At 47.1% G+C, this 72,089-nt stretch overlaps 1 pseudogene; it reads left to right on the top strand.

Moving 5' to 3' along the window:
• The first annotated feature begins 26,754 nt into the window (after positions 1 to 26,754).
• Positions 26,755 to 53,611, top strand: LOC139274590 (semaphorin-4F-like; annotated as a pseudogene).
• Positions 53,612 to 72,089: the final 18,478 nt, after the last annotated feature.

The raw sequence follows: 72,089 nt of genomic DNA, 5'->3' as shown, positions 1-72,089 counted from the left end.
CCTGGGTTCTGACCTTGTTCCTGGGTTCTGACCTCGGCCCTGAGCCCCGACCTCGCTACTGGGTTCTGACCTCGCTCCTGGCTTCTGACCTCGCTCCTGGGTTCTGACCTCGGCCCTGAGCCCCGACCTCGCTCCTGGGTTCTGACCTCGCTCCTGGGTTCTGACCTCGCTGCTGGGTTCTGATCTCGCTGCTGGGTTCTGACCTCGGCCCTGAGCCCCGACCTCGCTCCTGGTTTCTGACCTCGCTCCTGCGTTCTGACCTCGCTCCTGGGTCCCGACCTCGCTCCTGGATTCTTACCTGACTCCTGGGTCCCGACCTCACTCCTGGGTCCCGACCTCACTCATGGGTCTCGACCTTGCTCCTGGGTTCCGATCTCGCTCCTGGGTTTTGACCTCGCTCCTGGGTTCTGAACTCGCTCCTGGGTTCTGACCTCGCTGCTGGGTTCTGACCTTGTTCCTGGGTTCTGACCTCGGACCTGAGCCCCGACCTCGCTGCTGGGTTCTGACCTCGGCCCTGAGCCCCGACCTCGCTCCTGGGTTCTGATCTCGCTCCTGTGTTCTGACCTCGCTCCTGGGTTCCGACCTCGGCCCTGAGCCCCGACCTCGCTCCTGGGTTCTGACCTCGCTCCTGGGTTCTGACCTCGCAGCTGGGTTCTGACCTCGGCCTTGAGCCCCGACCTCGCTCCTGGGTTCTGACCTCGCTCCTAGGTTCTGACCTCGCTCCTGGGTCCCGATCTCGCTCCTGGGCCCCGACCTCACTCCTGGGCCCCGACCTCGCTCCTGGGCCCCGACCTCACTCCTGGGTTCTGACCTTGCTCCTGAGTTCCGACCTCGCTCCTGGGTCCCGACCTCGCTCCTGGGTTCTGACCTCGCTCCTGGGCCCCGACCTCACTCCTGGGCCCCGACCTCACTCCTGGTTCCCGACCTCACTCATGGGTCCCGACCTTGCTCCTGGGTTCCGATCTCGCTCCTGGGTTCTGATCTCGCTCCTGAGTTCTGAACTCGCTCCTGGGTTCTGACCTCGCTCCTGGGTTCTGACCTTGTTCCTGGGTTCTGACCTCGGCCCTGAGCCCCGATCTCGCTCCTGGGTTCTGACCTCGCTCCTGGGTTCTGACCTCGCTCCTGGGTTCCGACCTCGGCCCTGAGCCCCGACCCCACTCCTGGGTTCTGACTTCGCTCCTGTGTTCTGATCTCGGCCCTGAGCCCCGACCTCGCTCATCGGTTCTGACCTCACTCCTGGGCCCCGACCTCACTCCTGGGTCCCGACCTCACTCATGGGTCCCGACCTTGCTCCTGGGTTCCGATCTCGCTCTTGGGTTCTGACCTCGCTCCTGGGTTCTGAACTCGCTCCTGGGTTCTGACCTCGCTCCTGGGTTCTGACCTTGTTCCTGGGTTCTGACCTCGGCCCTGAGCCCCGACCTCGCTATTGGGTTTTGACCTCGCTCCTGGGATCTGACCTCGCTCCTGGGTTCCGACCTCGGCCCTGAGCCCCGACCTCGCTCTTGGGTTCTGACCTCGCTCCTGGGTTCTGACCTCGCTGCTCGGTTCTGACCTCGCTGCTGGGTTCTGACCTTGGCCCTGAGCCCCGACCTCGCTCATGGGTTCTGACCTTGCTCCTGGGTTCTGACCTCGCTCCTGGGTTCTGACCTCACTCCTGGGTTCTGACCTCGCTCCTGGGTTCTGACCTCGCTGCTGGGTTCTGACCTTGTTCCTGGGTTCTGACCTCGGCCCTGAGCCCCGACCTCGCTCCTGGGTTCTGACCTCGCTCCTGGGTTCTGACCTCGCTCCTGGGTTCCGACCTCGGCCCTGAGCCCCGACCTCGCTCCTGGGTTCTGACCTCGCTCCTGGGTTCTGACCTCGCTGCTGGGTTCTGACCTCAGCCCTGAGCCCCGACCTCGCTCCTGGGTTCTGACCTCGCTCCTGGGTTCTGACCTCGCTCCTGCGTTCCGACCTCGGCCCTGAGCCCCGACCTCGCTCCTGGGTTCTGACCTCGCTCCTGGGTTCTGACCTCGCAGCTGGGTTCTGACCTCGGCCCTGAGCCCCGACCTCGCTCCTGGGTTCTGACCTCGCTCCTGGGTTCTGACCTCGCTCCTGGGTCCCGATCACGCTCCTGGGCCCGACCTCACTCCTGGGCCCCGACCTCGCTCCTGGGCCCCGACCTCACTCCTGGGTTCTGACCTTGCTCCTGAGTTCCGACCTCGCTCCTGGGTCCCGACCTCGCTCCTGGGTTCTGACCTCGCTCCTGGGCCCCGACCTCACTCCTGGGTCCCGACCTCACTCATGGGTCCCGACCTTGCTCCTGGGTTCCGATCTCCCTCCTGGGTTCTGACCTTGCTCCTGGGTTCTGAACTCGCTCCTGGGTTCTGACCTCGCTCCTGGGTTCTGACCTTGTTCCTGGGTTCTGACCTCGCTCCTGGGTTCTGAACTCGCTCCTGGGTTCTGACCTCGCTCCTGGGTTCTGACCTTGTTCCTGGGTTCTGACCTCGGCCCTGAGCCCCGACCTCGCTCCTGGGTTCTGACCTCGCTCCTGGGTTCTGACCTCGCTCCTGGGTTCCGACCTCGGCCCTGAGCCCCGACCCCACTCCTGGGTTCTGACCTCGCTCCTGGGTCCCGACCTCGCTGCTGGGTTCTGACCTCGGCCCTGAGCCCCGACCTCGCTCCTGGGTTCTGACCTCGCTCCTGGGTTCTGACCTCGCTCCTGGGTTCTGACCTCGCAGCTGGGTTCTGACCTCGGCCCTGAGCCCCGACCTCGCTCCTGGGTTCTGACCTCGCTCCTGGGTTCTGACCTCGCTCCTGGGTCCCGATCACGCTCCTGGGCCCGACCTCACTCCTGGGCCCCGACCTCGCTCCTGGGCCCCGACCTCACTCCTGGGTTCTGACCTTGCTCCTGAGTTCCGACCTCGCTCCTGGGTCCCGACCTCGCTCCTGGGTTCTGACCTCACTCCTGGGCCCCGACCTCACTCCTGGGTCCCGACCTCACTCATGGGTCCCGACCTTGCTCCTGGGTTCCGATCTCGCTCCTGGGTTCTGACCTCGCTCCTGGGTTCTGAACTCGCTCCTGGGTTCTGACCTCGCTCCTGGGTTCTGACCTTGTTCCTGGGTTCTGACCTCGGCCCTGAGCCCCGACCTCGCTCCTGGGTTCTGACCTCGCTCCTGGGTTCTGACCTCGCTCCTGGGTTCCGACCTCGGCCCTGAGCCCCGACCCCACTCCTGGGTTCTGACCTCGCTCCTGGGTCCCGACCTCGCTGCTGGGTTCTGACCTCGGCCCTGAGCCCCGACCTCGCTCCTGGGTTCTGACCTCGCTCCTGGGTTCTGACCTCGCTCCTGTGTTCTGACCTCGGCCCTGAGCCTCGCCCTCGCTCCTGGGTTCTGACTTCGCTCCTGGGTTCCGACCTCGCTCCTGGGTTCTGACCTCGCTCCTGGGTTCTGACCTCGCTCCTGGGTCGCGACCTCACTCCTGGGTTCTGACGTCGCTCCTGGGTTCCGACCTCAGTCCTGGGTTCCGACCTCGGCCCTGAGCCCCGACCTCACTCCTGGGTTCCGACCTCGCTCCTGGGTTCTGACCTTGCTGCTGGGTTCTGACCTCGCTCCTGCATTCTGACCTTGCTGCTGGGTTCTGACCTCGCTCCTGGGTTCTGACCTTGCTGCTGGGTTCTGACCTCGCTCCTGGGTTCTGACCTTGCTGCTGGGTTCTGACCTCACTCCTCGATTCTGACCTCGCTCCTGGGTTCTCACCTTGCTCCTGGGTTCTGACCTCAGTCCTGAGCCCCGACATCACTCCTGGGCTCCGACCTCGCTCCTGGGTTCTGACCTCGCTCCTGGGCCCCGAACTCGCTCCTGGGTTCTGACCTCGCTCCTGGGCCCCGACCTCGCTCCTGGGTTTTGACCTCACTCCTGGGCCCCGACCTCACTCCTGGGTTCTGACCTCACTCCTGGGCCCCGACCTCGCACCTGGGTTCTGACCTCACTCCTGAGTTCCAAATCTCGCTCCTGAGCCCTGAACTCACACTTCTGGAGCTTGCTCAACCTTGCTGCTCCCGCCAACCTTGCTCCTGGGTCTTTAACTCGCTCTGAGATATGCAGCCAATCAGCTAGCCTGGATTCCGATGACGTCACACATCAGTTTTTGCTCCCTATCAGGATGGCTCTCGCTGCTCCCTGCTGTGACAGGCTGCTCTTGTCCCCGGTCTTCAACGTAGCGCCTTTAACCTAGTGAAACGTCCCAAGGCGCTGCACAGGAGTGTTATAGAATCATAGAATCATAGAAATTTAGAGCACGGAAGGAAACCATTTCGGCCCATCATGTCCGGGCCGGCTGAACAAGAGCTATGAGATAAAAAATTTGACACCATGCCGCATAGGGAGAAATTAGGTCAGGTGACTAAAAGCTTGCTCAAAGAAGAGGAAAGAGAGGTTGAGAGGCAGAAAAGTTTAGGCAGAGAATTCCGGAGCTTAGGCCTAGGCAACAGAAGGCACAGCCAACAATGGTTTAGCGATTATATTCAGGTATGCGCAAGAGGGCAGAATTAGAGGAGCGCAGACACCTCGGGGGGGTTGTGGGGCTGGAGGAGATTGCAGAGATAGGGAGGGGAAGTGAACCTCAGCAAGGGTCACCAGGTTAATCAAAGGATTGGGAAAATTGTGAAGGGGAAGGTGTTGTTTCATATGATGGGAAAAGCTTATAAAGGGATGTTTAGTTTGGCTATCTATTCGATGGCTTCCTGTGATACCGATAGGAGAATTGAAGTACCTCTGGCAACAGATCTTAGTGGGCAGGTTGATGTGATGTGTTTCATGGTCTGGGACTCATAGCCACAGTCGCACTTCGGATCATCCCACGTCTTCCACTTGTGGAGCAGATGGGCATTATTCCTGCCCACTGCGGGCATGGAAAGGTCAATGTTGCTCATTATTTTTTCCATCTCACAGAGTGTAGTGTCATCATGGTGACTGGCTGGCATGGCAATGTGGGACAGTGCATATGATGTAGTGTATATGGATTTTAGCAAAGCTTTTGATAAGGTCCCACATGACATACTGGTCATGAAAGTAAAAGCCCATGGAATCCAGGGCAAAAGTGGCAAATTGGATCCAAAATTGGCTCAGTGGCATGAAGCAAAGGGTAATGGTTTTTGTGACTGGAAGGTTGTATCCAGTGGGGTTCCACAGGGCTCAGTGCTGGGCCTCCTGCTTTTTGTGGTATATATCAATGACCTGGACTTGAATATTGGGGGTAAAATAGACTGTGTGATTGATAATGAAGAAGAAAGCTGCGGACTGCAGGAAGATATCAATGTACTGGTCAGGTGGGCAGAACAGTGGCAAATGGAATTCAATCCGGATAATTGTGAGTTAATGCATTTGAAGAGGTCTAACAAGGCAAGGGAATACACATTAATGGTACGATACTGAAAGGTGTAGAGGGACAAAGGGACCTTGGAGTGCAGGTCCCCAGATCCCTGAAAGTCGCAGGCCAGGCAGATAAGGTGGTTAAGAAGTCATTTGAAATACTTGCCTTTATTAGTTGAGGCATGGAATACAAGAGCAAGGAGGTTATGATTGAACTGTATAAAAAACTGGTTAGGCCGCAACTGGAGTACTGTGTGCAGTTCTAGTCACCACATTACAGGAAAGATGTGATTGCACTGGAAAGGGTGCAGAGGAGATTTACAAGAATGTTGCTTGGACTGGAGAATATTTGCTCTGAGGAACGATTGGAGATGCTGGGTCTGTTTTCTTTGGAACACAGGAGGCTGAGGGGAGACCTGATTGAGATGTATAAAATTATGAAGGGCCTGGATAGAGTGGATAGGAAGGGCCTGTTTCCCTTGGCGGGGGGGTCAACAACCAGGGGGTATAGATTTAAAGTAATTGGTGGGGGGGGAGGGGGCGGCGTTGAGAGAAGATATGAGGCAAAATTTCTTCACCCAGAGGGTGGTGGGGGTCTGGAACTCACTGCTTGAAAGGGTGGTAGAGGCAGAAACCCTCAACACATTTAAAAAATACTTGGATGTGCACTTAAAGTGCCATAGCCTACAGGGCTACGGATCAAGAGCTGGAAAGTGGGATTAGGCTGGATAGATCTTGGTCAGCCAGCATGGACAAATGTCCTCCTTCCATGTTGTAAATTTCTATGATACTCTGATTCTATGAGCAGTAGAAGCTGGTCAGTTAGAGTGGACTTGAGCATCAGCGACAATGTGCTCATGACGTTGTTTAGCTGCACGTCCATGATCTTTGCTTGCGACTGAAAACCATGAGGCAGAACAATATTCTGCAGTTGAGTAGTCGAGGGCCACTGCTGCAGTGTGAAGTGTTCTGGCTGTACTACCTACCCCATGATGTTCCAGCGAGTTTCCAGTATGTAGAAAAGTAGAAAGCTAAAAGGAACACTCAGCAAATCTCAATACAGATGGGTGCAAAAAAAGCTTATATTTCTTCATCTAATCTTGGACCTCAAAATATGCTGCTTTGAATCATAAAAATCTCCCTCTAGATAGTTATTTCATATTATATATGAGTCATTGCTGGCTAGGATGTTTTTCGGTTCCGAGCTGTTGAACGGAAGTCATGCGGTGTGTCGAAATGGATGTTAAACTGTGATTAAAAATCTACAAGTTTTTTTGTTCTCTCCGTGGGCAAACATTAACCAATGTGCATCATCAAATATCTGGCACAGCATAAATTATGTTTAGTAAGTAATTTCAACTTATTGCAGAATGCAATTCAGCTACAGCAAACTACTTACAAATGGGCTGCAGGATGCCTCTTCCTTGTCCAACTCCCAAATATATTATCATTTTAGCATTTCTAAGCCACAGTAGTCATTTAAACATAGTTAGCAGGGCTCAGGCAGAACACAGATGAAATGGGTAAATATTTCCATTCCCACCCTCCCCATTTTAGAAAGCAATATAATACAACTGTTGTCAACACAATCAGTCTGTCAGAATTTGTTAACCAGAATCAGCAAAACAAGTCCCGTTCACCTTGGTGCTCCTCTCTATCCCAATCCCTCCCCCACTCTTCCTCAGTCACTGCCTCCTCACTGCCTCCCTCATTCCTACCCGAGTCTAGCTGCTAATGGACATACACCAGGCCGTTTTCTCCTCATTGTTTTTAATTGCAATGATCCCAACTGTTGTAGGCTCTTGCAAGAATAGGAGTGCTTGCCTACAACATACAGGTTTAATCACTGCTATTAGTGACAGAATTGTGGTTGGAGGAGAAGGGCTCTGGTGAGGTGCATTGGCTGCAGCAATCAGGAAGATGGGAGGGAGGGGGAATAAATGGGAATAAGAGGGTGGCAATGGATGGCAACATAGCAGTAATGCATAGAAATAAAAGGGGAATAGATGGTATTCAAGAGGGCTATGAATGACAATGAAGGGGAGAGGAAAGGGAGAACGAATAGGAAAGGAAAGGGGAGAAGCTGAAATGGGGCTTTGGGTTAGGGAGGAAGGAGAATGGAAATATTAACTGAGGTGGAATGACAGTGTCAGCATTAAATGGAAGGAGTGCCATCTTGAACTGGTGGAGGAGAGTACCAGCTTGAATTGTGCAGGAGAGAGTGTTGGGAGTATTGAAGAAGGATAGAGTGGCTCTGTCAAAGAATGAAGAATTAGTGGGGGTAGTGTCTTTGTGAACTGGGACTGAAGGGGGTTGAGTGATTCTGTGAACTGTGTTCGAACATTGAATGTTGAGATAACTTCTGAGAATCGATGATCTGGTAGATTTGTGAAAACCCAAATGCCACTATTATTTTATAGATTAAGTGGGCTGGATTTTTGGCTTTTACCATTTTGGGGTGCAAATCGGGGGCCGAGTGCAAAAATTTGCACCTGGAAATTGCTTGCGCCCTCGTCGTGTATTTTCGGGAAGAAAGTCATCTGGAGGAGCTTTGCCGGAAAGTCAGGTATTCCACGCCTGACTTTGTGCGCGGAGCCGACACTTTCAGCGGTGAAGGAGGCAACCATTTTGTGCATGTGCATTGCTTTTTTTCCTCTCTTGCTTTCTTTTCCGCGCACAAACGCACAGGGTGCAGTAACTTCTTGCGCGCATGCGCATCTAAAGCACCACACTTCCGCCACTTCTGCTGAGATGGAAGATCAGGCGGGAAGGCAGCGTGCCAGGCACTTCAGCCAGGAGGCAAGTGAGGCCTTAGTCGGTGCGGTGGAGAGGAGGTGGGCTTCACTCCACCTTACAGGGGGGGAGGCAGGCAGACCACTCCCTCCTGTGTTTCAATGCATATGGAGGGATATTGCATGGAAGGTCTCTGCTGCAGACACAGTGCCCAGGACGAGTACATAGTGCTGGCAAAAATTCAATGACCTCACGAGGTTCGTCAGAGTGAGTGACATTTTTATCGATGCATGCCTCCATTACTTGTTACATTAATCTCACACACTTTGAGTTATGATTTCTCTGGTCTCTTTCAACAATCATTGGGGTGCCTTTCACAATGCATAACAAAGATGAAGGCGAAAATGAACCAGTGCTATGCCAACCACCTTATGCCACCCTGCCCCCTCTCATACCACTAAGCACTCTCTTGTTGTTTTCTACTTCCAGATGACCAACCAGAGGTGCCCTATCCCTCGAGGGAGCCCTCCACTTTAGGCCAGGTGGATGAGGATGAGGCAATGGAGGACTAGCGGAGCATCCGAGCCCAACAGTTGCACCCTCCGGATTAAATTCCTCAGGGGACAAAACAGAATTTACGGGGTTTGCAGAATCAAAGGCTCTTGCTCCCAGTGGCATACAGCAATGCAGTGCTGGTTGGAATCCCGCAGGCCAGCTCTCCAGAGAGTGAGTTGGCAAAGTCGGTCTGTTAACAGACAAGCAGACCTTGAACTAGACCTGGTGGAAATGTCCAAGGAGAGCGCAGTTATGCAGCATAACCTTATTGGTGCATTGGAATGGTCCCAGCTAGCATTGACAAACTCACTGCGACTGTTGTGGAGGCAGCATCACGGATTGTCATCGTGAGTCCAGAGAGGCCATCATTGCTCACACACAGAGGCTGGTGGCCTTGAGCAGCGACAGTGGAGTTCCAGAGTATGTGGCATGTGCCATTGATCACACCACAGACTCGGGCGCATCACAGGCACAAGCTTTGCTTCAGCTTAGCCAGGTGATGCAGTTCATGTCTGCATCCATGCACTCTGCATTCCCCACTGTCCAATGGGGAAGTGATGGTGCCAAAGCAGATCAGCAAGTTGTGGAGACACATCGTGCTCCAGTTGCGAAGGCCCAGTCCCATCGGAGAGTCAGTGGTTCTACGGAAATGGCAGGTGGTGTCATTCCTCAGGTTGACAGCACTCTGGATTCCACCGCTCACTTTCCAACCAAGTACCATAGACGGTTGATATCCTAGCCACCTGTGATTGGTAACACTGAGAAAGAGGTGCCCCAGTTGAAAGCTGGACCTTCCAGGCCAGGAGCTGGTCCAGTACATCATCAGACGCAATTTCCATTGTCTGCCTCCCCTCTAACAGCTTTGCTGTACACCCTGAGTCCTCATTGAGGAGCAGCTGACATGGGAGGGGGTTGAAGGGAAGGGGGTGGAGGGGGGGCGGGGGGAGGTGAAGTCTCTCTAACATACAATAATGTCTGAAAATTCATCATGGAGCCTTGACATTTTGTCCACTGCAGGATGCAGTTAATATTTAATTTTAATTTTGTGCACTGCAGGATGCAGTTTATATTTTATTCACATCTTGTGCACTGCAGGATGCAGTATGTTTTTTCATAACATTTTGTCCACTACAGGATGCAGTTAATGTTTTGTCTTTAGATGCTCTGATAATGACTCCACAAGGCATAGTATTGCACTTGAACTGTAGTGACCTTAGTCCATTTAATATAACTCCAGAGTGAGGATCACACATGGTGGCCTGCCTTTTATACAAAGCACACCTGTACAGGTAACCTACAAGTCTCCCACTGCAGTGACCATACAGCTGGTGTACAAGTTTCCCATAATAGTGCCCTCTGGTGGCACATCATATGTAATAGTACAAGCAGTAAACATGTCTGGATACATGACAGTTAATATTTTATGTTAATTTTGTGCACTGCAGGATGCAGTTAATGGGGTAGAAATTCCGTCTTCCCAAGCCCGTACGGAGTTTCTATGGACCCGGGAAGGCATCAGAAAAGCCGGTTTTCAGCACACAATGCGCATGCGCTGAAAACCGGCTTTTCGGATCTGTCTGATCGGAAGACATATCAGGAGCGAGGATAACATATCGGAAGCAAGGATATTTCTTCGGCAAGATTGCGGGATTTACGCATATCTTGCGCAGCAAATGTCCTCAAAAATCTTGCGCCTGAAAAAGCAGGCGCACAGCCAACTTTTACAGGTGCAAGTGTTTTAAAACATACAAAAACACGATAAAATTAAATTATAAATGTTATGTATTGTCCAGGCACATTAAGTGTATAAGTACAATGGTGCGCCATAGAGGGCACTGTGGTAGGAGACCTGAAAGTACCTGCAAGACAGAGTATAAAAGGCTGCCCACCACACCTGAGGGCACTCTGGAGTTGCACAATAAAGGACTAAGGTCACAGCAGTTACTACAACACGAGACCGTGTGGAGTCAGTGATTTGAGTGCTACATACATTACAATAAACACATAGTTTATTGTTAAAAATCCTCCCCACTGCGGTAAGTTTATTTTTAACAATAATTTAAAAACTTTATTAAAAATCGGGAAAGTATTTTATTTTTATAAGACATACTGGGTTAGAACCTCCACTTTTTTTGCATGCTTAACGCCCACAATGCCCATTTTACCTCTGAAATGACATATATATCGCCCATTTTGGCACAAAATGGAAACTGACGGACATTTTTTGGAAACTTATCGCCGAGCGTTACTGTCCCCATGTGCTTAATGGCAGGGAAAAATATTACTGCCCGCCCACTTTTTTTTGGCGGAATCCTCAAAATGGGCGAAATATTGTCCATAATATTGTCCGGCATTACTTTCCGCATGGAATTAACTCCAAGATTCAATAATACCACCCGCCCACTTTTCTTTTTCGTAAAGAGCACATCTGGCGAAACTAACGCCCAGGAAGTCAGCCACCGTCACTTTCACCACCTCGCACACATATCGCCCACAATATCGCTCGCCCAAAAAAACGTCCAGACAAAGTGGAACTGTGTTGAACGAACGTCAGTGGTGTGGCTGGCATTTTTAAAATTGCACTCTTATGTGAAGAGCTGATATCGGAACGATTTGCCTGAAAGAGCGTTGATGTGAGTGACAACACTGACATACTGCTGTGTGTGTGCAGCTCAGACATCAATGGTGCCCATCATCTTGGTTGAAGTTAAGTTGAATTTAACCCTTTCATGTTAAGGAATCACCAGTGTGTAATGGTGCAGCTATCTGAGACAATGCGCAACAAGGTTATGTTCAATAACAAAAATTTTAGACCAACATTGGTCTGAAATCATAAGTATCACATCCAACCCTTGCCCACACCCGACTTTTTCCACCATTGACATCAATCAAATGTTCAACATGTCCAGCAACACAGAATACAAAGGCAAAACAGAAGGGTAGTCCCCAGCCCCCATACATTACAACAAATTGCGTACACCCAGATGGAGATATAACACAGCCATTATGACCTACGGACATGTATGTCACTTTCCTTCCCCCCACTCCTTCTTCTCCCCACCTCTACCCCTTCCCCTCCTCGTTCCACAGCACCTGGCCGAGGAGCTCCTCAGGCAGTGCCTCATTAGGGGGGATGAAGGCAGATGCGATCGTTGCACAGGTATGGGAGCGCGGGGTGCTGAGGGGGGAAAATTCTCTGATGCAGAAGCAGGATCTTGGCCCTTGCTCTCATCTATCATTCATAGTGGTGGTGCGGAACCTAGGGGTGGAGTGCTGCCAGGAACACTGCTGCCACAGGCCTCCCAGTGGTCCTGGCTATCGCACCCATGGCCTCCGCCATCCGCGGAATATACTCAGTCATGGTGGCCAGCTGTTGGGATATGCCCCCCAATGCTTCGATGAGCTGGTCACCAATGTCTACATTCCCCCTGGACAACTGTACCATCTCTCTGCTGTCATGTGGCGCTTGTGGAACAGACCTGCCGCGTCCACGAGACCGCCGGGGGGTTGGCGCCCTCCTGGGGCCAAATGGGGTGCCCTGTGGCAAGGTGCTTGGGGCCAGTACCTCCAAAGTGGAGGCGGAAATGACCGGAGGACCACTAGATGGCCATGGTGTGGAATGGCTTCTGGAGCGTGGTGATGCAGGTTAATCAAAGTCAATGCTCTCATCTGTAGAGAGCAGACCCAATGGATTGACGAGTGAGAATCGGAGCTCCTCAGCACCAGATCCCATACCTTCCCTGTGTCAAATCACCCCAGCGTAACTCGACCTCCTGCAGGAGGGGAGGCATTTGCCTCGTCCGAGAACATCCTGGTTCTTTTGTGCCCTCCAATGTGCTCCGCTTCCACCTCACTGCTCTCTCCTGCATCAGTCTCTACACCGTGCTGTGATGCCTCCTCCTCTCTCTCCATTATAGGCCAAGTTCGGGAAAATATTTGGCTGGTAACTGCTAATTTTTGTTTGCCTACTTGCTGTGAAGCTCTAAAGTCTCCCTCCTTCCTCTCAAAGCAGCCACACCACACCCAGACACGCCTTCAGTTCCTCTGAGCTCCCTCTCTTTCTGTCTCCTCTTCTGTGCATGTCATGATGAACCTTGACCTCTTGTATCGCGGGAATCAAGCATTGCCATGCTGTTGCTAAGGACGGTCACACTTTATGGCAGAAATTCAAAAAAATTTAACGCTACCGCCCATTTTATATCGTTCGCGGTTACGTATGTAAACTTGTATATACCTTGTACAACCACCAGAGGGCTCATCCCCTGGCATCCCAAGGGATCCCACAATCCCTTGGGAGCACAGGTACTTAAGGAGGTCTCACAGGCTGAAGAGGCACTTTGGAGACCTGTAATAAAAGACTAAGGTCACATTTTACTTTGAGCTCACAGTATCCAGTCAGATGCTTTATTCATATATAACAACTGGCGACGAGATACAGATGATGAACACAATGATGCAGAGAACAGTGGGCATCCTGGAGAAATTCTCGGAGGGAGATGATGGAGAAACCTTCATGGAGCGACTCGACCAATACTTCGTGGCCAACGAGCTGGAAGGAGAAGCGAATGCTGCCAAACAAAGGGCAAACCTCCTCACCGTCTACGGGGCACCAACGTATGGCTTCATGAAAAATCTGCCTGCTGCAGCGAAACCCACAGAGAAATTGTATGATGATTTTTGCACACTGGTACGTGAGCATCTGAACCCGAAGGAAAACGTTCTGATGCCGAGGTACCGGTTCTACACCGACAAAAGGTCTGAAGGCCAGGAAGTGGCGAGTTATGTTGCCAAGCTAAGACGCCTTGCAGGACATTGCGAATTTGAAGGACATTTGGAGTACATGCTCAAAGACATTTTCGTACTTGGCATTGGCCATAAACTGATACTTTGCAAATGTCCGCTGCCACCACTGAAAGCCTGCAGGCCATGTTTGCCATGCACGGACTACCTGATGTCCTTGTGAGCGACAACGGGCCATGTTTTACCAGTGCCGAGTTCAAAGAGTTCATGACCCATAACAGGATCAAATATGTTACATCTGCCCCATTCAAACCAGCATCCAATGGTCAGGCAGAGGGAGCAGTGCAAGCTATCAAGCAGAGCTTGAAGAGGGTAAGTGAAGGCTCACTGTAGACTCACCTATCCCGTGTTCTGCTTAGCTACTGCACGAGACCCCACTCGCTAACTGGGATTCCATTTTCTGAACTGCTTATGAAAAGGGTACTTAAGACAAGGCTCTCGTTAGTTCACCCTGATCTATATGAACAGGTAGAGAGCAAGCGGCTTCATCAAAGTACATACCATGATCGTGCAAATGTGTCACGCAAAATTGAAATCAATGATCCTGTATTTGTATTGAATTATGGACAATGTCCCAAGTGGCTTCCCGGCACTATTGTGGCCAAAGAGGGGAGCATGGTATTTCGGGTCAAACTTTCAAACGGACTCATTCACCGGAAACACTTGGACCAAATCAAACTCAGATTCACGGACTATCCTGAGCAACCCATTTTGGACCCTACCTTCTTTGACCCCCCAACATACGCACCAGTGGCAACTGACACCACGGTTGACCACGAAGCTGAACCATCACCAGCAGCTGCCCAGCAGTACTCATCACACCAGGCAGCCCAGCAAGGCCAGCTGCATAGCAGCCCAGCGAGGGCCCAACAAACGATTCACCAAAATCAGCATTTGCACCGAGATGATCAACCAGGGAAAGAAAGGCCCCAGATCGACTCACCTTGTAAATAGTTACACTGTTGACTTTGGGGGGAAGTGTTGTTATGTAAGTAAACTTGTACAGCCACCAGAGGGCTCATCCCCTGAAATCCCTTGGGAGCACAGGTACTTAAGGAGGCCTCACAGTCTGTAATTAAATACTAAGGTCACACTTTACTTTGAGCTCACAGTATCCAGTCAGACTCTTTATTCATACATAACAGTGCTAATGGCCATTTTCAAAAATGGAGACTAGGGGCTAGAACCTCCACTTTTTTTGCATGCTTTGCGCCCACTTAATGCCCATTTTACCGTTGAAATGATGTAAAATGCCCAGATATTGCCCAGTTTGGCACAAAATGGAAACTGACGGGCATTTTTAGGAAATTTATCACCGAGCATTTGTTTCCCCATATGCTTAATGCCCGGAAAAAATATTACCGCTTTTTTTGGGCGGAATCATCAGAATAGGCGAAATCAACGCACATAATATCGTCCAGAATTACTTCCCACACTGATTTAATGCCGAGATTCAATATTAACGCCCGCCCACGTTTTTTTGTCGTAAAGACCATATTTACCGAAACTAGTGGCCATGAGATCGCCCAGCTTCAATTTCACGAACTCGCACACATATCGCCCACAATATTGCTCGCCCAAAAAAACGCCCTGAAAAAGTTGTGGACGCCATGTTGTACATCACATGTTGCATCCTTTAAAAGGCTGCTGTGCTTCAACCTCGGCGGAGTTCGAATGTACTCGGCAGGTCGTTGGAGTTGATGTGAACGTCTCTAAAAACATCTTGACTATACAGTGACCGATTGAAATTGGATAGTGCCTTCATTGGGACATTCCTTATTTGTGATGAATCGGTGTAAAACAGAGAGCTACTGCAATGGGGCCTGTCCTTTCTCACCCTCTCTTGGTGACCAAATACATGCAGCAGACTCAACATCACGGAAGGAATGCTCCACTGCATTATGTGCCCAATGTAAAACATGAAAGACAGATGAGGAGGACAAGACATTACACCCCCGCAAGTACAAGGAGAAGCATTCTTACCTTGACTTGCCCGATACCACCTGCCTTCGGAGACTGCACTTCCACAAAGAGGTTATCACTGAGATATGCCAGCTGATAAGGGCAGATCTGCAGCCTGCCAGCACCTTCAGTACTGCACGATCCGTCAAGGTCAAAGTCACCACGGTACTGTCGTTCTACACCTCGCGTTCTTTTCAGGCCACAACTGGAGACATTTGCTGACTTTCTCAGCATGCCACACATCGCTGCATTAGACAGGTCACTGAAGCCCTGTACGCACGCAGGGCAGACTTGATCAGCTTCCCTATGACCAGGGAGGCACAGAGTGAGAGGGCTCTAGGATTCTCCAGAATTGCAAACTTCCCCAAGGTGCAGGGAGCAATAGACTGTACACACATTGCGATGCGGGCACCTTTCAGGTTGCTGAGGTTTTCAAGAACCGCAAGGGATTCCACTCCCCGAATGTCCAACTGGTTGTTGATCACCAGCAAATTAGACTGGCAGTGAAGGCTCAATTTCCAGGCAGCATTCATGATGCTCACATCCTGTGTGAGAGCACTGTATCTTAGTTGTTTAACAATCAGCCAAAAGGTCAATGCTGGATGCTTGGTGACAAAGGATATGGCCTCGCCACCTGGCTGATGACCCCCCTGCGTGATACCCACACTGAAGCCAAGAGGTGATACAACAAGAGTCACAGAGCAACTCGCAATATTGTGGAGAAAACCATTGGAGTGCTGAAGCAGCGTTTTAGATGCTTGAACCACTCAGGAGGCGAGCTCCAATACCACCCTGAGTAGGTAACTCAATTCATGGTGGTGTGCTCCATGCTGTACAAATTGGCTATCAGGATGGGACAAGAATTGCCCGATGAGCCTGACAGTCCACCTCACCAGAGAGAGGAAGAGGAGGACGAAGAGGAAGACGCTGACATCAGACCAGACAATCAGGCTGACACTGAAGCCATACTCTCAACCCCCTATAGAACCCATGAAAGGACCCATGATGGCATGATAGCTGCAAGAGCCTTATGTCAGGAGCTCATCAATGATCGCTTTGCCTGAAACAACATTGGTGTTATTTACAAGGCTGACACACTGCTGGATATGCAGGTGATGCATCAATGGTGGGCATCACCTTGGTGACAATTAAAGTTTAAGTTGATTGAAATTAATTGTAATTATACCCTTTGATGTTAAGGAATCACCAGCGTATAACGGTGCAGCTATCTGAGCCAATGCGCTACAAGATTTTGTGAAATAAAATATATTTAAACCGAACATTAGTCTGATATCAGTATTTCTGTACTAACCAAACCTTCCACCCGCCCCCCCCACCGCGCCCACTTCTCCTCCCTACCTCTACCCCTTCCCCTTCACCTCCTGACTCCAAGCCGCCTGGCCGAGGAACTCCTCAGACAATGCTTCATTGGGGGGTGGGTGACAGCCGAAACGCTGCTTGGATGGATAGGGGAGAGGACGGTCCCGAGGTGGGAACAAGATGTTACTGCTGGCTCTCATGTGTGGTTGGCAATGGGGATGCGGCACCTTGGGGTGCAGTGCCGCGCTCCGGGACCACTGGGAGCCCTCTGCCACCAGTGTTCCTGGCTACCAGCTCCAGGGGCTCCTCCATCCCTTCCATGTATATATTATTTATTGGACAAAAATTTGGTGCCAATTATGTTCTTGGTGCTAGGTAGGCTTTTTGCTACTGGTGAATCTCCCTCATGCCTCCCACAACAGCCAGGCAAGCACACACCACAGCCACACATGCTTTCAGTGCCTCTGAGCTCCCCCTCTCTCTGTCTCCTCTTCTGCGCATGTCATGATGACCCTTGACCTTCTGAGTCATGGGAATTGAGCGTTGCCATGCTGTTGTTAAGGACGGCCAAACTTTACGGCGGAAGGTCAAAAAAATTTAACATTACTGCTCATTTCATATCGCTCGCTTTGCCCATTTCAAAAATGGAGACTAGGTGCTTTGAGAATGGGCGAGAAGCCAGCGATCTGAAAATCCTTTTTTAATGCCCATTTTTGGGCGATAAGCACAAAAGTGGAGGTTCTAGCCCATAAACATTAATTTCAATTAATTTAAATATGTGTCTTCTGTTTTTTATTTTTATTATTTTGTGTGTTTGGTTTTGTTCCCATCAATAGCACTGGGAACTCGTAGATACGCGCGTCTGTAAAATACTTAACTGATTGGCTGAGCAGTCACATGTGACTGCATCTTCTGCATGGGACGGGAGCACACTTTTCAGTGCGGGAAAAGAAGGCCTCCCCACTGGAATCCAGGGCGCCTCCTAGACCACCAGGTACTTTCGTGAAAAATCTCCAGCGAGGAAGCAATTGCCCGCGGGGAAGAACCCAGAGGAATTTCTGGGCCAATATTTTTTATTACATTTAGTGCACAGCAGGCTGCAGTTAGTCTGCTCTGATAATATTGTGAATTAAGGAAACAGTCATGTATTGTATTATGTAGGGCTCTGTTGGGCTGGAGAGTGTGAGTGTTACATGTTGGTAAAAATTATTCTTTCATCTTTGACATTGGTGTCTTATGTCTCGTTGCACAATCAGTTGTACATTAGGCAGCGTAGTGGCATAGAGTAGTGAGGAAAGGCTCACTCCTCCCCTTCCCCATTCAAGACAACTGGTCAATGATGAGCTGCCTACATAAGGCTCTTGCAGCAGCCACATATCCACGCTGCCTTTCTCTATGGTCACGGTGGTTGCGGTATGGCTTCCTCACCAGGCTCCTCTTCCTCTTCTTCCTCCTCTTCCTGCAATCCCCACTGGCAATGCCTGTCCCCTCATGATGGCTAAGTTGTGTAGCATGCAGCACATGACAATGAGCTCGGGGACCTGCTGAGGGGAGTATTGAAGGCTGCCTCCAGAATGGTCCAGATATCAGAAGCGCTGCTTTAGCATACTGATTGTCTGTTCGATGATGTTGCATGGCTGACATTATAGCATCACTCGGCTTCTGAGGCAGGGTTCCTGAAGGGGGTCATGAACCAGGTGGCTAGGCCGTATCCTATGTCCCTGATCAGCCAGCTCAGACCTCATCTTTGTCGCTGAAACATGTGTGACACACTGCTCTCATGCAAGATGAAAGCATCATGTGTGCTCCCTGGATAGCGGGCATTGACTGTGAGGATGCGCTGAGTGTGGCCACAGACCAGCTGAATGTTCAGGGAGTGGTATCCCTTTATGTCTTGGAAGACCTCTGCATTCTGTGTTGGTGCTCGCAGGGCGATGTGCATAGAGTCAATTGCACCCTGAACCTTGGGGAAGCCTTCTGGCTGTCCCTGCTCATTGGGAACTTTCTGAAGTCCATCCTGCACACATACAGTGCCCTTATCACCTGGCAAATGCAGCAATGTGTGGTGTGCTGCGAGATGCAGCATATGTCCCCTGCTGCTGCCTGGAAGGTGCCAGTGGCATAGAATGCCAGTACCGCAGTCACCTTCACCTCAGCGGGCAGCGCTATTCTGTAAGGTACTGGTCGGCTGTAGGTCTGTCTGCAGGAGCTGGCATATCTCTGTCAGCGCTTCTTTTCTGAAGCACAGCCTTCTAATGCACGGCGCATCAGAAACATGGAGGTATGACCGATGTTCCCTCTAAACCTGTTGGGGGTAAGGCTTCTAACCAAACGTCTGCGACCTCTTCGATTCCATTGCAAACCATGGACAATAAGCCTTCCAGCTTGAAGCCACCTGCTCATAACAATCAGCATGATTTGCTGCCTAACTAGCATTGCCCCCATTAAAATCTCTTACTGACGTGGGAAACAAAGGGTTAACTCACATAAAAGTGATGCTTTATAATGTCCACTAACATAGAAACATAGAAAACATATAAACATAGAAAATAGGTGCAGGAGTAGGCCATTTGGCCCTTCGAGCCTGCACCGCTATTCAATGAGTTCATGGCTGAAAATGCAACTTCAGTACCCCATCCTGCTTTCTCACCATGCCCCTTGATCCACTAGTAGTAAGGACTACATCTAACTCCTTTTTGAATATATTTAGTGAATTGGCCTCAACAACTTTCTGTGGTAGAGAATTCCACAGGTTCACCACTCTCTGGGTGAAGAAGTTTCTTCTCATCTCAATCCTAAATGGCTTACCCCTTATCCTTAGACTGTGACCCCTGGTTCTGGACTTCCCCAACATTGGGAACATTCTCCCTGCATCTAATTTGTCTAAACCCGTCAGAATTTTAAACGTTTCTATGAGATCCCCTCTCATTCTTCTGAACTCCAGTGAATACAAGCCCAGTTGATCCAGTCTTTCTTGATATGTCAGTCCCGCCATCCCGGGAATCAGCCTGGTGAACCTTCGCTGCACTCCCTCAATAGCAAGAATGTCCTTCCTCAAGTTAGGAGATCAAAACTGCACACAATACTCGAGGTGTGGCCTCACCAGGGCCCTGTACAACTGTCGTAACATCTCCCTGCCCCTGTACTCAAATCCCCTCGCTATGAAGGCCAACATGCCATTTGCTTTCTTAACTGCCTGCTGTACCTGCATGCCAACCTTCAGTGACTGATGTACCATGATACCCAGGTCTCGTTGCACCTCCCCTTTTCCTAAACTGTCACCATTCAGATAATAGTCTGTCTCTCTGTTTTTACCACCAAAGTGGATAACCTCACATTTATCCACATTATACTTCATCTGCCATGCATTTGCCCACTCACCTAACCTATCCAAGTCACTCTGCAGCCTAATAGCATCCTCCTCGCAGCTCACACTGCCACCCAACTTAGTGTCATCCGCAAATTTGGAGATACTACATTTAATCCCCTCGTCTAAATCATTAATGTACAATGTAAACAGCTGGGGCCCCAGCACAGAACCTTGCGGTACCCCACTAGTCACTGCCTGCCATTCTGAAAAGTACCCATTTACTCCTACTCTTTGCTTCCTGTCTGACAACCAGTTCTCAATCCACATCAGCACACTACCCCAAATCCCATGTGCTTTAACTTTGCACATTAATCTCTTGTGTGGGACCTTGTCGAAAGCCTTCTGAAAGTCCAAATACACCACATCAACTGGTTCCCCCTTGTCCACTCTACTGGAAACATCCTCAAAAAATTCCAGAAGATTTGACAAGCATGATTTCCCTTTCACAAATCCATGCTGACTTGGACCTATCATGTCACCTCTTTCCAAATGCACTGCTATGACATCCTTAATAATTGATTCCATCATTTTACCCACTACCGATGTCTGGCTGACCGGTCTGTAATTCCCCGTTTTCTCTCTCCCTCCTTTTTTAAAAAGTGGGGTTACATTGGCTACCCTCCACTCCATAGGAACTGATCCAGAGTCAATGGAATGTTAGAAAATGACTGTCAATGCATCCACTATTTCCAAGGACACCTCCTTAACTACTCTGAGATGAAGACCATCAGTCCTTGGGGATTTATCGACCTTCAATCCCATCAATTTCCCCAACACAATTTCCCGACTAATAAGGATTTCCCTCAGTTCCTCCTTCTTACTAGACCCTCTGACCTCTTTTATATCCGGAATGTTGTTTGTGTCCTGCTTAGTGAATACCGAACAAAAGTACTTGTTTAATTGGTCTGCCATTTCTTTGTTCCCAGTTATGACTTCCCCTGATTCTGACTGCAGGGGACCTACGTTTGTCTTTACTAACCTTTTTCTCTTTACATATCTATAGAAGCTTTTGCAGTCCATTTTAATGTTCCCTGTAAGCTTCCTCTCGTACTCTATTTTCCCTGCCCTAATCAAACCCTTTGTCCTCCTCTGCTGAGTTCTAAATTTCTCCCAGTCCCCGGGTTTGCTGCTATTTCTGGCCAATTTGTATGCCACTTCCTTGGCTTTAATACTATCCCTGATTTCCCTTGATAGCCACGGTTGAGCCACCTTCCCTTTTTTATTTTTATGCCAGACAGGGATGTACAATTGTTGTAGTTCATCCATGTGGTCTCTAAATGTCTGCAGCTTTCTGCACGCAATCGTGGCAATCATTGACAACTGTGATCTAAGATTCTCCAGCCTTCATTTAAAAATTCTGCCAATTGTGTCTTCTGCACCCTAGGAATGCCTATTATTTTTGGTTGGGTCCTGGGGTGGACACCAAATCAGGCGTAATGCCTGAAAGTTACATCCGGGGCACGAGCATAGTCTTGCATGATGATTGACATCATCCTGAAGGTCAAAACGAAGGGTGGGGCGGTAAGTTTTTGCGCCACTGCAAAGCCATTGCCGAAACTTTTGCCCGGGCGCAGAATCCTGGATGCCCCATTTGATGCCCAGAAACACCCTTTTGCACCCCGCCAAGGCGCAAAATGGAATGCAAATTAGCAGAAAATCCAGCCCATAATCTATTAATTTTGAAATATTAATCACTTTAATGTAAAATACCATTTATTTGCAGTGTAGCTTTCTGCCCACCCCGACCCCCCATCAAAGCAGCATCAATGTTCTGCCTACTTGTTATTTTTCTCCAACAAAAGTGAAGGAGTGTAGTGTGTATCCTTACAGCTTCGGGTGCAAAAGTCATGTCATACTTGTTTTCACATGTCATTGATTTTTACACTAGCCCATTTGTGAGGGATAAACCTTTACAAAGCAGTTGGTCATATATGACAATATCCAAAAACTAACAAACTACTCTCGTGAGACATCTCAAATGTGAAAATATTCCAAGTTAACACTAGGGCCGCAACCTTTACCTTGGAGTCGGGTTGCATGCATGCAGGCTGCATAACGGGTCGGGAGCCTGATATTGTGACAAAGTGATTATTTGCAACAGTTTTTTGTGTGTCCTTCTGCGCATACGTGGCCTGGACTCTGCCCCCGACATGCTACGCATGGGCACGACCGTCCTGGACTCTGCCCCCGACATGCTACACATGGGCACGACCGTCCTGGACTCTGCCCCCAACATGCTACACATGGGCACGACCGTCCTGGACTCTGCCCCCGACATGCTACACATGGGCACGACCGTCCTGGACTCTGCCCCCAACATGCTACACATGGGCACGACCGTCCTGGACTCTGCCCCCAACATGCTACACATGGGCACGACCGTCCTGGACTCTGCCCCCAACATGCTACACATGGGCACGACCGTCCTGGACTCTGCCCCCAACATGCTACACATGGGCACGACCGTCCTGGACTCTGCCCCCAACATGCTACACATGGGCACGACCGTCCTGGACTCTGCCCCCGACATGCTACACATGGGCACGACCGTCCTGGACTCTGCCCCCGACATGCTACGCATGGGCACGACCGTCCTGGACTCTGCCCCCTCCGTCCCGCGCATGCGCAGACTCCTCGAATCGGAAGTGGAGCCTATATCGTGAGGAGCCCTGCTGACCACGTTGCTTTGCTGAGACGCCCGGAGCTGCTGTCGACCATGTTGCTTTGCTGATTTAGACTTTTGTCTAAAATATCGCTGTGGCTTTCTGTGGGAGAGAAAAAAATCAGAGCTAGTGAGAGACTGGGAAGAGAGAGAGAGAGACTGGAGGAGAGTGAGAGAGGCTGGGGGGGAAGTGAGAGAGGTTGAGGGAGAGTGAGAGAGAGACTGGTGGGGGGAGAGTGAGAGAGAGACTGGGAGGGAGAGTGAGAGAGACTGTGGGAGAGAGAGACTGGGGGGGCGAGAGGGAGACTGGGGGAGAGTGAGAGAGACTAAGGAGGAGACAGATGGGATCATAGAGGAGAGAGAGGGAATTCAGGCAAGATGGATCACCTTCTTCCAATCCCCCCCTTTATGCCCACACCCGATTTCTCAGAAAGCTGGTTCATGTGTGACAAGTGACATCATTGCTGAAGATGAAATCCGGAAGTCATAACACTGTAACTATTAACTTCATACCCAATAAACCCGCTAACAATCTGTGACCCACACACAATGCCCCATATATAGCGTGGTGGGGAGTGGGGTGTAAGGTCAGAAAATTGACCTGGGATGGGACAGGATCATAGCGGGTGGGGGGGGGGGCAGGAACTTGGGCTGGGGGGGCAGGAAATTGGGCTGGGGGCAGGAACTTGGACTGTGGGGAGCAGGAATTTGGGCTGGGCTGGGATGGGGCCGGAACTTGGGCTGAAGGGGCATGGACATGGACTGGGGCAGGAACCTGGGTTGGGATGAGGCAGGAACTTGGGCTGGAGGGGCATGGATATGGGCTGGGGGCAGGAACTTGGGTTGGGATGAGGCAGGAACTTGGGCTGAGGGGGGGCAGGATCTTGGGATGGGGCAGGAACATGGGCTGGGATGAAACAGAAACCAAGGTTGGGAGGGGCAGGAATGGGATGCGGGGGGCAGGAACTTGGGCTGGGATAGGGCAGGAATTTGAGTTGGGGGTATCAGAGATTTGGGCTGGGATGAGGCAGGAACCAGGGCTGGGATGGGGCAGGAACTTGGGCTAGGGGATGGGCAGGAACTTGGGAGTGGGGGGAGGGGGGTTGTTGGGGAGATTTTAACCTGTGAGAGTGAGCTCTCTCCTGTCTGGAGTTGGCAGTCAGAATGGCTCAAATTACACTTTGCAAAGTTACTGATTACATAGGCAAGGTGATTCTAATTACACATTCCACAGAAACTGCTGGGTGTGTCTTATACTCCAATGGGACCAATCAGCAATCAGGTCATGTGATCAAGGGGACCCAATCAGAGCATTTTTCTGTTGCAAATAAACGCATCCATATTGTGAGCCGCATGTTCTTCAGTGCGACTTTTACTTAATGGCCCCAATTAAACCAGTCATGCGCATTTCCAGGTCCAGTTAAATGGAATGGGTCTGACTCATTTCCAGTGCTGACATTTAAAGCAGCCTTGCACACATCTTATTTGAAGGTTGATGTAGGAGTGAATATGTTAATATCCAGAAGTCTGAGTAGCGTTATAAAGCTGATAAAAGTCTGGGTCATGGGGACACAAAGGGAGAGGGCCATGCCAAGAATTAACAATGCCCTCCCTCAATGTTCTATGGTGCAGGTAATTAGGTCCTCTTCCTACACAATAGATGAAAAAGACCACCCAAGGACACTAAAAGGGCATGATTGGAGGTCGCAGAGGAGGTCAGCAGCAGGGATGTTCTCATGAGGATGTGGATTCAGTGCAGAAAAAGATTCAATGATCTCCTGAGATCAGGACAAATGAATACAATGCTACACTCACATATATCCTGATGTACCTGTCACCACAACCCCATTACTCTGCATTACCAAGCATACTTCTGAAAATCATTCATCACACCAACTTACCTTGCAGGTCTATCCATCCCTCTCTGTCGACGTACATCCTCATGTCCCCATCTGACTAACCAACCCTGACACTTGCCCTCATCCTGATGCAATCATAAGAACATAAGAACATAAGAAATAGGAGCAGGAGTAGGCCATATGGACCATTGAGCCTGCTCTGTCATTTAATATGATCATGGCTGAACTAATCATGGACTCAGCTCTACTTTACTGCCCATTCCCCACAATTGTATATTCCCTTATCGCTCAAAAATATGTCTATCTCTGCCTTAAATATATTCAATGACCCAGCCTCCACAGCTCCCTGGGGCAGAGAATTCCACAGATTTACAACCTTCTGAGAGAAGAAATTCCTCCTCATCACAGTTTTAAATGGGCGGCCTCTTATTCTGAGACTATGCCCCCTAGTTTTAGTTTCCCCAATGAGTGGAAATATCCTATCTGCATCCACCTTGTCGAGCCCCCTTTTTATCTTATAAGTTTCAATAAGATCATCTCTCATTCTTCTGAACTCCAATGTGTATAGGCCCAAACTTCTCAAACTTCTGAACTTTCTCTGAACAGCCTCCAATGCAAGTATATCCTTCCTTAAATACGGATACCAAAACTGTATGCAGTACTCTAGGTGTGGCCTCACCAATACCCTGTACAGTTGTAGCAGGTCTTCTCTGCTTTAATACTCCATCCCCGTTGCAATAAAGGCCAACATTTCATATGCCTTCCTGATTACTTGCTGTACCTGCATACATACTTTTTGTGTTTCATGCACAAGGACCCCCAGGTCCCTCTGTACTGCAGCACTTTGCAATTTTTCTCCATTTAAATTATAATTTGCTTTTTTATTTTTTCTGCCAAGGTGAATAACCTCAAATTTTCCCATATTATACTCCATCTGTCAAATTTCTGCCCACTCTCTTAACCTGTCAATATCTCTGCAGATTTTTTATGTCCTCACAATTTGCTCTCCCACCCATCTTTGTATCATCAGCAAACTTGGCTACATTGCACTCGGTCCCTTCATCCAAGTCATTAATATAGATTGTAAATGGTTGAGGCACCAGCACTGATTCCTGCGGCACCCCACTGTTTACTGTTTGCCAACTGGAAAATTAACCATTTATCCCGACTCTCTGTTTGCTGTTAGTTAGCTAATCCTCTATCGATGCTAATATATTACCCCCAACCCTGAAAACGTTTATTTTGTGCAGTAACCTTTTATGTGGCACCTTATCGAATGCCTTTTGGACATCCAAATACACCACAGTCACTGGTTCCCCTTTATCTACCCTGCTCATTACATCCTCAAACAACTCCAGCAAATTTGTCAAACATGATTTCCCTTTCATAAAACTATGCTGACTCTGCTTGATTGAATCATGCTTTTCCAAATGTCCTGCTACTGCTTCCTTAATAATGGACTCCAGCATTTTCCCAACGACAGATGTTAGACTAACTGGTTTATAGTTTCCTGCTTTCTATCTGCCTCCTTTTTTAAATAGGGGTGTTACATTTGCGGTTTTCCAATCTGCTAAGACCGCCCAAGAATCCAGGGAATTTTGGTAGATTACAACCAATGCATCCACTATCTGTGCAGCCACTTCTTTTAAGACCCTAGGAAGCATGCCATGAGATCCAGGGGACTTGTCCGCCTTTAGTCCCATTATTTTACCGAGCACTACTTCTTTAGTGATAGTTCCTCCCTCCCTATAGCCCCTTGATTATCTGCATCATTGTCTGCCTTTGTTGATAAGAGGCTCCCAAGATATGGGAAATGGTTCGCATTGTCGAGGGCCGCGCCGTGAATCTTGATGATTGGAGGGCAGTGCTGTGCGGTGGGGACAGGCTGGTGGAGGACCTTTGTCTTATGGATGGTAAGCGTAAGGACCATGCTTTCATATGCCTCAGTGAACACATTGACTATATCCTGGAGTTCAGCCTCAGAATGTGTGCAGACACAGGCATCGTCCACGTACTGCAGTTCAACGACAGAGGTTGGGGTGATCTTGGACCTGGCCTGGAGGCGGCGTAGGTTAAACAGCTTCCCACTCGTTCTGTAGTTTAGTTCCACTCCAGCGGGGTGCTTGTTGATTGTGAGGTGGAGCATGGCAGCGAGGAAGATTGAGAAGGGGATTGGAGCGATGACGCAGCCCTGTTTGACCCGGTCCAAACGTGAATTGTTCTTTAATGGATCCGTTGGTAAGGATCACGGCCTTCATGTCGCTGTGAAGCAGGCGAAGGATGTTGACAAACTTTTGGGGGCATCTAAATGGAGTAGGACGCTCCATAGACCCTCACGGTTGACAGTGTATGTCTGTCCCACCTGTGACAGGGTCTGTGGCTCTCGTATTGGACTTTTCAGCCATCAGGGAACCCACTTTGGGAGTGGAAGCAAGTCTTCCTCGATTCCAAGGGACTGCCTATGATGATGATGATTATCCACTATTGGGATTTTTTTTAGTGTCTTACATGGAAACATAGAAACCATAGAAATTTATAGCGCAGAAGGTGACCATTTCGGCCCATCATGTCTGCGCCGGCCGACAAAGAGCCGCACGGCCCACGGTCAGCAGCCCTGAAGGTTACATAGAAACCAATGAACAATGAACAATGGTGGAAAGGTAAACCAGTCTGCCCCACACAACTGTGACACCCCTTACACTGAAATATTCTAAACTTCACCCCAACCGGAGCCATGTGATCTCCTGGGAAAGGCAAAAACTTCTACCGTGAAGACTGATACAAAATATTTGTTCAAAATCTCTACCATTTCCCTGTTCTCCATTATTAATTCCACAGTTTTAACCTCTAAGGGACCAAGATTTACTTTAGTCACTCTTTTTAATTTTATGTACCTGTAGAAACTCTCACTATCTGTTTTTATATTTTGTTCTTGTATGCTTTTATAATCTATCGTCCCTCTCTATTATTTCTTTAGTGGTTCTTTGCTGGCTTTAAAAAGTTTCCCAATCCTCTGGCCTCCTACTAGTCTTGGCCCCTTTGTATGCCCTTGTTTTCAATTTGATACCATCCCTTATTTCCTTTGTTAGCCACGGATGGTAATCTCTTCACTTACAGCCTTTCCTTCTCATTGGAATATATTTTGTTGAGAGTTATGAAATATCTCCTTAAATGTCTGCACACTGCTCATCAACTGTCCCACACTTTAATCTATTTTCCTAGTCCACTTTAGCCAACTCTGCCTTCATATTTTTGTAGTCGCCTTTGTTTAAGCTTAGGACACTGGTTTGAGATCGAACTTTCTCACCCTTCAACTGAATTTGAAATTCAACCATGTTACGGTCACTCATTCCGAGAGGATCCTTTACAAGGAGATAATATATTAATCCTGTCTCATTACACAGTACCAGATCTAAGATAGCCTGCTCCCTGGTTGGTTCCGCAACGTACTGTTCAAGGAAACTATCCCGGATACACTCTATGAACTCTTCCTCAAGGCTACCTTTGCCAAGTTGTTTTGTCCAATCAATATGAAGGTTAAAATCGCCCATGGTTATTGCCTTTCCTTTTTTACAATCCTCCGTTATTTCTTGATTTATAGTCCATTCGACAGTGTAGCTAATTTTAGGGGGCCTATAGACTACGCCCACCTGCAACTTTTTCTCCTTATTATTCCGTATCTCTACCCAAACTGATTCAACATCTTGATCTTCTGACCCAATATTGTTTCTCACTAACGCACTGATCTCATCCTTTATTAACAGTGCTACTCCACCTCCTTTTCCTTTCTGTTTGTCCTTCCGAATTGTCGTAGCAAGTAACACCACAGAAGGAGACCATTTGGCAATGTCACGCCACTCCCTCATAGTCAACCTGTACAGATATAGCCCATCCATTCTTTTCACTCATTCCATCACCCACTCAACATTATATTCTTTCCATCCTTGCAGAAGAGAACCCATAACAGGGAGAGGCAGAGAAGCAGAGGTGGCTCTCCAGTTTTAACTCAATTGACTCCAGTAGAGGAGGGGGCCTGGAGATTTCAGGAGTTACAGAGCTGCTGGTGGTGGGAGATGGAGAGATGGGATAAAAATTGATAAGGAGGAGGTACTAGAAAGGCTAGCTGTACTTAAAGTAGATAAATCATCAGGACTGGATGGGATGCATCCTACGATGTTGAGGGAAGTAAAGTTAGAAATTGTGGAGGTATTCGCCATAATCTTTCAATCCTCCTGGGTTATGAGGCTGGTGCAGAGGACCGGAGAATTGCAAATGCTTGGACACTTATTCAAAAAAGGGTGTAAGGTAAACCCAGCCACTACAGGCTAGTGAGTTTCACCTCAGTAGTGGGGAAGGTTTTAGAAGCAAAGGGGTCAATTTTTCCCAAGCCTGTTTTCTGGCGTATTGCCAGAGTTACACCCATTTTTCTAGGCCAGAAATGCACCGTAAATAATTTGACAAAGTTTCCCTGATGTATAATTCAAATATGGCGCCGCGCAGTGTGTCCAGTCACCTCGGGGGGTGGAGCCTGTTGTCTGCACCGAAAAACCATGCTGCACCCTCTGCGCATGCACGGGAAAAAAAAGTTACGCTGCTGATGTCGTGGCAATAGACGGCACATGCACAGTATAGCTCCAAGTTGGCAATCGGCCATTTTTAAAGAGCCATTTGTGTGTGTGAGAACGTTGAGTGCTGTGTGAGAGCATTAGAAAAATCGCAGCTGCAGCAGTACAAGATGCAACATGGTGCAAGGACCAAGAATTTCTTACAGGATGAAGTGGAGGCACTAGTTACTGTGATTGAGAACAGATGGCAGGAGCTGGACACCAGCAGAGGTCACATAAAAGTTCCACCCAAAGAAATGAAGAAACGCTGGAACCAAGTTGCAGAAGATTACTGTGCAATGGTGACCACCACGAGATCTGGAGGCCAGTGTAAAAGGAAGTGGCAGGACCTTGGTCAAGTAATTAGTGTAAGCAATATTTTCATTTATTCAATGCAATTGCAATTGTAAATGTATGTCCCACCCAGCAGAAAGACACCCTCTTTAAAAAGTTAGGTTTTCATCTTTGCAAATGAAGGTGGCGCATAATAAAAGGGAAAGAACTCGAACAGGGGGAGGACCGGCAAATTTGCACCCACTGACACCCTTGGAAGAGAGGGTCGCTGCTTTGATGGGTCCTGCCTGGAGAAAAGCAATCACCACTGCACAAGCTGGACCCACACTCGAGGGAGAGGGTAAGTTCTGCAAATTCAATGTGGCCCTTCAAATCAGCCTGCTGCCTGGCCTGCGATGTGCATTTACAATTTACAATTGCAATTGCATTGAATAAATGAAAATATTGCTTACACTAATTATTTAACCAAGGTCCTGCCACTTCTTTTTACATTGGCCTCCAGATCTCGTGGTGGTCACCATTGCGCAGTAATCTTCTGCAACTTGGTTCCAACGTTTCTTCATGGCACCCACCCTGCCCGCTCCTCTGCTGCTAACCACTTTGTGTTCTGTTATATTTTGCAGAACTTGAAGCCAACCCTGACGATGCAGAAGATTCAGACGGGGATGAGCCTGAAGAGGAGAACATCTTCCAATCCAACCCTCCAGACCAAGAACATTGGTGTGAGGGGGAGGGGGAGGGGATGGAGCTGGATGAAATGCCAACTGTTGTACTGACTTTGGAGGAGGTGCTGTTCATTGATGTAACAGCCCAACTAGTTGTTTGAATGCTGGTGGGACATTCCATGGTTTCACACCTTCCGAGGTTGCAAGTCCCAGTGGTGGGGTGCAGCGAGGCACACGCAGGGCCCCGCCCACTGTCCCAGACTGTGGGTCCCAGTGCTGGGGTGCAGCAAGGCATACCCGTGGGGAGGATGAGAAGGAGAGCTCGACCACACTCTCCTGAGGTGCAGGATCAAACAGATGTGGTTCAGATGATATCATTGAGTGTGAAGAGCATTGACCTTACCCAATCACTCCTGGACACCTTCAGTGGGGTGAGTGATGAGGTAGCAGGACTGTTGGGAGAAGTAACAGCAATGACATGAAAAATGGGAATGCTGTCTGGGACCACCAGTGAGGGAATAGTGACCATGAGGGAGGGAATGTCAGAGGTAGTGTAAACCACGTCACTGACCATGAGGGAGGGAATGTTGCAGGTAATTAAGACAGTTTTGATCAACATGAGGGAGGGAATGTTGTAGGTCCTTGAGACACTGTCAGGGTGCATGAGGGACGGCATGTTGGAGTTAGCTGCTGCAATAAGGGAACCCGCCCAGACTCCGCGTCCATTGACAGAATCAACCATCACTCCCACTCCAATCACCAAGCCAACCTCTAAAGAGCCCAAAGCCGGGCCCTCCAACTTGCCACCTGCCGCTGATGCCACCCCCGCCACATCCCCAGAGCTGCGCAGTACCCGAGATCTTAGAAAGAATAAGCTTGGTACCAAGCCCAGACACACTGCACCACCGCCTGCGGGTATGGGTGGTGGAGTGTACAAGACCTCTTAGCATAAGGTGGAGGAGAGATGTGTGGGTACAGCCAAACTTTGCTGCTGTTATTGTTGTTGTTGTTGTTATTGTTATTATTATTGTTGTTACTGTTATAACTGTTCTCAAATTAAACGTTTTTTATAAGTTATGTAAATTTAAAAGTTTGTAAGTGACTTAAAGTTTTTAAGTGATCTTAAAATAAAGTTTGATACAAGAATAATTTTATTAAAGTTAAGTACAAAAGAACTGTTTGTTAAACTATTGAATAAAATAAAACTGAATCATGTTCCAGTAACACAACACAACATTACAGAACAGCTCCAAACAGTAAACATGTCCATGTGGAATAGTTGTCGCTGAGTCCTTAGGCATCAGTAAAGCATTCACCGGTGAGCTGCTGGCACAAGGCTCGAGCAATCATTAAAGGAGCACGATGGCCCGCCCTCCTCCGCCGTTGTGCTCTAGCCTCAGGCACTTGCATGGCTTCCTCATCCTTGGCGTCCTCCTCCTCCTGCTTGTCATCTGCATCTTCCACATCATTATCATCAGCCGCAGGTGGGTCTTCCACTACCAGTTGCTGCTGCCTTATGATGGGTAAGTTATGCAGCATGCAGCACACAACAGCGAACTGACCGACAATCTCAGGAGAGTACAGCAAGTAGCCTCCGGAATGATCCAGGCATCGGAAACGCTGTTTCAATATGCCAATGGTCCTCTCAATGATGCTGCATGTCGCAATGTGCGACATATTGTATTGACGGTCAGCTTCTATCTGGGTTACGCATAGGGGCGTCATGAACTTGGTGGCGAGGCCTTTGTCTCCCAGGAGTCAGCTCTGTCCTTCTGGCTTCTGCTGGTGAAATGTGGCAGATATAACGCTGTCACATAGGATGAATGCAACATAGGCGCTCCCAAGGTATCTTGCATCGACTGACATGATATGATGCATGTCATCACACATGAGCTGTACATTAATGGAGTGGAAGCCTTTTCTGTTCCTGTACATCTCAGAATCCTCCAAAGGTGCTCGCAAGGTGATGTGGGTACAATCAATGCAGCCCTGTACCATTGGGAAGCCAGCAATCCTGGAGAAGCCCACAGCCCTGTCATGGATTGCTTGGGCGGTCATGGGGAACTTTATGAAATCATTCCTATGTGCATACACTGCACCTGGCGAATGGAGACATGTGTTGCACGTTGAGAGATGACACACACATCCCCAGTTGTAGCTTGAAACGAGCTGGAGGCATAGAATGAAAGTGCAATTGTAACCTTCACTTCAACTGACAAAGCAGTCCTCCTGATGCTTCTAGGTTGCAGGTCTGCTTTCACCAACTCACAGATCTCACTTATAACTCCTTTACGGAAATGCAGCTTTCTAAAACAGTCTGCATCACTCAGCTGGAGGTACGAATGCCTGTCACAATATACCCGAGGTGGGTAAGGCCTCCTGCCCAGCATCCTATGGGCTCTGATGTTCCTGATGCAATTGTCTCCTACGTAGCACCATGATGCAGAAGCTCGCACAAGATATCGCATTGTCAGTCTTGCCCCCATACTTTGAAAGAAGCTCAAAATGGCAGGAAAGCAGGCAGGACAGGTTCACAGTTCGCTCTCTCCCCAAGGTCTGTATGGATGGACCACAGCTCCGCACTGGTCCGATGGTTTTGTGACTTCTCCTCTCCCCTCCCCCCCTTAACTAATTGCAGTCTTGTGATTCTCCCCTTCTCTCTCCCCCAACACCTGCCCCCCCTACCCTGTTGTATATGTATATACCATGTACACTCAATGTACAGTTACATAAGACCACTGAATGTATCTTTACACTGTGTACACTATGCCTGTACCACCAGAGGGTGCAATTAGTGGAGACCTAGGGGTCACCTGCACACTGCAGGTAATCAAGTATAAAAGGGAGCTCACCTTACTGTACCCTCATTCAGGAGCTGCAATAAATGGATTAAGGTCACAACAGTTCAAGTGCAATACCTTACCGCGTGGAGTCATTACTAGAGTGCTTACAGAAACAATAACTGGCAATGAGAATATGAATTTCCACGCGAAAAATGGCTAACCTTGGCAACTTTCAACAATTCGCTGATGGGGAAGATTGGGATGCCTTTGTCGAAAGGCTCGAACACTACTTCATCGCGAATGACCTGGCTGGAGACACACCGACCTGCTAGCCCCAGAGAAGATGACAACCAAAATGTTCGCGGAGCTTGTAACGAGTATCCTCACAGCCAGACACCGGTTCTACACACACCAGTGGCCCGAATGCCAAGAAATCGCAAAATATGCTGCAGACCTCAGACGATTAGCTGCACTGTGTGATTTTGGCGACCACCTCACCAAAGCACTGAAGGACATCTTTGTTATTGGAATCGGCCACAAGTGCCTCCTCCACAGGCTGCTCTCTGCGAACACCATGGTCACCCTGCAGAAGGCAATCAACGTCAGCCAGGTGTTCATGACCTCGGCCTGCGATTCCAGAAGGATGATGCCTCATCCCCAGGACTCTAACTCGGCAAGTTCCGTGGACCGACTGGCGCCCTTTAGAGGCAAGGCTACTACCCCGAGTCCCGCAACCCTGAGTTCGCCGCATGGGGCCAAAAGGCCAGTTCCATGCTGGTGCTGTGGAGGAAATCACAGGCCCACCAGTGCCGATACAGAGACTATACTTGCAAAGGCTGTAACACTAAAGGCCACCTCCAGCGAATGTGTAAAAGAAATGTTACTCACCGAGTCGCTGAAGAGTTGGCCGATCACCCGGGCTCCAGCACTCATGAAAACAGAGAGTCCAGGAGGCAGCTCAGTCCCAGGAAGAGGTATATGGAGTATTTACCTGCTCCACCAAGAGTTCTCCGTTGAAAATGGAAGTCAAAATCAACGGTGTTCCAGTCTCAATGGAGGTCGACACAGAGGCGAGCCAATCGCTGATGAACCTTCGAGAAACTCTTGGACAATCCCGCCTAACGACCTAAAATGCTCCCGATCCAGGTGAAGCTGCTCACTTACACAAACGTCACCATCCCAGTCGTTGGCAGCGTGGATGTCCAGGTGTCCTACGGCGACACGATGCACAAGCTACCTTTGTGGATTGTTGCTGGTGATGGTCCAATGCTGCTAGGAAGAAGATGGATGAAACAAATCCAAATCTGTTGGAGCTGGGAAAGCCTCCAGGCCCCGGCAATTGACGTCCTATGCGGGCCCAAATTTGGATCCATCACAGCACCTGAAGATCCTACCGTCCAACTCGACTGCACGGCAATGACACAGACTGCACAACCGAACGGCAAGATGATCCAATCCAAACGACCAGATGTCACCTTCCAGGCTCCAGTGGCAGGACTCGGAAGGAAGAAGATCGACGCAGAAGGTAAATTCCCGACTTCAGTGGCAGAACCTGGGGAGAAAAGGATTACAGCAGCCTACCTCGTGGAGAGAGAAAAGATGGCGCCCGCACCATGAGGTGAAGAACCTGAAATCAATATGGCCGCGACCAGACCACGAGGGGCAGCATTGAAGGAGCAACACGTGATGCCGAGCAGCGAACCGGATTGGGGTAAAGATTGCAAGGCCCTCTTAAAGGAGACCGGCAACACAGAACAATTAAAGGGACAGTTCCACTCTTTGTACAGCAATGCCAGTGATACTAACGTAAGAGATGTAATTAACAAATGCAAGTATCTAAATGTACCTTTGAACAGCAATGCCGGTAGGATACGTGGAAAAGATGTAATTGACGAATACAAGTATCTAAATGTAATATTGTACAGCAATATCGATAGTATACATGGAAAAGATGTAATTGACGAATACAAGTATCTAAATATAATATTGTATAGCGATGCCGGTAGTATACAGGGAAAAGATGTAATTGACAAATGTGAATTTGTAAAGACAACTAACAATGTCAAGTTGGGCGATTGCGGTTGGAGCCAATGTATTATGAATGTAAATGATGGAATAATGTGTGGTGCTGGGTTCTACATGTACGCCAACAAAATCAAGGGCAACCTCCCGTGGGAAGCACCCAGGTCCAGCAGGCTACCCGATCATGTAGCCTGCACCTCCGGGAGCAACGTGATGCCCCGGGGAGCATGGACACACACAGTGGGAGCATACCCACTGCAGGGCCAGCGATCAGCGGACGGCACAGTCACCACTACTGGCACCCTGCCCCAGATCTGCCCTACCTCTCTGGCCAGCATGGCCAGCACCGGGAGCAAGAGGCCAGCACCCTCCAGCCCTCCCGACGGGACCTGGGATGACCAGGCCCCCACTACAGCTGAAGGGCAGCAGGGAAACCCTGTAGCCCTCAAAGGAGGACAGGGAAGCCACACACTCCTGTGGCTCTGCCCACCACTCGGCAATGGCAAAGGCCCTGAGACTCAGCCAGTGGAGCGATCCAAGCCCACCCAGCTGGCAGGGGGCGCAGTGCCGCCATCAGACAACCTGGACACAGTCCGGTTACTCTGGAACTAACATCCTCACCCACCTGCACCTACACCCCAGGGGCAAGACTGTAATACCAGGTATGTACCTTACCTGTCGTACGTACTCGTTCCACTTCTGCAAAACCCAAAGAGTGATATAACCAATCCATTTTTTTTCATTCTCTGTACATGTATGTAAATGCAGATGTCGAGCCACACACATGGTCTATGTATGGGGGGAAATGGATGTATGTAGCCATGGACACACATGGATCACACCCAGAACCCACTCAAACCCCACTGCAACCTCCAACCGTCCACTGCTGACCATTTCCCAATGTCGTGGCAATAAGGACTTGGGGTCCACAGGAAGAGATCCATTCCCAAGCACAGACAAAGTAAAAGGGCTCTGGGCACTCAAGTCGAGGGCCAGAGCACACCGTGCAAAGGCCAGTGGCACAAGACTTAGGGGGGAGTGATGTGTATGTATATACCCTGTACACTCAATGTACAGTTACATAAGACCACTGAATGTATCTTCACACTGTATACACTATGCCTGTATACCAACAGAGGGTGCAACTGGTGGAGACCTAGGGGTCACCTGCACAATGCAGGAGAGCAAGTATAAAAGGGAGCTCACCATACTGTACCCTCATTCAGGAGCTGCAATGAATGGGCTAAGGTCACAACAGTTCAAGTACAATACCTTACCTTGTTGAGTCATTACTAGCGTGCTTACAGACACAATACCCCCCAGTCATTGCAGTCTTCAGAATCCTTCTGATCGGCACCTCACTCCCCGAGCTCGAAGCCTTCTGATCGGCACCTCGCTTTCTCTCTCTCTCTTCCCCTCCCTGCCACCCCCTCCCCCCCCCACCGCCCACCAGCCACGGCTTGTTTTTGAGATGAGCCCCGAGCCCCCTGTGACTGGGCGTGGGGCCGATTCTGCCAGCCAAACCTACGACCCTCCAGCCCTGCTTCAAGACATTCAGTGGTGGCATGTATGAGTAAAAAAATGAGAAAACTTCTAAAATACACCAAATTTGCATTTACTACGTTGACAGGTAAAAAAAAGTTGAACTTTATTATTGATTTTGACAGTGTTCTTGACTCCCTCCAAAATCTTCGATTAAAAATAATGGCGTCTGTCAGCGGCGATTTATCAATGTGTGCTGGTTTTCTTAAGTGCCCAGAAGGTTTTTCGGGAGTGGTCAGATTTGACGACCTAGGAGGAAAAAGTGTTGGCCAAACTGCAAAAAATTGAAAAAACCGGTGCAAACATGACAAAAAAAAACTGTCCTAGAAAAATCGTAATTAAGTCAGTTACGCTGACGCAGATCGCAGGGGGAAACTTGGGGAAAAAAATACGCCAAAAAAACAAAGCACGTCAAAATAAACGGCGCATATGACCGGGGAAAATTGAGCCCAATAATCTAGAACAAAATTAACAGTCACTTGGACAAGTATGGATTAATTAAGGAAAGCCAAAATGGATTTGTTAAAGGCAAATCATGTTTAACTAACTTGGTTGAGTTTTTTGATGAAGTAACAGAGAGGGTTGATGAGAGCAAGCGGTTGATGTGGTGTGCATGGATTTCCAAAATGCATTTGATAAAATGCCACATAATAGGCTTACCAGCAACATTGAAGCCCATGGAATAAATGGACAATGGCAGTATGAATACAAAATTGTCTCAGTGATAGGAAACAGAGTAGTGGTGAACATTTGTTTTTCGAACTGGAGGAAGGTATACTGGTGTTCCTCAGGGGTCGGTACTAGGACCACTACTTTTCTTGATATATTTTAATGACTTAGACCTGGGTGTATGGTGCACAATTTCAACATTTTCAAATGACAAAAAACTTGGAAGTATAGTGAACAGTGAGGAGGATAATGATAGACTGCAAGAAGACATAGATAGGCTGGTGGAATAGCCAGACACATGGCAGATTAAATTTAATGCAAAAAAGTGCAAAGTGATACATTGTGTTTGGAAGAATGAAAAGAGGCAATATAAACATAGAAACATAGAAACATAGAAAATAGGTGCAGGAGTAGGCCATTTGGCCCTTCGAGCCTGCACCGCCATTCAATAAGATCATGGCTGATCATTCCCTCAGTACCTCTTTCCTGCTTTCTCTCCATACCCCTTGATCCCCTTAGCTGTAAGGGCCATATCTAACTTCCTCTTGAATATATCCAATGAACTGGCATCAACAACTCTCTGCGGCAGGGAATTCCACAGGTTAACAACTCTCTGAGTGAAGAAGTTTCTCCTCATCTTAGTCCTAAATGGCCTACCCCTTATCCTAAGACTATGTCCCCTGGTTCTGGACTTCTCCAACATCGGAAACATTCTTTCCGCATCTAACCTGTCCAGTTCCATCAGAATCTTATAGTTTCTATGAGATCCCCTCTCATCCTTCTAAACTCCAGTGAATAAAGGCCCAGTTGATCCAGTCTCTCCTCATATGACAGTCCAGCCATCCCTGGAATCAGTCTGGTGAACATTCGCTGCACTCCCTCAATAGCAAGAACGTCCTTCCTCAGATTAGGAGACCAAAACTGTACATAATATTCCAGGTGAGTCCTCACTAAGGCCCTGTACAACTGCAGTAAGACCTCCCTGCTCCTATACTCAAATTCCCTAGCTATGAAGGCCAACATATCATTTCCTAAATGGTACAATTCTAAAGGGGGTGCACGAACAGAGAGACTTGGAGGTATATATGCACAAATCATTGAAGATGGCAGGACAGGTTGAGAAAGCGGTTAAAAATCATACTGGAGCCTGGGCCTCATAAATAGAGTCATAGAGTACAAAAACAAGGAGGTTATGATGACCCTTTATAAAACACTTGTTCCACCTCAACTGGACTATTGTGTTCAATTCTAGGCACCACACTTTAGGGACGATGTGAAGGCCTTCGAGAGGGTGAAGAAAAGATTTACAAGAAATATTCCAGGCTGACCTATGAGAATATCCACAAGTTGGCATTCCTTCAGATGATTGGAATATGGAAGCACTGAGGGGAAGTCTAAAATCGTAGAAGTGCTTCTCTTCTTAAGCAATCCCTTGGAGTCGAGGATGACTTGCTTCCACATTAAAAATGAGTTCTCAGGTGGCTGAAGAGTCCAACGCGGGACCCACATTCTCTGTCACAGGTGGGACAGACGGTGGTTGAAGGAACAGGTGGGTGGGGTGCCTGGGTTGCCGCACGCTCCTTCCGCTGTCTATGCTTGGCTTCAGCTTGCTCTCGGCGATGAGACTCAAGGTGTTCAGCGTCTTCTCGGATGCTCTTCCTCCACATTGGGCGGTCTTGGGCCAGGGATTCCCAGGTGTCGGTGGGGATGTTTCACTTTTTCAAGGAGGCTTTGAGGGTGTCCTTGAAGCGTTTCCTCTGCCCACCTGGGACTTGCTTGCCGTGATGAAGCTCTGAGTAGGGCGCTTGCTTTGTGAGTCTCATGTCAGGCATTTGGGCGATGTGGCCCATTCAACGGAGCTGACCGAGCGTGGTCAATGCTTCAATGCTGGGGATGTTGGCCTGAGCAAGAACATTGACGTTGATGCATCTATCCTGCCAATGGATTTGCAGGATCTTGTGGAGGCAGCACTGGTGGTACTTCTCCAGTGCTTTGAGGTGTCTGCTCTACATGAGTCCATGTCTCTGAGCCATATAGGAGGGTGGGTATCATTACTGCCCTGTAGACCATAAGCTTGGTGCCAAGTTTGAGGTCCTCGTCTTCGAACACTCTCTTCCTCAGGTCACCGAAGACTGCACTGGCACACTGAAGGCGGTGTTGGACCTTGTCGTTGATGTCTGCCCTTGTTGACAGTAAGCTTCCGAGATATGGAAAATGGTCCACAAGGCCTCGCTGTGGATTTTGATAACCGGGGGCAGTGCTATGTGGCGGGGGCAGGTTAGTAGAAGACCTTTTTCTTATGGATGTTTAGTGTAAGGCTCATGCTCTCGTACGCCTCGGTGATGTTGATGATGGCTTCGAGTTTGCCTCCGAGTGTACGCAGACGCAAGCATCGTCTGCTTATTGTAGTTCAATAACAGAGGATCGGATTACCTTGGATCTGGCCTGGAGGCAGCGGCGACTGAATAGATTCCCATTTGTTCTATAATTTAGCTCCGCTCCAGCTTAGAGCTTAAGCAGCTGGCTTCAGTGAGGAACATCTCCAAGAGTGGTTATACCTTTGCCACCTTTTTGGTAGACGAACCACGTAATCACCTCTATGTGGGAGCAAGTAATGCTATCTTTGTCCTCAACTTAACGTGTGTGGAGCAGGATCAATTTATGATAGAGTGGAATGTAATGGAAAATGAACGTAGTTCCTCTATCCGAAAAGACAAGATGAAGACTAAATGCTACAGCTACATTTGAATTTTGGAAGCCTAGAATGAGATGCACCTATTTGCCTTCGAGACTTATGCTTATGACCCTCAATCTGCATATATTAAGGTCTTCAGTTCTATCGACACAATAGAGAGCAGAGTGCAAGGAATGGAAAAGGGGTGAGGGAAGTGTCCATTTGAACCGATGCAACCATTTGCAGCAATCCTGGCAGAAAGAGTGCTGAACGCAGTGACGGGGATCGATTTTCAGGGCAAGGATCCGGGTGTGGTCAAGAGCATGGGACTGCAAGAAAAGATCCGCACAGAGAATTCTGCCAAATGGCTGAGCGAGCCTGAGTTTGTGGGATCGACATTTGTTAGAGAAAATAAAGGCAGCGGTGACAATGACAAGCTCTACTTCTTCTTCAGTGAGACAGCCCATGAGTTCGAGTACTACAAAGCAGTGCGAGTTCTCAGAGTGGCCATGTTTGCAAGGGAGACATCGGTGGCCAGAAGACACTCCAGAAAAAATGGACCTTCTTCCTCAAAGCCCGTTTGGTGTGCCCTGACAAGGGCAATGAGATGTATTTTGATAAGATTCATGATGTCTATACCCAACGCGGATGATACAGTTTCCATTGTTTTCTACGGAGTCTTTTCCACGAGATGGGACAAACAAGATATTTCTGCAGTGTGCACTTACAGAATAGCAGACGTGCAGAAAGCTTTCGATGGGTGATTTATGGAGTATAAAAGGGAGGCCAATAAATGCGACGTGTTTCAAGGTGAAATCCCAGATCCATGACCTGGCACATGCATTATTAGCCAGTTGAAGAAGAGGGAGCAGAACACATCCTTGGATCTGCCGGATAATGTGCTGATGTTTGTTCGAGACCATCTTATAATGGCTGATTTTATCAGCCCCATTGATGGGAAGCCACTCCTCATTATGATGGATACCCTGTGTTCCAAGATCACTTTCCAGAGAGTGAATGCCAGCCAATGGGACGGGATACGAGGTTTTCGACCTGGGTACAGAAACTGGACATTTGCACAAAGCGGTCAGAAACTGCTCCAAAATTCACGTGTCGGAGGACTATGTAGTCTTCAAGCCAGCTGAGAAAGTTCTGAACATTGCAGTTCAGCAGGGATCTGTCTACATTGGTTCAACTAGCAAGGTGGTCCAGCTTCTAGCAATAAACTGCAGCAGATATTCCCGCTGCGATGCTTGCTTTCTGGCACGGGATCCGTCGTGCAGCTGGGATATGCGGCAATTGGAGTGTGCTCATTTCGGAAGCCAACCTGCACAGGGGTTGCTGCAAGATGTGGAATATGACTATCAGAAAATTAACACCCTGTGTAACATTGATAAAGACCCTTTCCTGGTGCAAAAGGTGGTACCAGTGGTGAGGGGGACCATAATTTTCCTTTTGTGCGAACCTAGTTCCGCCTGGTCTTTCTGCTATTGGAGAACACCCAATGAAAACATGTGCAACAATGATGAAGCCGGAGGGATTGGCATGGTGGCCACACAGTACAGCCTGGGCAATTACAAGAGTGTGTGCATTGAGGAAGAAGTGCAGATTCCTGAAGCTTTGGACAGCCTGTTCGCATGCCAGACATGATAGGCACAAAGCAAGCGCTCTACTCGGAACTCCTTCATGGCAAACGAGCCAAAGGTGGGCAGAGGAAACATTACAGCGACACCCTGAAAGCCTCCTTGAAAAAGTGCAACATCCCCACTGACACCTGGCCAAAGAATGCCCTAAGTGGAGGAAGTGCATCCGGGAGGGCGCTGAGCTCTTCGAGTCTCATCGCCAAGAGCATGCAGAAATCAAACGCAGGCAGCGGAAAGAGCGTGTGGCAAACCTGTCCCACCCACCCTTTCCCTCAACGACTGTCTGTCCCACCTGTGGCAGGGACTGTGGTTCTCGAATTGGACTGTTCAGCCACCTAAGGACTCATTTTTAAGAGTGGAAGCAAGTCTTCTTCAATTCTGAGGGACTGCCTATGATGATTGTCATGTATTTATATACTGTTTGTAGCCAGCAGATGGTGTCATTGTTGGAGACCACTGAGCAGCACGCACATGTGGCTGCTCTGCTATAAAAGACCAGCCATTTTGTGAGTCAGGCACTTTGGGCCGTAATAAAGCAGAGCCAAAGTTGTACCTTGTTCATCTAAACAGTAATCAGTTTGTACCTTTAGTGCATACATAACATTTGGCGATGAGAATGCAAGAACCTTTGTTTGCAAAATGAGCACGATGGGATTTTTAGAGTGATTTGTGGAGGGAAAAGATTGGGCAGACTTTGTGAGCCGTTTGAACCAGTATTTCGTGGCCAACAACATGAAGGGAGTCGATGATGCAGGTCGACGCTGGGCCGTGTTCCTCACTATGTGCGATTCAAAGATCTACGGTCTGATAAAGAATCTACTCATGCCTAGTGATCCAACAGAGAAAACGTACCAGGAGTTATGTACATTGGTACGGGAGCACCTCAAGCCAGATGACAGCATCATCATCTCGAGATACAGGTTTTATACACATGTTCGATCGCCAAAGCGCGGCGGAATTCGTTGCCGACCTGAGACGTCGAGCGGGAATGTGCAATTTCGGGACGGTGTTGGCAGACATGCAGTGGGACTTCTTTGTTATCGGTATCAACCAGGAGGTGATCCTGCGCAAACTTCTGGCAGTGGAGGAGTTGGATTTAAAAAGGGCCATCCAGATCACTCAATCATGTATGACGACAGACAGGAGTTTAAAGCAAATATCAGTGAAGAATCGAACCACGGCAAGTACTGTAAATGCGATTGATCTGCCATTTGGCAGAGCGGCACATGGCAGAGCCTATCCGGCCGCGTTCGCAAACGATTCGGCGTTTGGCAGAGCGGCACATGGCAGGGCCTATCCAGCTCCTTTCGCGAAACCTGTTACTGCCCAAAGTCCGGCAGTAGTGCCGACTTAACCAATATAGTTGCAAAGGCTGCCTGAGAGTGGGGCATCTCCAGCGCAAATGAGCAAGTTAGCTGCGACACACCACGTGGAGGATAAGAGTCAGACTAGCACGGATCCAGATACATAATCCGAGATTCCAGAGGAGGAAGTGTATGGACTGTACTCTTTCATAACCAAGAGTAAACCAATTTTGATTAATGTGAAGTTTAACGGGATACCGGTATCGATGGAACTGGACACAGGGGCAAATCAATCGATCATGAATGAGAGGGCATTTAATAAGCTGTGGGATATTGTGAGGCCTCGTCTGAGCCTTGTTAACACCAAGCTGCGCATGTACACCAAAGAACTGATAAAGGTGATTGGCAATGCACAACTTAATGTGTCGTATAATGGTGTGGTTCACGAGTTACTGCTGTGGATTGTTCCAGGCAATGGCCCAGTGCTGCTTGGCAGGAGCTGGTTGGAGAAAATCAGATGCGACTGGAACGAGATAAAGGCGTTGCCGTCGGAGGAAGATACATGTGCCCAAGTATTGAGCAAGTTCCCCTCGCTGTTCGAACCAGGTATTGATAAGTTCACGGGAACCAAGGTGCAGATCCAGGTGAACTCAGATGCAAGACCCATCTATCATAAAGCTCGGGCAGTGCAGTATATGATGAGGGAGAAGGTCAAAATTGAACTGGACAGACTCCAGCGTGAAGGGATCATATTAATGAATAGGCCAGCGCCATTGTTCCTGTGCTGAAAAGTGATGGCACAATCAGAATCTGTGGAGACTACAAGGCTACAATCAACAGGGTTTCGAAACAGGATCAGTACCCGTTACCAAAGGCTGATGACTTGATTGCGACGCTAGCCGGAGGGAAGTCGTTCACAAAACTGGACTTGACATCGGCCTATATGACGCAGGGGTTGGTCGAGACATCAAAGAGACTTATGTGCATTAACACGCACAAAGGACTGTTTATTTACCACAGGTGCCCGTTTGGAATTCGCTCGGCTGCAGCAATATTCCAGAGGAATATGGAAAGTCCACTGAAGTCCATTCCCAGAACTGTTATGTTCCAAGATGACATCCTGATCACCGGTCATGACTCTAAGGAACATCTGAACAACCTGGAAGAGGTTCTACTGCGTTGGGACAGAGTGGGACTCAGACTTAACCGGAGGTCGAATTCCTCGGGAGGAAAATTGCCGCTGATGGCATCAGACCTACTGATGTGAAAACCAAAGCCATCAAGAATGCTCCCAAGCCGTGATGGAGCTGCATTCGTTCCTGGGTCTACTCAACTACTTTGGTAACTTTCTACCGAAATTGAGCACCTTACTTGAACCACTGCACATGCTATTGAGAAAAGGCAACAACTGAGTGTGGGGCACATTGCAAGACAGAGCTTTCGAGAAACCCACCAATCTGCTTTGCTCAAACAAGCTACTGGTAAATTATGACCCATGTAAATGTTTCGTTTTGGCCTGTGACGCAACGTCATATGGAATTGGTTGCGTGTTACAACGAGCCAATGAGTCGGGGAAACTTCAACCTGTCGCGTATGTATCCAAAAGTTTGTCTCAAGCAGAAAGAGCCTACAGTATGGTCGAAAAAGAAGCTTTAGCGAGTGTGTATGGTGTTAAAAAGATGCATTAATACCTGTTCGATCTGAGGTTTGAATTAGAGACCGATCACAAGCTGCTCATTTCGTTGATTTCCGAGAGCAAAGTTATCAATACCAGCACTTCATCCCACATCCAAGGGTGGACGCTGACATTATCTGCCTATGATTATGTCATTCACCACAGACCTGGCACAGAGAATTGTGCTGATGCTTTGAGCCAGTTGCTGTTGCCCACACCAAAGGTGGAAACGCCACAACTGGCTGATTTAATTTTAATCATGGATGCTTTTGAGAGTGAAGGTACCCCTGTCACGGCTCAACAAATTAAGACCTGGACCAGCCAGGTCCTGATATTATCGGTGGTAAAGGGTTGCATCCTCAAAGGCGATTGGTCTGCCATACCTAAGCAAATGTGCGAGGAGGCCAAACCATACATTTGTCGCAAGGACGAACTGTCTATTCAAGCAGATTGCATATTGTGGGGCAATCGAGTTGTAATGCCCAAGAAAGGGAGAGAGAAGTTTGTGTGTCAGTTACACATACTCATCTTGGTATAGTGATGATGAAGGCTATTGCCACATCTCACGTATGTGTGATATAGTCACAGAGCACAGCACACACAGCTTTCAACTAATGGCAGACAGCATCTCAGAAGTACCGGAAGCTTCTGGTCAGCTGACTCATTTATTCACCTTTAGTTGCAGTAACACAATACGTCCACATCCACAGTGTGGAGTGACAGACATTACACTTCTCCCTCCTTAATGAAGACGTTATTATAACAAATATCATATATAACTTGCATGTTTATACATAACATAACAAAGGACTTATTTTGCCATATTTACAAATTTAGCTTAAACACTGGTTTTCTGTTTCGAAGAGGATACCTTCGCTCTCGAACAGAACCTTCCAAACATCGTGTCGAATCTAAACTCATTCCAGGCTGATCCTGAGGAAAGTTTTCCTCCAAGGGATTTCTTTGATTTTCATTTGAACTCTCTCTAACTTCAGACTGTTTGTTTCCCTGACTCGGACTCAGACTTAAATTCTGATTTTCTCTTGGATTTGTTTCCAGTACAGTGGATTTAGGATATGCTACTGGTGTATCAAAACTATCTGATGAGTCAGAAATAATTGAATCATTCCCACCTTCAACTCCTTCCATGTCTGTAGGTAAAATATGATCAATGTGATCAAACCTAACCTGTCCATTATCAAACATCTTTACCAAATATGTGCGAGGACTACATATCTGCACCACTCTTCCTAGTAACCACTTTAACCATTTATGGTGATGGTTCTTCACGCTCACCTTCTGATTTACTTTCACACTTCTCTCTTTTACTCTACTTCTATCATGATTCTCTTTCTTTCTTAATTGTGTCTCTTCTATGGACTGTGCCAAAGTTGGTTTTAACAACGAGAATCTGGTTTGTAGCTGTCGTTTGAGAAACAACTCTGCTGGTGTTTTACCAGTAGTTATATGAGGAGTATTATGATACATAATTAGAAAATTGGCCAATTTGTGATCCAATGACAACTGTCATTTCTTTGGATTTGGATTCAACATTTATTTGATGAGGGCACCTTTTACAATTTGTACAGTGCGCTCTGCTGCACCATTCGAAGCAGGGTGGTACAGTGGAACCTTGGTATGTTTCACACCATTTTTGCTCGTGAACTGTGCAAATTCTTCTGAATGAAATTGTGGCCCATTATCCGAAACAATTTCTTCTGAGAGGCCAAATGAAGAAAATAAATTTCGTAAAATGTCTAATGTTTTACTTGTTGTTATTTTCCACTTGGAAACACCTCGACCCACTTGGAATGGCAATCAATTACAATGAACAATTGTTGTCCTTCTAGCTCAGAAAAATCAATATGTAGCCTTAGCCACACCTAGGAGTCCATTTCCATGGCTGTAATGGTGCAGACCACCAAACAGTAGTAGTGAGGTTGGGGCTGGCACCAAACAGGAAATTAAGAATGCGTGCAATAAAGGTACAGCAGTAATCATGGGTGACTTTAATGTACATATAGATTGGGCTAACCAAACTGGTGGAATATGGTGGAGGAGGATTTCCTGGAGTATATAAAGGATGGTTTTCTAAACCAATATGTCGAGGAACCAACTTGAGAGCTGTCCATCCTAGACTGGATGATGTGTAATGAGAAGGGACTAATTGGCAATCTTGTTGTGCGAGACCCCTTGGGGAAGAGTGACCATAATATGGAAGAATTCTTTATTAAGATGGAGAGTTACACAGTTAATTCAGAGACCAGGGTCCTGAACTTAAAAAAAGGTAATTTCAATGATATGAAACGTGAATTGACGAGGATAGACTGGTGAATGATACTTAAAGGGTTGATGGTGGATAAGCAATGGCAAACATTTAAAGATCACATGGATGAACTTCAACAATTGTACATCCCTGTCTGGAGTAAAAAATAAGATGGGGAAGATGGCTCAACCGTGGCTAACAAGGGAAATTAGTGATAATGTTAAATCCAAGGAAGAGGCATATAATTTAGAATTCAGCAGAGGAGGACAAAGGGTTTAAGTAGGAGGGGTAGAATAGAGTATGAGAGTAAGCTTGCAGGGAACATAAAAATTGACTGCAAAAGCTTCTATAGCTATGTGAAGAGAAAAAGATTAGTGAAGACAAATGTAAGTCCCTTGCAGTCAGAATCAGGTAAATTTATAATGGGGAACAAAGAAATGGCAGACCAATTGAACAAATACTTTGGTTCTGTCTTCACTAAGGAAGACACAAATAACATTCCGGAAATACTAATGGACCAAGGATCTAGCGAGAAGGAGGAACTGAAGGAAATCCTTATTAGTCAGGAAATTGTGTTCGGGAAATTGATGGGATTGAACGCCAATAAATCCCCAGGGCCTGATAGTCTGCATCCCAGAGTACTTAAGGAAGTGGCCCTAGAAATAGTGGATGCATTGGTGGTCATTTTCCAGCATTCTATCGACTCTGGATCAGTTCTTATGGATTGGAGGGTAGCTAATGTAACCCCACTTTTTAAAAAAGAAGGAAAAGAAAACAGGGAATTATAGAACGGTTAGCCTGACATCAGTAGTGGGGAAAATGTTGGAATCAATCATTAAAGATGAAATAGCAGCGCATTTGGAAAGCAGTGACATGATCGGTCCAAGTCAGCATGGATTTATGAAAGGGAAATCATGCTTGACAAATCTTCTAGAATTTTTTGAGGATGTAACAGTAGAGTGGACAAGGAATAACCAGTGGGTGTTGTGTATTTGGACTTTCAAAAGGCTTTTGACAAGGTCCCACCCAAGAAATTAGTATGCAAAATTAAAGCACATGGTATTGGGGGTAATGTATTGACGTGGATAGAGAACTGGTTGACAGACAGGAAGCAGAGAGTCAGGATAAACAGGTCCTTTTCAGAATGGCTTGCAGTAACTAGTGGGGTGCCGCAGGGTTCAGTGCTGGAACCCCAGCTATTTACAATATACATCAATGATTTAGATAAAGGAATTGAGTGTAATATCTCCAAGCTTGCAGACGACAATAAGCTGGGTGGCGGTGTGAGCTGTGAGGAGGATGCTAAAAGGCTCCATGCAGGGTGATTTGGACAGGTTAGGCAAGTGGGCAAATACATGGCAGATGCAGTATAATGTGGATAAATGTGAGGTTATCCACTTTGGGGGCAACAACACGAAGGCAGAATATTATCTGAATGGCGACATATTAGGAGAAGGGGAGGTGCAACGAGACCTGGGTGTCATGGTACATCAGTCATTGAAAGTTGGCATGCAGGTACAGCAGGCGGTGAAGAAGGCAAATGACATTTTGGCCTTCATAGCGAGAGGATAGGAGCAGGGAGGTCATGTTGCAGTTGTACAGGGCCTTGATGAGGCCACACCTGGAATATTGTGTTCAGTTTTGGTCTCCTAATCTGAGGAAGGACATTCTTGCTATTGAGGGAGTGCAGCGAAGGTTCACCAGACTGATTCCCGGGATGGCAGAACTGACATCTGAGGAGAGACTGGATCGACTGGGCCTGTATTCACTGGAGTTTAAAAGAATGAGAGGGGATCTCATGGAAACATATAAAATTCTGACGGTATTGGACAGGCTAGAGGCAGGTAGAATGTTCCCGATACTGAGGAAGTCCAGAACCAGGGGTCACAGTCTAAGGATAAGGGGTAATCCATTTAGGACCGAGATGAAGAGAAACTTCTTCACTCAGACAGTTGTTAACCTGTGGAATTCTCTACCGCAGAAAGTTGTTGAGGCCAGTTTGTTAGATATATTCAAGAGGGAGTTAGATATGGCCCTTACAGCTAAAAGGATCAAGGGGTATAGAGAGAAAGCAGGAATGGGGTACTGAGGTGAATGATCAGCCATGATCTTATTTAATGGTGGTGCAGGCTCGAAGGGCCGAATGGCCTACTCCTGCACCTATTTTCTATATTTCTATGTTTCTATGTTTCAATCTAGACATTGCAGCAGCATTACTGTGATCAGCTGATCAGCTGTATTCAATATCATGATGACAAGATCAAAACCCATCAAAACATTCGGGCTGCAGCTAATGTTGGAACTGGGGACTTTGGATGGAGGATTGCTGTCGGGGGCTTATGGTCCATAACGAAGGTAAACTTATGACCATACAAGTATTTGTGGAACTTCTTGACCCCAAAAATTAATGTCAAAGCTTCCCTTTCGATTTGCGCATAGTTATGCTCTCTGGCACTGAGAGTGTGTGCAGCAAAAGCAATTGATCTCTCCTCCCCACTACGTAATACATGAGAGATTACTGCCCCAACTCCATACGGAGAGGCATCACATGCTAGCTTAATCTCCTTAGATATGTCATAGTGAACTAACATGGTGCTCTCTATCAATTTGCTTTTACACTCCTTAAATGCTGTATCGCATTCTTTTGACGACTTCCAATGGACCTGTTTTTTCAAAAATTCATTCAGTGGATATTGGATATAATACTGTAGCCAAATTTGGTAGGAACTTCCCATAATAGTTCAAAAGACCCAAAAATGAACGAAGTTCAGTGACATTCCTGGGAGTGGGTGCATTTCTAATTGCATCCAGTTTTTCCATGGTTGGATGTAAACCATCTTTGGCAACTCTGTACCCTAAATACTCCACTGACTTTTTAAATAACTCACACTTATGAGCAGACACTCGAACTCTGTGCTTCTCTAGCCATTTGAGGACTTCATTCAATATGTTATTAAGAATTTGCCTATTTGGTGCTGAAATTAGTATGTCATCCAAATAACATACTACCCCTTCAATACCTTGCAAAATTTGATTCATCACCCCTTGGAATATGGCAGGGGCAGAAGATACTCCAAACGGTAGCCTATTAAATTGATATTGGCCTAGATGAGTATTTACCGTCAAGCATGATTTGGACTCCTCATCTAGTTCAAGCTGTAAGTAGGTATTCGTAAGATCCAGTTTTGAGAAAATATGACCACCTGTCAGTGTTATGAACAAATCTTCTATATTTCGCAATGTATTGGGGATATTACCCCTAGTACCTGGTTTACGGTTACTTTATAATCACCACACAATCTTACCTTACCATCGGACTTAGGTACAACAACACTAGGTGTAGCCCAATTACATCGATCTATCTTACAAATAATGTTCTCAGTCTCTAGTCTTTTGAGTTCTTGCTCAACCTTCTCCTTGAGTGCATATGGTACAGAACGTGGCTTGCAGTAAACCGATCTAGCGTCTTTCTGTACCCTGACACTCGCCTTGAAGCCTTGGATCGGACTACCCGTTTCACAGAACACCTTCGGATAACTCTTGATAACATCGTCCGTTGATGCAAATCTCGTTTCAACATGGAAAATCTAATTCCAATCCAGCTTCAGTGATCTCAACTAATTTCTTCCTAGTAAGGCAAGCTTGTCTCCTTTCACTACTATTAGAGGCAAGTTCTGAAATTGATCCTTGTATTTCACCGGTACGGTGATACGACCTACCACAGGAATGTTCACTCGTGAGTAGCCTCGCAGCTTCATCTTGGATTTCTCCAATGGGAAATCACGCAATTTGTTGAGGTATAACGACTCCGGTACTACACTCACGGATGCACACGTGTCGATTTCCATTGGCAGCTTGAATCCCGCAACATCTATGTGGATTTTGATACTTTTCGAATTGCTGGACATTAATCTCGTGCTCCTGATGACGTGTAACTCTAACATCTCCTCATCCTGTTGTTCTTCTTCCATGCTATGTAGTCTCTGGGGATTTCTACTCATAGCTTTGAAAACTGGACTCATAGCTTTGAAAGCTGGTTTACCCTTCAGTCGGCATACCTTCGCAAGATGCCCAGTCTTTCTGCAGAAGAAACACTCTGCCTTCACATATGGACAACTTTGAGCAATGTGCTGTCCCAGGCACTGATAGCATGGCTTTGGTTCTGTTAGAATTTCCAGTTTCTGAGACTTTGGGGCCCCACCGCCTTTTACTTTGAACCTGCAGGCGACTCACCTCGGTTGTCTGATGACTGCAATTATTATGAAATTCTCAGGAATATTGGTCGACTATGCCCATCGACCTCACTGTCTGACAAACAATCTCAAAAGTCAAGTCATCCGTCGTCAATAACTTTCTTCTGTTCACATAATTTTTCATCCCATAAACAAAACGGTCCCGCAATGCTCGGTTTTGAAAGTTTCCGAAATGACATTGAATCGATAGCTTTTGTTAATGCTACAATGCATTCACTGATAATTTCATCAGTCTTTTGATTTAATATACCGAAACAATAGCTTTCAGCAATTTCTAACGGTATCGGGTTGTAGTGCCACTCCAGCTTCATTAAAATCTCTTTAAGTGTTGTGTCCTTTGGCTCGTTAGGCACAAGCAGACTTATCAGGGTTTCATAGAACTCAGGACCTGTTTCCGATAAGAAGATAGCTCTCTTCTGTTCCAACACAGTCCAGTTCTGATCTGCATTCTCTGGAACTTTGATTATATTATTTGCAATGAAATACATTTCTAGCCGGTCCACATATGTCTTAAACTTTTCCTGGTCACCTTTATATTCAACTAAATGACCCATTACTGCTATGGGTGCAGACATTTTGACTTTGCAGTTTAAACTAACGTGCTTGCTTTTTACCTCGGATTTTGTAGCTGTTTCCAAAGACAGAGAAGCTTCCAACGTCTCTCTGTCGGCTGGCTGAATCCTTCCTCAACAAAATTTCAGCTTTAAATCATCCGTAAAATCCCATCTCATCGCCAAATGTGATATATTTACAGAGCACAGCAAACACATCTTTCTATAATGGCAGACAGCGTCTCAGAAGTTCCAGAAGCTTCTGATCAGCTGACTCATTTATTCACCTTTATTTGTAGTAACACAATATATCCACATTCAAAGTGTGGAGCTACAGACATTACAGTATGATGGCCAGGAATTGATTCTGAGCTGGAAGTATGCGTGCATCAGTGCAACACCTGCATGCAGCTCTGCAAAGCACCAGTGGAATTGCCACTGAGTCTGTGGTCATGGCCATCCAAACCTTGGTCCAGGATCCATGTAGATTTTGCATGTCCCTTCCTGGGCAAGATATTTTTAGTGGTGGTGGATACTTATTCGAAATGGATAGAATGCATAATATGTCATCCAGTACGTCCACGGCAACCATAGAGAATCTCAACTTCATGTTCGTGACACATGGTCTGCCCAACATAGTGGTGAGTGACAATGGGTCGTGCTTCACCAGTCAGGAGTTTCAGGAGTTTGTAAAATTTAACGGCATAAAACATGTAAGGTCAGCACCGTTCAAGCCTACGTCCAATGAGCAAGCAGAACGTGTAGTACAAATTATTAAGCAAAGCATGAGGAGAGTAACCCAAGGGTCACTGCAGACCATTATCTTGCATACTGCTGAGTTACAGGACAAGAGCCCACACACTCACAGGGGTCTCGCCTGCTGAACGCATGATGAAAAGAGTTCTTCAGACCAAGTTATCTCTTGTACACCTGGATTTAAATAATCATGTTGAATACAGAAGACAGAGTCAACAAGGGTACCATGATCGTGCAACTGTGTTATGTGAGATTTCTGTTAATGATCCTGTATATGTGTTGAATTATGGTCAGGGTCCCAAATGGATCACTGGTATGGTCATGGCCAAGGAGGACAACAGAGTATTTGTTATTAAGCTCAAGAATGGGCAAACTTGCAGGAAACACATGGATCAGACAAAGCTGAGGCACACAGATGAGCCAAAGCAGTTGGACGAAGAAACCATCGTTGACCAACCAACCCACCGGCAGCCTTCAGTGGACTCAAGGGTCATCAATGAACCTGGAATTCCCATCACAGGCTTGTTCAATAAAAATGGACTTGCAATTTCTGACATAGCCACTGCCACCCCCAACAAGTCAGCCATCCAACCACCAGCTACAACAGACTCCGCACATTCACCCAAGGCCAGAATCGAACTGAGACGGTCAATCCGGGAGTGTAAAGCACCAGACCGTCTCATCCTCTGAAAGACTGTGATAAGATCTCAGAGAAGGGCATTATCATGTATGTACATGATGTTTGTAGCCACCAGATGGCATCATTGTTGGAGACCACTGAGCAGCACGCACATGGTGCTGCTCTGGTATAAAAGGCCAGCCATTTTGTGAGTCAGGCACTTTGGGCTGTAATAAAGCAGAGCCAAGGCTGTACCTTGTTCAGCTAAACAGTACTCAGTTTGTATCTTTATTGCATGATGATGATGAGGGGCTTTGGCCGACCCCAGGTCAAGTACAAATTCTGCCATTTATTTCCTGCTGTTTGTCTTCCTGGTCATCGACCTTATTCACGGTACTCTTGTCTACAAGTACGGTCAAGTATAAAAACAAAAAGGCATCAAAGGGCGGCTGTAACGGAGATTTCATGGATGCAGCAGAGGGGATCACGGTTCCCAGTTTGGGCTGCACTGATGAAATCCGGCCCTTAACCATCGGCCAGGGGAGTGGTTCGGGTTTAAATGGAATTGGTGAAAAAGAGGTTTATGAAAACGTGGGAAAGGAAGTGAATGAAGTGAACACGGGCCCTTCAAGAAACCACGCAATTACTATCATATCGTGCCAGGATGAAACCTTGATTTAATCACCGGTTGACAGGCAGACTGAAGCCCCTGAAGAATGCGGCCCGAAAAGGTAGCCAAGCATCTGTGTTTTTTAAATTGGGTCTGTGACGTTACTTTTAATTCTGTCCAATTGTGTTTCTTCCAGGTAAGAAAGTGTGGCCTTCGCTCAGCATCACCTTAGTCACGTCAGCTTCACGCATACCTGGCAAAGAGTTCTTGTCTTGTGGGGGTGGGGGATAGGGGTGGAGGCAACGCTATTTTGTTTGCAGCCACGTTGTTTGAGACATTATGAGGGCATGATGCGTCCTTTACCCCTCTGAGGACTACCCAAGTTGCCAGTTTTAGTTTTACGCCAAAGAAACTTAAATGGGAATGATTGGATCCTGTGAATAAATGTATATATTGTGTAAAGAGCGAGCCCAGTTGTAATGGTGGCGAGCAGCTGAGCCACTCAGACCGAGGGGTCCGGGTTTGATCCCTGTTCTGTGCCGAGTTCACTGATCTCAGTCCGAGCTGTTGGTGAGGATGGCCCCGTTCCTGGGCCAAGGAAATAAATATCAGCCCTGGGATTCCTGCTCCTCGTCACCATCCAGTGACCACTGCTGCAGAGGACACTCTTAGATGTGACAAGAGGTCAGTAATGGCCGTGAAAGTCCTGCTAGTAGCAGAGACTTAAATTGCAAGGCTATGGAGAAAGAGTGGGTGAGACTAATTGGATAGCTCTTTCATAGAGCCGGCAGAGGCATGATGGGCCAAATGGCCTCCTTCTGTGATATATGATTCTATGAGAGACTTCAGTTACATGGATAGACTGGAGAAACATAGAAACATAGAAACATAGAAAATAGGTGCAGGAGTAGGCCATTCGGCCCTTCTAGCCTGCACCGCCATTCAATGAGTTCATGGCTGAACATTCAACTTCAGTACCCCATTCCTGCTTTCTCGCCATACCCCTTGATCCCTCTCGTAGTAAGGACCTCACCTAACTCCTTTTTGAATATATTTAGTGAATTGGCCTCAACAACTTTCTGTGGTAGAGAATTCCACATGTTCACCACTCTCTGGGTGAAGAAGTTCCTCCGCATCTCGGTCCTAAATGGCTTACCCCTTATCCTTAGACTGTGACCTCTGGTTCTGGACTTCCACAACATTGGGAACATTCTCCCTGCATCTAACCTGTCTAACCCCGTCAGAATTTTAAATGTTTCTATGAGGTCCCCTCTCATTCTTCTGAACTCCAGTGAATACAAGCCCAGTTGATCCAGTCTTTCTTGATAGGTCAGTCCCGCCATCCCGGGAATCAGTCTGGTGAACCTTCGCTGCACTCCCTCAATAGCAAGAATGTCCTTCCTCAGGTTAGGAGACCAAAACTGTACACAATACTCCAGGTGTGGCCTCACCAATGCCCTGTACAACTGTAGCAACACCTCCCTGCCCCTGTACTCAAATCCCCTTGCTATGAAGGCCAACATGCCATTTGCTTTCTTAACTGCCTGCTGCACCTGCATGCCAACCTTCAATGACTGATGTACCATGACACCCAGGTCTCTTTGCACCTCCCCTTTTCCTAATCTGTCCCATTCAGATAATAGTCTGTCTCTCTGTTTTTACCACCAAAGTGGATAACCTCACATTAATCCACATTATACTTCATCTGCCATGCATTTGCCCACTCACCTAACCTATCCAAGTCGCTCTGCAGCCTCCCAGCATCCTCCTCACAGCTCACACTGCCACCCAACTTAGTGTCATCAGCAAATTTGGAGATACTACATTTAATCCCCTCATCTAAATCATTAATGTACAGTGTAAACAGCTGGGGCCCCAGCACAGAACCTTGCGGTACCCCACTAGTCACTGCCTGCCATTCTGAAAAGTACCCATTTACTCCTACTCTTTGCTTCCTGTCTGACAACCAGTTCTCAATCCATGTCAGTACACTACCCCCAATCCCATGTGCTCTAACTTTGCACATCAATCTCTTGTGTGGGACCTTGTCGAATGCCTTCTGAAAGTCCAAATATACCACATCAACTGGTTCTCCCTTGTCCACTCTACTGGAAACATCCTCAAAAAATTCCAGAAGATTTGTCAAGCATGATTTCCCTTTGACAAATCCATGCTGACTTGGACCTATCATGTCACCTCTTTCCAAATGCACTGCGATGACATCCTTAATAATTGATTCCATCATTTTACCCACTACCGATGTCAGGCTGACCGGTCTATAATTCCCTGTTTTCTCTCTCCCTCCTTTTTTAAAAAGTGGGGTTACATTGGCTACCCTCCACTCTATAGGAATTGATCCAGAGTCAATGGAATGTTGGAAAATGACTGTCAACGCATCCACTATTTCCAAGGCCACCTCCTTAAGTACTCTGGGATGCAGTCCATCAGGCCTTGGGGATTTATCGGCCTTCAATCCCATCAATTTCCCCAACACAATTTCCCGGCTAATAAGGATTTCCCTCAGTTCCTCCTCCTTACTAGACCCCCCGACCCCTTTTATAACCGTAAGGTTGTTCGTGTCCTCCTTCGTGAATACTGAACCAAAGTACTTGTTCAATTGGTCCGCCATTTCTTTGTTCCCCGTTATGACTTCCCCTGATTCTGACTGCAGGGGACCTACATTTGTCTTTACTAACCTTTTTCTCTTTACATATCTATAGAAACTTTTGCAATAGAAGCTGAGGTTGTTCTTCTCAGAGCAGAGAAGGTTGAGAGGAGATTTGATAGAGGTGTTCAAAATCATGTGGAGTCTGGCCAGAGTAGATAGAGAGAAAATGTTCCCATTGGCAGAAGGGTCGAGAACCAGAGGACACAGATTTAAGGTGATTGGCAGAAGAAGCAAAGGCAACATAAGAAAAAACTTTTTTACGCAGCGAGTATTTTCTATGTTTCTATAGTCCTTACTACTATGGGGATCAAGGGGTATGGCGAGAAAGCAGGAATGGGGCACAGAAGTTGCATGTTGAGCCATGAACTCATTGAATGGCGGTGCAGGCTAGAAGGGCCGAATGGCCTACTCTTGCACCTATTTTCTATGTTTCTATGTTTCTATGAGTGGTTAGGATCTGGAATTCACTGCCTGAAAGTGTGATGGAAGTAGATTCAATTGTGACTTTCAAAAGAGAAATGAATAAGTAGCTGAAGCAAAACATTTTTCAGGGCTATGGGGAATGGACAGGTGAGTGGGACTAACTGAAGTGCTCTTGCAGAGAGCCAGCACAGGCTCGACGGGCAAAATGGCCTCCATCTGTGCTCTACTCATTCATTCTAGACCCAAGCACGGCCAGCACCACCGCAGATACGCACATCTTGATGGGAGCTGTGTGAGATAGAGTAGTGTTGCCACCTGGTGTCTGTTAAATCACGTGAGCAAGAACAGATGATTTTGACAGGGACAGCAGTGGAGTCTCCTCGCCGGAGAGCGCAGGATGTTTCAATCTCTGCTGAACTGGCTGCAGATGCTGAACCTCGGGGGCTATCGAGAAAGAAAGTGATCTTGGAGGGGCAGCAACAATTGCATGAGGCTCTGACATCTTTGCAGCTGCAATGTGTGGAAATGTGCAGAGAATGGAGGAGTCCATCTCCAACATGAGCACCACAAGACAATGGCAATGATGTGCTGTTCCAGGAAAAGGATGGTCACCTGCATGGAGCAGCAAATGAGCCAGTCACACATGCTCAGGCTTGCTGTGGACAACAGATGGCAGACGCTCATAGACCTCATGTCGAGGAGAGATATAAACGTTGACTTGGGCGTTCATAGTCCCACTGATGTGTAGCAAGGTGCTCTCCAGCTTATTGCTGGCACGGAACTGTAGGTGGCCCATGAAAAGGATAAGGGTGAGAGGGGACATGGAAGTGGGGGCTCTTTTCAAAGCACTCACACTTCTACCCCATTGCCTCCCCTTCAGTCGGAGCCCCACATGTACCTCAGATCCCGAAGGCCAAGTTTGCCATTGCACAGCCGCAGAAGGAGAAGTCTTTGACAAGGCTGTCACAGGCTCCAAAACCCTGGGGATTTCCACCAAAAGTGTCTAAGCAGTCGCAGCAAGGAAGTGAGCAGTCTGCGTCTACCTCTGCTGAAGCCATAGGGATTGTACCTCAGAGAAGCACTCAGAAAAGAAAATGACAAATCCTGAATACACAAGGTAAAGCACATGGGTGTATGAGTAAATGTTAGTGATAAGTTTCAGTTATATTTCTGACACAGATAAATGTATTTATTAGCACTATTTATGCATTTTACCTGGAAAGAGCTCTTGTCACTTGGAGTGAATGGTGAGATATTGGCCCTGAAATCCCGGCCTTCCCAGGTCGGTACGGAGTGTGTACGGACCCGGGAAGGCATCGCAAATGCCGGTTTTCGGTGAGCAATGCGCATGCACTGAAAACCAGCTTTTCCGATCTGTCAAGTTCTGGCTTGACAGATCGCACACATTTTGGCAGCAAGGACATTCGCATGGGCAAGATTGCGGTATTTACATAAGAACAAAAGAACATAAGAACATAAGAAATAGGAGCAGGAGTAGGCCATACGGCCCCTAGAGCCTGCTCCGCCATTCAATAAGATCATGGCTGATCTGATCATGGACTCAGCTCCACTGCCCTGCCGGCTCCCCATAACCCCTTATCCCCTTATCGTTTAAGAAACTGTCTATTTCTGTCTTAAATTTATTCAAAGTCCCAGCTTCCACAGCTCTCTGAGGCAGCAAATTCCACAGATTTACAACCCTCTGAGAGAGAAATTTCTCCTCATCTCTGCTTTAAATGGGCGGCCCTTTATTCTAAGATCATGCCTTCTAGTCTCCCCAATCAGTGGAAACATTCTCTCTGCATCCACCTTGTCAAGCCCCCTCATAATCTTATAAGTTTCGATAAGATCACCTCTCATTCTTCTTAATTCCAATGAGTAGAGACCCAACCTACTTAAACTTTCCTCAGAAGTCAACCCCCTCATAGAAACATAGAAATATAGAAACTAGATGCAGGAGTAGGCCATTCGGCCCTTCGAGCCTGCAGCACCATTCAATATGATCATGGCTGATCATGCAACTTTAGTATCCCATTCCTGCTTTCTCTCCATACCACTTGATCCCTTTAGCCATATGGGGCACATCTAACTCCCTTTTGAATATATCGAACTGACCTCAACAACTTTCTGTGGTAGAGAATTCCACAGGTTCACAATTCTCTGAGCAAAGAAGTTTCTCCTCATCTCGGTCCTAAATGGCTTACCCCTTATGCTAAGACTGTGACCCCTGGTTCTGGACTGCCCCAACATCGGGAACATTCTTCCTGCATCTAACCTGCCCAATCCCGTCAGAATTTTATATGGTTCTATGAGATCCCCTCTCATTCTCTAAACTCCAGTGAATATAAGCCTAGTCGATCCAGTCTTTCATTACAGGGCATTCCTGCCATCCCGGGTATTCAGTCTGGTGAACCTTCATTGCACTCCCTCAATAGCAAGGAGATCAAAACTGTACACAATATTCAAGGTGTGGCCTCACCAAGGCCCTGTACAACTGCAGCATGACCTCCCTGCTCCGATACTCAAATCCTCTCGCTATGTAGGCCAACATGCCATTTGCCTTCTTCACCGCCTGCTGTACCTGCATGCCAGCTTTCAATGTACCATGACACCCAGGTCTCGTTGCACCTGTCCTTTTCCTAATCTGTCACCATTCAGATAATATTCTGTCTTCTTGTTTTTGCCACCAAAGTGGATAACCTCACATTTATCCACATTATACTGCATCTGCCATGCATTTGCCCACTCACCTAACCTGCCCAAGTCACCCTGCAGCCTCTTAGCATCCTCCTTACATCTCACACTGCCACCCAGCTTAGTGTCATCTGCAAACTTGGAGATATTACATTCAATTCCTTTGTCTAAATTATTAATGTATATTGTAAATAGCTGGGGTCCCACCATTGAACCTTGCAGTACCCCACTAGTCACTGCCTGCCATTTTGAAAAGGACCCATTTATCCCGACTCTCTGCTTCCAGTCTGCCAACCAGTTCTCTATCCACGTCAATACATTAACCCCAATAACATGTGCTTTAATTTTGCACACTAATCTCTTGTGTGGGACTTTGTCAAAAGCCTTTTGAATGTTCAAATGCATCACATCCACTGGTTCTCCCTTGTCCACTCTACTAGTTACATGCTAAAAAAATTCTAGAAGATTTGTCAAGCATGATTTCCCTTTCATAAATCCATGCTGACTTGCTTTCAGTGATCCAAATGCTTTGCTATTTCATCTTTAATAACTGATTCCAACATTTTCCCCACCATCAATGTCAGGCTAACCGGTCTATAATTCCCCATTTTCTCTCTCCCTCCTTTTTTTAAAAAGTAGGGTTACATTAGCTACCCTCCAATCCATAGGAACTGAACCAGAGTCTATAGAATGTTGGAAAATGACCAGCAATGCATCCACTATTTCAAGGGCCACTTCCTGAAGTAATCTGGGATACAGACTATCAGACCCTGGGGACTTATCAGCTGTCAATGCCATCAATTTCCTGAACATAATTTCCTAACTAATAAGGATTACCTTCAGTTCTTCCTTCTCGCTAGACGCTCAGTCCCCTAGTATTTCCGGTCGGTTATTTGTGTCTTCCTTAGTGAAAACAGAACCAAAGTATTCGTTCAATTGGTCTGCCAATTCTTTGTTCCCCATTATAAATTCACCTGATTCTGACATCAAGTGACCTACATTTGTCTTCACTAACTTTTTCTCTTCACATATCGATAGAAGCTTTTGCAGACAGTTTTTATGTTCACTGCAAGCTTACTCTCATACTCCATTTTCCCCCTCCTAATTAAACCCTTTGTCCTCCTCTGCTGAATTCTAAATTTCTCCCAATCCTCAGATTTGCTGCTTTTTCTGGCAAATTTATATGCCTATTCCTTGGATTTAACACTATCCCTAATTTCTCTTGTTAACCACGGTTGAGCCACATTCCCCGTTTTATTTTTACTCCAGACAGGGATGTACGATTGTTGAAGTTCATCCATGTGATCTTTAAATGTCTGCCCTTGCCTATCCACCGACAATCCTTTAAGTATTATTTGCCAGTCTATCCTAGTCAATTCACATCTCATACCATTGAAGTTACCTTTCTTTAAGTTCAGGATCCTACTCTCTGAATTAACTGTGTCACTCTCCATCTTAATGAAGAATTCTACCACATTATGGTTACTCTTCCCCAAAGGGCCTCGCACAAAAAGATTGCTAATTAATCCTCTCTCATTGCACAACACCCAGTCGAGGATAGCCAGCTCTCTAGTTGCTTCCTCGAAATATTGGTCTAGAAAACCATCCCTTATACACTCCAGGAAATCCTCCTCCAACGCATTGTTACCAGTTTGGTTAGCTCAATCTATATGTAGATTAAAGTCATCCATGATGACTGCTGTACATTTATTGCATGCAACCCTAATTTCCTGTTTGATGCCATCCCCAACCTCACTACTACTGTTTGGTGGTCTGTACACAACTCCCACTCACGTTTTCTGCCCTTTGGTGTTCCGCAGCTCTACCCATACAGATTCCATATCATCCAAGCTAATGATCTTCCTTACTATTGCGTTAATCTCCTCTTTAACCAGCAACGCTAGCCCACCTCCTTTTCCTTTCTGTCTATCCTTCCTGAATATTGAATACCCCCGGATGTTGAGTTCCCAGCTTTGGTCACCCTGGAGCAATGTCTCCGTAATCCCAATTACATCAGATCCGTTAACAACTATCTGTGCAGTTAATTCATCCACCTTATTACGAAAGCTCCTCGCATTGAGACACAGAGCCTTCAGGATTTTTTTTTAACACTCTTTGTCATTTTAGAATTATGTTGTAATGTGGCCCTTTTTGATTTTCGCCTATGATTTCTCTGCCCTCCACTTTTCCTTATCTCCTTTCTACCTTTTGCTTCTGCCCCCATTTTACTTCCCTCTGTCTCCCTGCAAAGATTCCCATCCCCCTGTCATACTAGTTTAACCCCTCCCTAACAGCATTAGCAACACTCCCCCTAGGACATCGTTTCCAGTCCTAACCAGGTGCAGACCATCCGGTTTGTACTGGTCCCACCTCCCCCAGAACTGGTTCCAATATCCCATGAATTTGAATCCCTCCCTCTTGCACCATTCCTCAATCCACGTATTCATCTTAACTATCCTTCTATTTCTACTCTGACTAACACGTGGCACTGGTAGCAATCCTGAGATTACTACCTTTGAGGTCCTACATTTTAATTTAACTCCTAGCTCCCTAAATTCAGCATGTAGGCCTCATCGCGTTTTTTTACCTATATCGTTGGTACCTATATGCATCACGACAACTGGCTGTTCACCCTGCCTCTCCAGAATGCGCTGCAGTCGCTCCGAGACAGCCTTGCCCCTTGCACTAGGGAGGCAACATACCATTCTGGAGTCTCAATTGTGGCCGCAGAAACACCTATCTGTTCCCCTTACAATAGAATCCCCTACCAGGAGGAGCGGTGAGTCGTGGGGAGGCCCATAAAATGCCCAGCATTCAAGGCAGCGTCGAGGAGGAATGGTGAGTCGTGGGGAGGCCCATAAAAGGCCAAGCAGTCGGAGGAGTGGCAGTGTCGAGGAGAAGTGGTCAGTCATGGGGAGGCCCATAAAAGGCACAGCAGTCGAGGCAGCATCGAGGAAGAGCCAGCTGGTGCAGCTACAGCAGGAACAGAAGGCAAAAAAGAAGTAAAAATAAATTGAAGTGTGACATCACAGTCAAGGGGGTAAGTGATTGGCTGGTGGATTGATGAGTAGTTTTTCTTTTCTTTTTCTTTTCCTTATCGGTAAGAAACCTTTGGCATTGTTGCCAAATTAAATTAATTTAAGGGTTAAGTCATGGCAGGAGAGCCCAGACCCATGTCATGCTTCCCCTGTGCTATGTGGGAAATCAGGGACACTTCTGCCCATGTGCAGGAAGTGTATCCAGCTGCAGCTCCTGACAGATCGCATTCCGGCAGTGGAGCTGCGCATGGCTTCACTCTGGAGCATCCGCGATGCTAAGGATGTCATGAATAGCACGTTTAGTGAGTTGGTTACACCGCAGGTAAAGGTTACACAGGCAGATAGAGAATGGGTGACCATCAGCAGAGCAGTGGAAGGAAGGTAGTGCAGGGGTCCTCTGCAGTCATCTCCCTTTAAAACCGATACACCACCTTGGGTACTGTTGGGGGAGATGACTCATCAGGGAAGGCAGAGGCAGCCAAGTCCATGGTACCAGGGGTGGCTTTGCTGCACAGGAGGACAGGAAAAAGAATGGGAGAGCTATAGTGTTAGGGAATACTATTGTAGGGGGAATGGATAACCGTATTTGTAGCCGCAACTGAGACTCTAGGATGATATGTTGCCTCCCTGGTGCAAGGGTCAAGGATGTCTTGGAGCCTCTGCAGGGCATTCTGGAGGAGGCGGGTGAACAACCAGTTGTCGTGGTGCACATAGGTACCAATAACATAGGTAAAAAATGGGATGAGGTCCTACAAGCTGAATTTAGGGAGCCAGGAGTTATATTAAAAAGTAGGACCTTAAAGGTAGTAATCTCAGTGCCATGTGCTAGTCAGAGTAGAAATAGCAGGATAGTTAAGATGGATACGTGGCTTGAGGAATGGTGCAAGATGGAGGGATTCAAATTCCTGGGACATTGGAACCAGTTCTGGGGGAGGTGGGACCAGTACAAAGCGGACGGTCTGCACATGGGCAGGACCGGAACCGATGTCCTCGGGGGAGTGTTTGCTCGAGCTGTTGCGGAGGGGTTAAACTAATATGGCAGGGGATGGGAACCTATGCAGGGAGACAAAGGGAAGTTAAATGGGGGCAGAAGCAAAAGATAGAAAGGAGAAAAGTAAAAGTGGAGGACAGAGAAATCCAAGGCAAAAATCAAAAAGGGCCACATTACAGCATAATTCTAAAGGGACAAAGAATGTTAAAAATACTGTTAAAAGGACAAACTTGAAGGCTCTGTGTCTCAATGCAAGGAGTATTCGTAATAAGTTGGATGAATTAACTGCGCAGATAGCTGTTAACGGATATGATGTAATTGGGATAACGGAGACATGGCTCCAGGATGACCAAGGCTGTAAACTCAACATCCAGGGGTATGCAACATTCAGGAAGGATAGACAGAAAGGAAAAGGAGGTGGGGTAACGATGCTGGTTAAAGAGGAAATGAATGCAATAGTAAGGAAGGACATTAGCTTGGATGATGTGGAATCTGTATGGGTAGAGCTGCGGTACACCAAAGGGCAGAAAACGCTAGTGGGAGTTGTGTGCAGACCAGCAAACAGTAGTATGGAGGTTGGGAATGGCATCAAACAAGAAATTAGGGATTCGTGCAAAAAAGGAACAGCAGTTATCATGGGCGACTTTAATCTACACATAGTTTGGGCTAACCAAACTGGTAACAATATGGTGGAGGAAGAATTCCTGGAGTGTATTAGGGATGGTTTTCTAGATCAACATGTCGAGGAACCAACTAGAGAGCGGGCCATCCTAGACCGGATGTTGTGTAATGCGAAAACACTAATTAGCAATCTTGTTTTGCGAGGCCCTTTGGGGAAGAGTGACCATAATATGGTAGAATGCTTTATTAAGATGGAGAGTGACATAGTTAATTCAGAGACTTGGGTCCTGAACTTAAGGAAAGGTAACTTCGATGGTATGAGATGTGAATTGGCTAGGATAGACTGGCAAATGATACTTAAAGGGTTGACGGCAGATAGGCAATGGGAGACATTTATCGGTCACATAGATGAACTTCAACAATTGTACATCCCTGTCTGGAGTAAAAATAAAATGGGGAATGTGGCTCAACTGTGGCTAACAAGGGAAATTAGGGATAGTGTTAAATCCAAGGAAGAGGCATATAAATCAGCCAGAAAAGCAGCAAACCTGAGGACTGGGAGAAATTTTGAAGTCAGCAGAGGAGGACAAAGGGTTTAATTAGGAGGGGGAAAATAGAGTAAGAGAGTAAGCTTGCAGGGAACATAAAAACTGACTGCAAAAGCTTCTATCGATATGTAAAGAGAAAAAGTTAGCGAAGACAAATGTAGGTCGCTTGCAGTCAGAATCAGGTGAATTTATAATGGGGATCAAAGATTTGGCAGACCAATTGAACGAATACTTTGGTTCTGTCTTCACTAAGGAAGACACAAATAACGTTCCGGAAATACTAAGGGTCCGCGGGTCTAGCGAGAAGGAAGAACTGAAGGGTATTCTTATTAGTTAGGAAATTGTGTTCGGGAAAGTGATGGGATTGAAGGGCAATAAATCCCCAGGGCCTGATAGACTGCATCCCAGAGTACTTAAGGAAGTAGCCCTAGAAATAGTGGATGCATTGGTGATCATTTTCCAACATTCTATTGACTCTGGTTCAGTTCCTATGGACTGGAGGGTAGCTAATGTAACACCACTTTTTTTTAAAAACAGGGAGAGAGAAAACAGGGAATTATAGATCGGTTAGCCTGACATTGGTGGTGGGGAAAATTTTGGAATCAATTATTAAAGATGAAATAGCAGAGCATTTGGAAAGCAGTGACAGAATCGGTCCAAGTCAGCATGGATTTATGAAAGGGAAATCATGCTTGACAAATCTTCTGGAATTTTTTGAGGATGAAAGTAGTAGAGTGGACAAGGGAGAACCAGTGGATGTGGTATATTTGGACTTTCAAAATGCTTTTGACAAGGTCCCACACAAGAGATTAGTGTACAAAATTAAAGCACATGGTATTGGGGGTAATGCATTGACGTGGATAGAGAACTCGTTGGCAGACAGGAAGCAGAGAGTCGGAATAAATGGGTCCTTTTCAGAATGGCAGGCAGTGACTAGTGGGGTGCCGCAGGGTTCAGTGCTGGACCCCAGCTATTTACAATGTACATTAATGATTTAGATGAAGGAATTGAATGTAATATCTCCAAGTTTGCAGATGACACTAAGCTGGGTGGCAGTGTGAGCTGTGAAGAGAATGCTAAGAGACTGCAGGGTGACTTGGACAGGTTAGGTGAGTGGGCAAATGCATGGCAGATGCAGTATAATGTGGATAAATGTGAGGTTATCCACTTTGGTGGCAAAAACAGGAAGGCAGAATATTATCTGAGTGGTGACAGATTAGGAAAAGGGGAGGTACAACGAAACTTGGGTGTCATGGTACATCAGTCATTGAAAGTTGGCATGCAGGTGCAGCAGGCGGTGAAGAAGGCAAATGGAATGTTGGCCTTCATAGCTGGGGGATTTGAGTATAGGAGCAGGGAGGTCCTACTGCAGTTGTACAGGGCCTTGATGAGGCCACACCTGGAATATTGTGTTCAGTTTTGGTCTCCTAATCTGAGGAAGGACGTTCTTGCTATTGAGGGAGTGCAGCGAAGGTTCACCAGACTGATTCCCGGGGTGGCAGAACTGACATATGAGGAGAGACTGGAGCAACTGGGCTTGTATTTATTGGAATTTAGAAGAATGAGAGGGATCTCATAAAAACCATTTAGGACTAAGATAGGGAGAAACTTCTTCACTCAGAGAGTTGTTAACCTGTGGAAATCTCTACCGCAGAAATTTGTTGAGGCCAGTTCGTTAGATATATTCAAAAGGGAGTTAGATATGGCCCTCACAGCTAAAGAGATCAAGGGAGAGAAAGCAGCGAAGGGGTACTGAGGTTGAATGATCAGCCATGATCTTATTGAATGGTGGTACAGGCTCGAAGAGCAGAATGGCCTACTCCTGCACCTATTTTCTACGTTTCTATGTTTACCACTATAACTCTCCCATTATTTTTCCTGCCCCCCTGTGCAGCAGAGCCACCCATGGTGCCATGTACTTGGCTGCTGCTGCCTTCTGCCTTCATCTCCGGAATCAAGCTAGTGAACCTTCTCTGAACTGCCTCCAAAGCAAGTATATCCTTTCGTAAATATGGAAACCAAAATTGCACACAGCATTTCAGGCTTGGCCTCACCAATACCCTGTATAGCTGTAGCAAGTCTTCCCTGCTTTTATACTCCATCCCCTTTGCAATAAAGGCCAAGATTCCATTGGCCTTCCTGATCACTTGCTTTACTTGCATACTTTCCATTTGTGCTTCATGCACAAATAACCCCAGGTCCTGCTCTACTGCAGCACTTTGCAATCTTTCTCCATTTAAATAATAACTTGCTCTTTGACTTTTTTCTGCCAAAGTGCATGACCTCACATTTCCAACATTATACTCCATCTGCCAAATTTTTGCCCACTCACTTAGACTGTCTATGTCCTTTTGCAGATTGCTTGTGTCCTCCTCACACATTGCTTTTCTCCCATCTTTGTATCATCAGCAAACTTGGCTACGTTACATTTAGTCCCTTCTTCCAAGTTGTTCATATAGATTGTAAATAGTTGAGGTCCCAGCACTGATCCCTGCGGCACCTCACTGGTTGCCAACCAGAGAATGAACCATTTATCCCGACTTTGTGTTTTCTGTTAGTTAGCGAATCCTCTAACCATGCTAATATATTACCCCAACCCCGTGAACTTTTATCTTGTGCGGTAACCTTTTATGTGGCACCTTGTCAAATGCCTTCCGGAAGTCCAAATACACCACATCCACTGGTTCCCCTTTGTCCACCCTGTTCGGTATATCCTCAAAGAATTCTAGCAAATTTGTCAAACATGACTTCCCCTTCATAAATCCATGCTGACTTTGACTGACTGAATTATACTTTTCCAAATATCCTGCTACTGCTTCTTTAATAATGGACTCCAACATTTTCCCAACCACAGATGTTAGGTTAACTGGTCTATAGTTTCCTGCTTTTTGTCTGCCGCCTTTTTTAAATAGGGTCTTTACATTTGCAGTTTTCCAATCTGCTGGGACCTCCCCAGAATCCAGGGAATTTTGGTAAATTACAACCAATGCAACCACAATCCCTGCCGCTACTTCTCTTAAGACCCTCGGATGCAAGCCATCAGGTTCAGGGGATTTATCTGCCTTTAGTCCCATTATCTTACTGAATACCACCTCCTTAGTGATTGTGATTCTGTTAAGTTCCTCCCCCCGCTGTAGCCCCTTGACTATCCACTGTTGGGATATTGTTAGTGTCCTCTACCGTAAAGACCGATCCAACATATTTGTTGAGAGTTTCTGCCATCTCCATGTTCCCCATTATTAATTCCCTGGTCTCGACCTCTAAGGGACCAACGTTTACTTTAGCCACTTTTTTCCTTTTTATATAACTATAGAAACTCTTGCTTACTGTTTTTATATTTTGTGTTAGTTTACTTTCATAGTCTATCTTCCCTTTCTTAATCATTTTTTTAGTCATTCTTTGCTGGCTTTTAAAGCTTTCCAGTCTTCTGTCCTCCTACTAGTTTTGGCCACTTTGTATGCCCTTGTTTTTAATTGGAAACCGTCCTTTACTTCTTTAGTTAGCCACGGATGGCTGTCTTTCCTCTTACACCTGTTCCTCCTCATTGGAATATATTTTTCGTGAGAGTTGTGAAATATCTCCTTAAATGTACACCACTGTTCATCAACCGTCCTACACTTTAATCTATTTTCCCAGTCCACTTTAGCCAACTCTACCCTCATACCTTCATAGTCTCCTTTATTTAGGCTTAGTACGCTGGTTAGAGATCCAACTCTTGCCCTGCGAATGTCCTTAAAATTCTTGTGCCTGGTAAAAGCAGGTGCATAGCCTACTTTTACCAGCATAAGAGTTTTAAAACTTACAAAAACATATAAAAATAAAATGTAAAAAACACATTTTAATGTTAAATACCCTGCCCACTAAGGTAAGTTTATTTTAAACAATTATTTTTAAAACTTTTTTAAAAAATCAGAATTTTTTTTATTTTTTCGAGATTTCTAAGATTAACTTTTATTTAAATTAATGTTAATGTGACTTTTTTCCTTTTTTTATTGGTGTTTTTATGTTGGGGGTTGTTTCGCAATCATAATAATGAGAACTCCTACTACGAAGTTCCCATTATTATGAATGAGAAAATACTTTACCTTGATTGGCTGCCCAGTGCCATGTAACTCCAGCTCCAGCTCTTCATCCGTCCAGACGTGCACGCGCTCCTATGCGCAGGGCGAACTGGCCTCAGGACCGGGATTTCTGGTGGGTGCAGCAGCAAAAGCTAAGTGCGCATCTTTTCTCTAGAAGTGAGTCGAATCGGACCAAGTTGAGCCCCAGCACCAACAGCAGCAGCCACACCAGCCGCTGCAGCCACAACACGAACAGCAGCAGCCACACCAGCCGCTGCAGCCACAACACGAACAGCAGCAGCCACACCAGCCGCTGCAGCCACAACACGAACAGCAGCAGCCACACCAGCCGCTGCAGCCACAACACCAACAGCAGCAGCCACACCAGCCGCTGCAGCCACAACACCAACACCAGCAGCCACACCAGCCGCTGCAGCCACAACACGAACAGCAGCAGCCACACCAGCCGCTGCAGCCACAACACCAACAGCAGCAGCCACACCAGCCGCTGCAGCCACAACACCAACAGCAGCAGCCACACCAGCCGCTGCAGCCACAACACGAACAGCAGCAGCAACAACAGCCTTCTCCTCAATGACCTGATGCTGCATAAGAGAGAGGGAGGTCAGCACAGGCCTGCACTGTGCCAGAGGCGATACCCCCAACACAGGATATACAGACAGAGGATGAGCTTCCTGGACATGACTGAGCAATAGTGCTTCAGGAGGCTCTGGCTATCGCACCAGGTCATCGTAGACATTTGTGGCTTGCTGGAACAAGACCTGCAGCCCAGAGGACCTGGTGGACATGCCTTACCAGTGGCTGTCAAAGTCACCACTATCCTCAGCTTCTTCACCTCAGGCTCTTTCCAGGGATCTGCAGCAGACATTTGCACATCACAGTCGGCCAATTATGTCAAATTTGTCACTGATGAGGCCAGTATTATTGAATGGGCCATCGGCTTTGCGGCTCTGGCTGGCTTTCCACAGATGCAGGGCATCACATCATCGACTGCACACTGCATTCAAGGCACCCCCCCCCCCCCATCACCCAGGAGTGTTTGGCCTCCTGTAATTGTCCTCGGGTTACACAGCTTGTAACAATTAATCATTCTGATATGTTATTTCCCTTTAAACACCTTTATAAAGGTGACCACTACAAAAGTCTATGTCAGCTCGTTTTAATTCCGAGATCCATTCTTAACCCTTTAATTATAACAGAGCTCCATAGCCCCACTTAACTTTCCATTAGCCAAATAATCAGGTGTCAAGTGGGCGTATTCATGTGTTTTTCCCAGCTCTCAAATAATGCAGTCACACAATGGCCACTGAGCAGGCAAGGTTCCTGAGGTTTGTGAATCCCGTGCCCAACCAGTTAAAGCCAAAAGCTGCTGCTAAAAGCCTTCTTAAGGATCTCGCAAGGGTCTTTACGTACTTTAATGAGGTCACCCTCCTCTCTCGAGCGGGTCTGTGGCATGCCTCCAAACGTGCCCAAATTAATTGCGTAAATCGGCGGGATGATTATAGGTTCCCGACGAGCTGTCAATTTCCGCGAATTTAACTGCCGACCCGCCCTCCCCGAAACCCGCATGGTCGGCACTGGGAAATTTCAACCGAGGAGTCTGCTACAGACCATCAAGTCATCATCAGAACAAAGATGATTCGCTCTTTGAAAAGATGAAGTGTATGTGAGATTGGGAATGTTATTTTAATATGCGCTTTTAATTAACCCAGTGTAAACGCAAGTAATTTAGAGTCAGAATTGTTAAATGTAATGGATCAGTGGTTCGCTTGTCAATGTGTCAGAGAAGCCATGTGAAGCAGTGCTTGTCTTGACCTGGTGTTAATGACCTAGATAATGTACATGAAATGGAAGTCATAGCAACCTTGAGGTTAGTAACCACAGAATGATCAATTCAAACATAATCTGGAAGTGAGGGATACCAAAAACCAGGATGGGCAGTGAATGACAGAGTTCTCCCACTCGTTAGTTATAATTTCACTACGAACCCAGGAAACAAGCAAAGGGTCTTTGCACAATTTTTCCAGGTTTTCCACAGCTCTGTTCCAAAAGTTACAGTGGAAGAGTGGAAGAATCTCCTGTGGAAATTCACCCCCTGGAGTCAGCCCAAATTCAAAGAAATGTGGGAAAAACTTAATAATTGGAGATAAAAACATAAAATGCAAAAAATATACAGCAGGTCAGTCATCATCATGAAAGGCAGGTTATGATGTACCGGATGGGTACCCGTCATCAGAAGCAGTAAGCAGAACAGGGGGATTCCAGGAGGAGGTGAAGATGCAGTGGAGCATGGCCCCAGGTAATGTTATAATCCCACCTGTTGCAGGTCTGCTAAGAAAATGGCATGGAGTGGGCAGAACATGCAGGCCACTATATCTACTTTAACTTTGCACTAATTGTTTTCTTACAATATTAATGTTTAACTCATGAATAGTATTAATGATTTGGAAATATATCAATTCCTTCACAGTCGCTGTGTCAAAATCCTGGAACTCCCCACTTAACCGCACCTAACCTTCATCACATGGTATGCAACGGTTCAAGAAAGTGGCTCACCACCACCTTCTCAAGAGCAATTAGGGATGGGCAATAAATGCTGGCCTGGCCAGCGGTGCTCACATCCCATGAATGAATAAACAAATGAGACATAATTCATGGAAAATAGAGAAAGTAAAGCCAAATTAAATATATAGAGAGTCTTCAAATGTAGAATGCCTCAATCATAGTTAATTAGTTACATCGATGTATAAGCCCCGATAATAACTCTGATGCACATTCAGAGCAGGTGGGGGGGGCGACGGGGAGGGGGCTCCCGGTTGACGGGGGGTAGTGCAATGTCAAGTGGGAAACCTGGAAAAACTTTCAGCTCGTGGCAATTTTAACGCAGCAACCCAATCATAATATTAATTCCAGGTACATTGTCGAATTCATAGCAGTCGGTATGGTGCAGATGTACACAATGCGTTCTTAACTGGGGTATTTAAAGAGCCAGTGCAAAGATAGAATCTGGAGAATTTAGGAGTTTGAACAAAGAGAGGGAGAAGTTTCATGATGAATTCAAGGCAGTTAAATCTGCGGCTAGATGTAATGATGTATCACTTGATGCTGGGTGCAATGAGAATTCGGAGAGAGATACATTTCCCCAACAATGGGAGGAAGAAACCTGCTGCTGTGACAAAGAAGAAGTGGCTATATGTGGCTGAGGAGGTCAGCAGCAGGAGCATTATGTGATGATCCTGAATTCAGTGTAAGAAGTGCTTTAATGACCTAACTAGGTGAGGAAAAATGAGTACAGTTGCACATTTAACTACATCCTACTGTACACATCACCCCACCCCCTCACTCTGCCTTATCAAGCCTATTCCATTGCATAGATCCTCAGACCCGCTTACCTTGCAAGTGCACCCATCATTCTCTTTCTAGGCACTTCCTAACATCCCTCTCTATCCATCCAACACAGCCATGCACCTTGATCCTTATGCAA

The sequence above is a fragment of the Pristiophorus japonicus genome, chromosome 10, assembly GCF_044704955.1.
Source record: "Pristiophorus japonicus isolate sPriJap1 chromosome 10, sPriJap1.hap1, whole genome shotgun sequence".
In the NCBI taxonomy this organism is placed as follows: Eukaryota; Metazoa; Chordata; class Chondrichthyes; family Pristiophoridae; genus Pristiophorus; species Pristiophorus japonicus.
The sequence above is the reverse complement of the archived record's forward strand: the minus strand, read 5'-3'. Positions and strand labels throughout refer to the sequence as shown.